General features: G+C 46.7%; 1 pseudogene; it reads left to right on the plus strand.

The window, feature by feature from the left end:
* Positions 1-30,207: 30,207 nt before the first annotated feature.
* Positions 30,208-37,099, plus strand: LOC144254671 (cilia- and flagella-associated protein 144-like; annotated as a pseudogene).
* The last annotated feature ends 34,990 nt before the right edge of the window (positions 37,100-72,089 follow it).

Genomic DNA, 72,089 nt, shown 5'->3' on the forward strand with positions numbered 1-72,089 from the left:
TTCAAGGAGGGAGCTGTGTGCTTGCAGGGAATCTGGGGTTTAGTGGGACAGCAGTGGGAACCTGTTCTCTGTTTGCTGGTGGAATTCCTCTGGGCCAAGAGCAGAAGCATATGGGATCAGGCAAATCCACCAGTTCAGAGAAAGGAAGGACTTTTTTTTTTCTTTGGAAAAACAGTACTACCACCTGGCTCTCAAGTTGACAGTCACTAATTAGGTTTCACCAAAGCTTTAGGAAGTATGTGAAATACCTTTAGAAGTAGATGTCTCCTGCCTGGTTTCCTCTAGAAATCATTGCCACAGACAAACCTCTCTGCCCAGAAAGTGAGGCCGAGCCACTGCACGAACCCAGCTGGCCTGGCTCTTGCGGCTCTGGGAGGGCCTCTGGATTGCCTCTGCAGGTGGCACTCCACTGCACAGGGCTGGCTCTTGCAGTAAGAACTCTAAGACCACCCTGGAGCCTGCTGCAAGAAGGAGGCTTTCTCTAGCCCCAGACAGGGCTCAGTGTCCTCTCTCAGATTCAGCTGAGATTCAGCTGGTAGATTTATAAAGGGTCTGGTTTGCAGAAGCTTTGGCACCAACTGTTGTTTAAAACTGCCAGCAAGCTGCTTATCAGTATTTACCTACAGTCCAGGAAGAGTCAGGTAAATGCTGCCATTTATTGTGTAAACTTGTTCTAATGTAACTAGGCCAAGCACAGTCTCTGTGATGGGCAGACTCTTCTCCCAATCATCTTGACTTTCTGGATTGTCATTGAATGGCAGGTGGATATCCATACACAGGTCACAGGGGCCTAGAAGAAAGCTTCCCTGCTCTGCAAGGTTATGAATGCCATGCTCCTTGAGATGGACCAGGCTGGTTTCTCCCAGGGTTCATTCAAGGAATGGGAGAGAGAGAAGCTCCTCCCGGAGACCAGCACAAGGCTCTGTGCTGGTGTTGATGGAGGCTGAATCAGGCTCAGGTTATGTTTTCACTAGAAACCTTCCTTACTCTTCCACCCCAGCCCCACAGGAGTTTCTGGGGTGACTGTGTGCACAGATGTGGGATGTAAGTGCTTCACCTTAGGCAGAGATGTGAGCAGATAAGGATATCCCAGGATGAGTGTGCAAGTCTGTGCCCACCTAGAGGTGCTGAGATTGTTGTCTCTGTTCAGCAAAGAGTTGGAGATCAGGACACAGGGATAGCAAGCAAGCATCAGGTTTATTGCAAAAGCAACAGAGATACAGAGAGAGACTTCTCCAAAGGAAGGAGCCCCAGAGCTGGGAATCCAGTGGGGGAGGTTGGGCTGTTCTTTTTATGTGTCTAGAATTTCCTCCTTTTCTTTTTTCCTCCCCTGTCCACGCTCTCCTCACTATTGTTGAGTGGTGTCCCCTGTGTCCATGCATCTATTCTGCTTTTCTATTAGATACCCTGCCTAGGAGTACTAGTACGGAAATGTCTGTCTGATGGGTCCCCGACTTGTGTCCACAAGCACTTTTGTCAACCAGAAAGTTGACTTCACCAGAAGACTTCTTGAGTCACGTCAATTTATTCTGGCACTGCCCCTGGCCTCCTCACTGGCCGTCTCTCCCTAGCTACCCACACCCTTCTACATCTCCCTCAGGAGTCAGATTCCAGTCAACCAGAGCACATTCTGTCTGGATGGAATGAGGTTCAGAACCCTAGGTCTGAGGCTGGGCTGATTGTGTTCCCTCCACCTCCCTCGAGCTCCTCCTGTGTTTCTGAAATAATTACAACATCTCTAGATGGAAACGTGTTTCTGGGGGCTCTGCACAGGCCACGCTTAGATGCCCTGCTTGCACCTGCCCTTCATCAGTATGTTGGAAAGGAAAAGGGATGTCAATGTCCTTTTTATCAAAACACGAATCCGTGGGAAGACACTCTAGACGAATCTCAACCCCGGCATTCTGGCAGTCCTCCCCAGTGTCCTTGGGACACTGCCATCTGTCCTTGCACACTGTAGGGTACTGGTTGAACAAAAATGTACCTCCAATCACCTGACAGCTTTCAGGCCAGAGGCTCACCTGTGACCTCCACACTGAACTGTGTTGCACTGTGGTGTGTGGAGCTTGCAAATGAACAACTGTAGTCCCCTCCATCTGAAGGCTGATGAGGTGGATCCTCAGGGCCACCTGCCCTTGACTGATCTGCTCCTTGAGGAATTCCGTCCTCCCGCGGTACTCTGGATGCTGCTTTTCCAGGATGTCCTGGGAATTCCTATAGTAATGCACCAGGTCTGAGTTCTTGGTGTGGAACCACCTGATCTCCATGTCCTGGGCATCCATGGAGGGGTTGAGGTGGCAGGAGAACACGGCCTCTGCTCCAACCTTGGCGATGACTGGTGAGCTTGGTCCCATCAAGTCGAATTGCCCTGGAAATCATGAAGATAAAGCGTCACAGCCCAGGGATGTCAGGCGAGGCTGCAAGTGTCTGATGAGAGCAGCAGACCAGCTCCCTGAGCACACAGAGCTGTGCCAAGCTATTGAGCAGACCTAACACCAGGATGCCAGAGCACCATTGGTATAAAAAGTCACAGCCACACAGAGCCACTGTGCAAGGGTCAGATGAGCTAAATCAAGATTCAGGTGTTTCCTGTTTGCCTAGAGTTTGAAATCAAATTCATATAAATTACATTATTAAAGTCTCATAGAGCTCTGTGTGTTATAGAGCATTGCCCTCAGTCTGTGATGAGAAATCTGAGTCAGAGAGTGACTTGGTAAATTGCCCCACAACCCATAATTAGTATGGCATAAAATGAGAATTGCAATACTATCCAGCAAATGTCCCCTCGCTTTAAACCATGTTACTCAATACATATAAACAAATAGTGAGATATAATATGAAAGCATTTAAAGTAAAGATTTTGTGCTAGGGGAAAATCAAAGATGAGATGCCACAGAGTTTTCCCAGCATAGTATATTAACATGAGGGAAAGACCTAGGATAAATATCCTGAAACTTGACCTCAGGTTATCTCTGACACAGCGTCGGGAGTGGAAAATTCAGCTGGAGCATCCCCAATCCAGTAGTCGGAAATCAAAGGACCAAGTCAGAATTTTTTGAGCATCAACATGTGGAACCGCCCACCTGAGCTCACAGGCAGGTCTCTGTCAAGACTAGGCTCACTGAGAATAATGCCACATCACCTGCAGGCTCTGTGTGTAAGTACACATATAACACAAGTGAATGCTATCGTTAGGGTCACAGCCCAAGATGTGCCATTTAAATATGCAAAAATCCCAGCATTCGAAAACTTCTGATATTCAAAAGACTTCTAGTACCAAGCTTTCAGATAAGGGAAGCTCAACCAGTACAAATCCAAGGGAAAACATGGAACTTTCCTGGTGTCAAAACAGAGATATTTCTTCCCCTCTCTCTCCTTAGACAGCTTCCTTGAGAATACTTGAGATTGTTGACAGCCTTTTTCTGTCTCTGTGAAATGTATGGAAATCTTCTAAAAAGGCACATGTGCCTCTTGCCAGTTTTAAATCAGGTGTGTTTGTCTGAAGGCCTGGGACTTTTCAGTTTGAACTGTGTACCTCACAGATGGAGACTCTTCTTGTGGCAGTGCAAATTGGGCCCAGGCACCTGGCCCCTAGTTTTACTACCTCTTTATTATAGCAGAGCGAGTTCCAATTTACCTTTGGAAAACAGCAAATAACTAAAACAAATGGCAACTTCAATTACAAGATTAATGTAAGGTGAAATATATGTGGCAAAGGTACTTTCACATCTTACTCAAGAGCAATGTATCAGTTACTCGTTTTGAGAGAGTGTATGTGAGAGATGGCATCTGGGGACCAGCACCCAGGGGAGATCTCATTCATCTCTGCAATGGCTGAGTGGGTCCTCTGGGGCCTGATGGATTCTATCAGCAGATAGCCTAGCATGTGCATCAGTTTTCTCTAATGCTCAGTTAAACAATGAGGTTCTTTATTCTTTTTTCATTTCTGGAGACACTTTTTTGGCTTGGCAGGACACTTCATTTCTCCCATTTCCTCAATAATCTTTATATTTTTCATTATATACATATGTTCATATGTGACCATCATATCCCTAACAATCCAGAACCCTTCAATTTCAGTTTTATGTATTTTAACTTTGTGTTGTCACATGGCAGGGAAACTAGAACTGTCAAGAAAAATGTGGTTTCCTCATCTGCACTAACTGCCATTCTTCACTTACTGTGTGGTTCAAGCCTGCTGTGCAGAAATAAGGCGTCCACTGTTTAGGGACATACAGAAATGACCAAAATTGGCATCAGAAGCATTAAGTAAGAGAGAAAGTCAGGAAGATCCCACTCAGTTTCTGCCTAGACTGCTTTTTCTACCTGATAAACTTGTAATTCAAATATTCAATGGTACTGCAGACACTGCTTTAGGAATTAAGGATTCACAGGAAACAAAGGAAAGTTGTTGTCAAGCTCACACATTCCAGCTCCTGTGCTGGCTGTGCCCATGTCACCTCACCCCAGAGCTGGAGAGAGCAGCACCAGGTGGAGGGGAGGGCAGCTCTAGCTTGGTCTGGACAGACCTCAGGCTCTGAGCTGCTCCAGTCCCATGTGCCTCCTCAGGGAGGATCCCAAGGCCACAGGCTGGGAAGGAGCACCAGGGCCTGAGACACTGAGGCTGAGAGCCTTCCTGGAGGTGGAGATGCCCCAGAGCAGCATGAGCTGAGCCCTGAATCCACAACCAGGGGTAGCATTGCCAGGTCCCTAGAAACGAGGAAACTCTTTGAGGGAAATTAGAGAAGCAGAAATATATGAAAAACTTTACATGTTAAAAATCTCTGTTTTCCGTTGGCACCAACACAAACAATGCAGCCTCTACTAGGTGGTGAGGAGAGGGCAGTTCTCAAGGATGGCTGTGCTCTGGAAGACCTCACAGAGGGAGTGTCTAGCCTTCTCTCCACAAAGACAGCAACTGCGGGAGCTCTGCATTGCTCTCCAGCTAGACTTGACCACCGCACAGCGTGTGTGCACTTCCAGTGCTGTACGTGATAAAGACACAGATTTATCTGTCGATTGAAATATATATATATAATTCCTATAGCACTTTTCACAAAAATGTTAAAAAATTATAAACGTTCATGCAGAAGCACAAAAGACCATGATGACTGAGTTGACAACCTCAGCCAGAAGAGTAAAGCTGGAGCCATCCCACTTTTCCCACTGCAAAACTGCATGGAAATGCAGGGTACAGCACAGGCAGGAGGGCGGACGGATGGGCCTCTGGAACAGAACAGGGAGCCCAGAGACACCCACAAGCATGTGGTCAGGTGTCTCCACCAGGGCATCAAGAATGAGTGTTGTGGAAAGCAGTCCAAGAGGTGGGATTAGGAAGACTGGCCATCTGCCTGGAGAAGGGGATCTCACCCTTAGTCACACTTAGAAGTCTGCCGAAAATAGGTGAAAGTGTCAAACATCAGACCAAGGATGGAGGTTCCAAGAAATTTCCAAGAAAAAAAGCCACTAGACAGTGGTGTGACCAGTGATTTCTTTCTTTCTTTTCTTTTTTTTTTTTTTTTAAACCAAAACAAAGCTCAGGCAACAGAAACCAAAATAACAAGTAGACTACGCCCAACTAAAAAGCAAAGCAGTCAATGAAGGCCATGACATGGCAGCCCAGGGGACAGGAGGAAACATTGCAAGCCTTGTGTTGGACAAGATTGATATTCAGATACAGAAATGACCTGGCAATCAAATACCACAAAACAAACTAATAAAAGTAGCCCAAAAGAAAACAGGAAAGGACATGCAAAGACACATAAGGATACATGCAAATGACCATGCAGCTTCTGTAAAGTGATCTATGCCAGGAACCCCCAAGGAAATGCAACAAAGCCACAGTGGACTGTCCACTCCACCCAACACATGGCTGTCAGCCAAAGAACAAAGGAGAAGTGCTGGCATAGGTGAGGAGCAGAGAGGCCTGGCCCCTCCTGCTGGGAATGGGCACCACTGCAGGCAACAGCTTGGAGCTGGGCTGTGCATTCTTCCCAGAAATGCCCCCTACTCCAGTCCTCTTACCTCAGGACACATATGTGAAAGAGGAGAACTCTGAGCAGGAAGAGGAACCTGCATTCTCAAGCACATTGCTGGGTCCCTCACCACAGTGCAGACAGAGATGTCTGCTACCCAATGAAGGGCTGTAGGAAACGCGGTTACACCTCAGAGCTGCGTGTTCAGCTCCCAGAACAAGGACACTGCGCCATTATGACCACAGGCACACTCCAGAGGACACTGGGCCAAGTGGAGTGGCTGACACAGGCAGACCCACACTGAATGAGAGTGTGGTGTGACGAGGAGCTGGGGAAGAGCAAATCAGGGGCTGAAGAATCGACGGGATCTCCGTCATGTGAGATCTACAATCTGAGGTCTAATGGCTAACAGTGCTGTACAGTACCCAGAGGCTTGCTAAGGGGAATGTCTTGTGCTAAGCATCCTCAACACACACACCCACACATGGTGATAATAATAACAAAAGCAAGATGGTAGGAGGAGACACTGGAGGAAGGTCGAGATTAGTTCCCTGATGGTAAGACAATGTCACAGGTGCATGCTAATTCCCAAACTCCTCTACATGTGTCCTTTAAAATACATGCAACTTTAAAAATGTTAGTCATGGGGCTGGGGATGTGGCTCAAGTGGTAGCGCACTCGCCTGCCATGCACGCGGCACTGGGTTTGATCCTCAGCACTACATAAAATAAAGATGTTGTGTCCACCAAAAACTAAAAAATAAATATTAAAAAAATTCTCTCTCTCTCTTAAAAAAATGTTTGTCATACCTCAATACTATCTTCCAAAAATATCTGAATAACTGAAAAAAATAAAGATAAGAAAGAGGGATCAAAATGGTCACCCAGTGTGATCATTTCAAGAAAACTGTAAGACTCTACATCAAGCCTTCCTATAGGCAGCTCCAAGCACATCATACTTTTCTACCATCATGTCATTCAAGAATTCTGTGATCTAAGACGTCTTCAACAGGCTTCTGTGTTAATTTTCTAGTCTTCAAACCCCTTAGTATTTGAAAAATAAGCCTGGGAATCCAAAGGAGTTGGAAAACAGTACTGATCCTCACAAATAGGTTTACATCAGTGCTATCAGTACCAGATGCGGCAGAGGAAATAGCTGAGCTCTCCTGCAAAACAGTTCACATCATTGCAGAATAGCCCAATATTCCTTCTCTGATGAAGAAAGTACCCTCTATAAAGTATATCAATTCCTAATATCCTGTGAGTGGCAACTGAGTAGAATGTCAATGGTGGGAGATGAAGGGATCAAAGGACATTCATCCCATGCTGAAAGATTTCCAGGGACCAGGACAGCTGAAGAGTTTTTCCCTGGCTGAGGGAAAAGCCACTGCCTCTGGGTAAGCAGATGTATCCTAGACAGGACCTCCTCCTGTGCACCCTGGGTGACAGCAGAAGCAGATGCACCCTTCATCTGGGTCTCCAGGGTTGTCACTCTGGGTGGCCCTTCCTCCCATCTCCTTTCTTGCACACAATTCCAGGCTTCAGTGGGTGGCTGGAGAAACAGGGTAGAACCAAATACCACTTTCCTAGAGCTCCCAGCCCCAGGCCGTGTCCCTTAAAGTCATGGGGAACCAGAGATGGGAACAGGGAAGGCTGTTGTGGGCCCTTCAGGGAGGGTAGCAGATTTCCAGAGTGGGATCTCTGCTGGGGTCTGAGACCCGGAGCCCAGGTAGGAGCACTGCATCCCCCAGGCAGTGTTCTGGGGCCACTTGCCTTCTCATTCTCTTCCAAGCTACTCTGCACAGAAAGTTAAGACAAGTTGCACAGGAGAAAGGAAGCCTGCAAGGCCTGGAGCAGCGGGGAGAGCAGACCTTTCATGAAGGAGCTGCACTGTGCTGAGAGTTAACTGAGCCCCTGAGAGCTCCCAGGCCTAGAGACCAAGGCAACGGGACCAGGAGGCCTGCTCAGCACACACTGGCAGAGGCATTGCCCAGAAGCTTTGGGGGCTCCTCACTCAGCATGCAGAGGCCTTTCTAGGGCCTGAGATGCCTGAGATGCCAGTATTTGTAATCTCTCCTATGAAGTGCCCACCACACTGCACCAAAATAGGGGGCTCGTGTTTCAGAATTCAGAGGCCATCTTAAATCTTCGCCAAACTGTATTCTGAATTTGATGACATAATAGAAGAATTGCTGAAGTTGGAGCTTCAAAACGCACCACTTCTGCATGCCTGTTAAGGGACCATAGCAAGATGTGACTCAGCCAAAAAAAGAGGAAAAACCAAGAGGAAGACAGCAGATGGATTCCACACAGGAAACCCCGAAGGAATCTCAGAGTGATGGATGGTGAGAGGGCGGGGGAGAGTTCCATGAATTCCCAGAACCAGTCATGGGAGGAACTGGAAAGCATATCTTGGAAAAATAAGTCGTTGATAGACATTGAAAGAACTGCTGGGAATATGCAAATAAGAAAACCAGGGCAGGTGCCAGCTCAGGGAACTGAAGAGTCCCCCAGACTGCCTGTGGCGTCAGCACCTCCCAGCAGCAGTGAAGGGCACGAGGTGGCCAGGATGACCCCCGAACTTAGGGCTGGTCTGACCCGGCATTGGGATGAACTTCCACTGAAGGTGGATGATGATGACGGAGGGAAGCAGAAGGAGAGGACGTGGGGTCCACAATGTGACAGGGAAGGGTCAGAAGCCAAAGCCCACAGTCAACAGAGAGGATTGAGGAGGGTCAGGGGGAGGAATTTTGACCTTGGCCTAAAGCTTCCAGTACTGCATGCTTTTAAAATATTGATCACCGAAAAGCAAACTTCAGAATGAAAGCCCTGCTGTGCAGTTAGGGTGAGCTGACACCTGCAGGCCTTTGGAGCCAGGAAATGAACTGGATTCCTTATCCCCATGGGAAGATCATGAGCAAATTCATGGGAACAGCAGGTTTCTCCAAGTGTCCTCCAGTGGATGCAGGTGGATCTTAATTATAGACAAGGTGCATTTGGTGAATTATCAATTTCTAAAGATCTCATTTATAAAGTGAGACAAATGTCACAGGGCACTGATAATTCATAAACAGTCATTTAAAATTTTAGGGCACCAAAAAGTAATTCTCCTGTTATTAGATCTTATTATTAGGTGGTACAAAAAGAAATACAAAATATATATGTATAATGTTTATCTCCTCCATAGATTTTTCTAACATTCTGAACATATATTCTGGTAATTTGTTTCTATTTATTTTGTCTGTGTCTCTGTGAGTATACACTCAAGTTTTAGGACAAGTCCTAAAGAGATTTCACTAGGAAAAGTATTTATACATATTACAAGGTCTTTGTGTGTAATTTTTTTATTTCTTTTTTGTACTGGGGGCCGAACCCAGGGGCACTGAGCTACATCCCAGTCCTTTTTATTTAGTTGAAGTTGCTGAGGCTGGCTCCAACCTCCAACCTCCAACCTCCTGCCTCTGTCTCCCAGTCCCTGGGATTACAGGCATGGCCACCACGCCTGGCATGCATCTTTCTCTTTAATGCTAGAATATTTCACAATTTCAAATAATTTTTTAAAAAATGATCTCCAGCCAAGGCTGGAATATTTTCTTTTACTTAGTGAAAATCTACTAATGTTGGAAATACTATCATGTGATAATACTTAAACTGAGCAGTTTTAAGATGAAAGAGAAATTCATAGATTTAGTAGTTTAAAAAAATAATAATAAACATATTCCTATTGCAATTTCCCATTTGCTATCTAGTGTTTTAGTAGAAAATATTTTCTGAGGTAGAGGGCTGAGCTACTATTTTAGAGTCTAAAATTGTCTGTTTTATTTTTTTGTATTGTTCAACAAGACATATCTCAATAAAATCATTGAGATGTACAGACATTTCACTCCCACACTGATATCTTTCATTTATGGGAACAGCTGGTGTCAAGCAATATGTTGTTTGGCCGGTGTGTGTGTGTCTTCTCTTGGATCAGTTTCCATATTGGAAACATTTAATCATAACAGCTCAAACCCAAGCACTTATCAAACAGGAGACCAGCTCTGTGGGCAACAGGGGAACAATGCAGGGCCCCTGCTGTTTTCCCTCCTTTCCAGCCAGGACCAAACACAACAGGGATAATATGAGAAATAAATTCCTAAGAAAGGAGGAAACTAAAGACTCTGACAAGGGCCTGCATTAAGTGGGGGCAGCGGGGCCCTGGGGTCCCAGAGCTTGTCCCCAGGTTTGTTGGCCTCGTGCCTTTGCATATACCTTGGTTCTCATCACCTTTCCCCACAACACTTGTAAAACACTAGAACATCAAGAGAGTCGCCAGCTCAGTGTGTTAGAGGATGCACTATGTGTTGCACACACTGGGGCTCCCTCCTTCCCAAACACACAGGGCCAAACACAGCAGGGAATAACAGGAGAGGTCAAAGCACAACAGAGGGTGATCACAGAGACTCTGACCAGGGCCTGCAGTATGGGAACTGAGCCCTCAACCCAGGTTTGTCAGCAGGCAGCCACTGTCCCCAGGAGCTCCTGCACTCAGGCCTCAGCTTTAGAGAAGGTGCAAAGAAACTTGAGCACATCACAGAAACCACCTAAGAAACCACAGCTTCTACAGCACCTCCATTAAAAATCAGCTTTAGGTGACTGGATCATTTGATCCTCACAAAGGAAAGAGAAAAGCACAGTTGTCAACAGACTGAATTCAGAAGCACCTGGGCTTCAGCTCCAGCAAAGGGGCATGAGTTGGGCTCAGGGACACCTGAGGAGGAGGGGCCCTGACCCAGGCACCAGGGAAAGGAAAGGGCAGCTGTGTTTTTTGTCACTCACCTGCGCCTGGCCAGGGAAGCAGGAGGCAGAGCAGGAGGGTCCTGAGGCTCCTGCTCCAGGGTTGCATCCTGGGGGGTCTCAGACCTCTGTCCTCCCAGGGGCTGTCCTGGGTCATGTCCTTCCTCTGAATCACTGCCATTCACGCTCTTTCTGAAACACTGTGAACAGGTTCCCTGGACAGAAAGCTGGTTGTGAGAGACCCACAGCAGGGCATGTGGAAGCAGGGGAGGGGCCACTTGCTGCACCTTTACAGCCTCAAAGTCCAATAGCCCAAAGAAGGAGTTCAATGCAGGGTCAGCCACCACAGGGTGACACCAGCCCCTAGCACACAAGGAGAGCTCCAACCCACACTCTCCTTATTTTAGATTCCAGACTTGGTTTTCTGAACAGAGTCAACACTGTTCATTCACTCTTAAGTGACCATCACATTATCACACTAGTTATCACTAGAAAAAGACAACATAAAACCACACCAGGCTTATTAGAGTGGAAAAGGAAAACCAACAGGTTCCATGAGTGATCTGAGAAGATGGCCTTCCTGTGCACTGTGGGGGGTGGGGGGACACAGAAATCTAGCCCTACTGGAGAAAATGGTGGCTTCCTGTCATCAGTCACCTGCTCTGTGACCCAGGCAGAGAAATGACTCCTGTCCACATGAAAATGTGTGTGCACACAATCCACTTTTATTCATAGGAGACAAAATTTAGAAACAAGTCCAATATTCTCCAAGTAGTGGGGAAAAGGCATGAGGTATCACTCTGGGGCAAACAGAAGGGAATATTCATTCACAGAGGAAGGTGCATCAGCAGGGTCTGTGCTGGGAGGAGCCAGGCTGCAGAGGCTGCATGCTGGAGGCACTCCCATGGTGCTCTAAGAAGGCAACAGCAGAGCCAGCCCTGGGGTCCAGGTTCCCAGAGTTCAGTTCCTGAGGAGGGGGCAGGGAAGGGCTGAGTCACCAGGGACAGCACTGGAGCTCCCTGGGGGAGAGAAGCAGTTTTACATCCTGATGGGGGTGGGTCTGCAAATCCATGTGCATGTCAAGGTTCAGAATTGGGCCTTGCTGATGCCTCTATATTTATAAAATATTGTTAATACAAAGGACAGAATAAAAAGCTTGAAGCAAAACAAGCAAACAACAACAACAAAAGGATATGTAGCAATCAGGAGAATCTGCCTTTCTTCTCTGATCACTTCACTTCCCATGAAGGTTCTGGCCCCAGCATATTTAGGGTTCTTGCAAGAACAAGATTCTTTATGATGAGACACAACATTGAGCCTGGGTAGATGAAAAGCAGAAGTCTTACTTACAGTTTGAAGAAGAGCAGGCTGCCAGGCAGGGCCACTGACATAGGCTAGGCTCTGGGAAGCATCTGAAGCAGGGTTGCTGGGCTGGTACTGGTCAGGGTGCACCCTGTAGATAGGCTGATTTAAATAATTCTCCAGGCCCTGGCCACAGAGCTGCCCCTCCTTGTGTTTTTTGATTCAGGGTGATAGGCAGGTACATGGAGGCCCTGAATGGGAGTCTGATAAGGAAAGGAGTTGGGGTGTGGACTTAATCGGCTGCTCAAGGAGGGGAGCCATGGGCCTCTAGCCAGAGCCTCCAACTGGTACAGACAGCAGATTCTTTTATTTTTATTTTGTTTTTTTAGTTGAATATGTTTATAATAAAGCAGGTGAAAGCCCCTTTTTCAACAGGGGAAGATAATAGGAGGGTTTTCATTTGTACCAGGGGTTAAACCCAGGGCACTTTACCACTGATCCACATCCCCAACCACATTTTAAATTTCATGTAGAGACAGGATCTCTATGAGTTGCTTCTGGCAATTCACAATCCTCTCTCTCCACCTACTGAGCACTGGGATTTCAAGGTGTGCATCACCAAGACCTTCAGTTTTAGTTTTTAAAATAATTTTTTAGAGAATAATTTAGTAGTATTGTTGTAGAATTTAAGTGGCATGCACATTTTGACCCAAATCGTGACCCTTCAAAAATCTATCTTGTGATGATCCACAATATGAACACTTTTTTACTAAAGCAATTTCTCTCTAGGCTTTTAGCCCAAAGAAGAAACTAGTCAAGTACCCAGCCATGTACAGAAGATTCCCATTATAATATTATTTGTCAATAAAAATAACTGGAAATTGGAAATAAGTCAAATATCCTTTAAATATTTATTTTAATAAATTCTTATTTAGTCATCAATGGGACACTTTTAGACATTAAAATTATGTTATATAACTATATTTTGATATAGTTAAGTATAACAGTGTAAAACAATCCACATTATGTCATTAAAGAAAGTTTATATGTATATATATATATATATATATATATATATATGATACTCTTTTCTTTATTTAAGTAAATAAGAAGCAAGTGATATGGGTATGATTTCATGGGTATGCACAATAGAAAAATAACTATAAATTTAAAAGACAATTGTTCATAGCAATTTTCTCAGGATAGTGGAATTTCAAAATTATTTTTGGTATTAATTTATTGCTGCATGGAAGAAACATTAATTTTACAATCATTGTTAAACTATTGAAAAATTTCCTTTTGGTAAAAATGCTTCTTACATAGATTATCCCAATTCTCTTACATATATATTTTAACTTCAACTATACCTTTCAATGAGAACTTTCTGCTAATTACAGGGTGTTTCACTTTGGTGAAAGAGGAAAAAAGTGTTGTTATTGTTTTACTTGTTGATTTTTATCATTCTTTTAACATGTTCTTGAACTCATTTATACTTTTAAACATTTTTGTTTATTTCTCTACTCAGAATTTTTGTGAATTTTTGACTTATCAGGCTTAATTTGCAAGCTATATTTTGTTTAAATTTACTACTTAGGCAATTTATAGGTGGATTCCTATCACCAATTTTAATGGCCCTTCATTTAATACCATGGATATCATCTCTGAGTAAGAGGTAAGCCACCAACTCAACAACAGATGACCAGACTAGCACTCTGACAGGTCATCTGTGCTAGGTGGGATCTTGATTTCTTAAAAACATTTCCAGTAGTAGCATTGTTATTGACTTAGGTCATCGTCTGGCTGGTTTATGGGTTCTGTCTTGGCACATCAGTCCAGTCTGATGGGATCATCATGAATGTTTCCCTCAAATGCCTGGCTTTCTGGTGAGACTCTCCACCAAGTTGGTCTTAGAAATGCTGGCGTCCCCTGCATGTAATTTCTCTTTCTCTGCCTCCAACAAGTGGGCATTCTGTTTCCTGGGCTTCCTGGCTTCCCCTTTAGGTTGTGACTAAGGGAGGTGCAGCAGGCACACATGCAGATGGAGCAGCTTCCTGCATGCCATTTATAGACCTCAGACTGTGCACCATAAGTGTGCATTTTTATGCTTTGTCAATTAAAATGAATTCTGGTGCTTTTTCAATTGTGAGAGACCTTGGAATAGGACTCTAGCAAACCCAGGCTATCACTAGGAACACACATAGGAATGCCCAAACCTATACTAAGGTGTAACCCTCGTGTCCCTTCCTAACATAGGACCGACCCCACCTGTCTAGAGTCTATCCTGGAGTTCAGGCCTGAGCAGGGCAGGTTTGAAGACGCAGGCCTGGGTAAGGAGAATGCTGAGAGCCATTGGCAAACTCAAGAAGCAGCTCAGCAACAGGCCCCAGGCTGTCCCAAGGGCACCAGCAGGGACTGGAACTGACCAGGGTACCAGAGAAGACCCCCGAGAGAGGCTACCCAGGAACAGAGGTCATGGCCATGCCACCCTGTCCACACCACCAACTGCTTCATTGGATTCAATACAGTTTAATGGTGGCTCACAACCAGGTGACAGATGGACAAAAGGGAAACTCTTGTCATTTACAGCTGCAAAGCAGAGAAGGCTGCCAGCAAGGTCTGCTGGGAAGGGGGTGGCTGCCAGGAAGGGAGCAGGGACAGGAGCAAAGGGCTATTGCTGCAGATGAGCTTAGTCGGATTTCCTGGGCTCCCAGGCAGAGGGCTATCGCTGGTTGTCTGCTGCCTGGCCCTGGGACAACCAGGGCCCATACAGTGGCCAGGAGTCCATCTTAGAAAAGGAGATCCTATCCAGACTGTCTTTTCTTCATTTTGTTTATAATCCTTAGAGTTTTAATTAACACACATTAATTGAATTAATTGTAAAAACATATTAATTGTATCCTTTAAAAACTTATAGTGAACATTTTGTTTTAATGAGTAAAGCAGCATGGAATGGAAAAATTCCTTTATGCTTTTCAGGTTTTTCATTTTAAATTCTAATTCATGATATCATTTTGAGACCTTTGAAACAGGACATTCATGTGGATATCCTGAGAACAATTATTTTTATGTAATTTTTTTTCGCATTTTTTTATACTCAAAATGTAATGAGTATATAAAATAAATGTGTTTGTGTTGATTGTGTAACTTCAGAAATATCTACCTATGTGTGTGTTTAGTCACGGACTGCCTTAAACGTCTGTCATTTTAGACTACATTTTCTGCCATCTGGATCTGGGATTATTCTGGACACCACAATCGCTGAGCTCACTCTGCAGACTGGATCTCATTCTGGGATGGGAAGCTGCTCATTGTAGGGAATGTCGGCTGCGATTCCATATTACCAGGTCGGTGCAGGCAGAGGTCTCTCTCCCCATAATCGTGAGGAGCAGAGCAATAAGCCAATTCCCACACCAGTTTCCCACACATTTCCCTGTGGCCTATTCCAGAACTCAAGCCTTCAAGACAGGGCAGCTGCAGAGATCATCTCAGGGCCATGCTGGCTCCCTCTGCTCTTAGCAGCATGCCTGCTTGCAGGGTGGACAGCAGGCAGCAGGGTGGCCAGGGAGCAGCCAGTCTGCACAGGGGACCAGACAGCTTCCCCAGCCAGCACATCAGAAGCCTTCCATTCTCCGCAAGGAAGATGGTTTAGTACGATTCAATTTTCTTTTATTCTGGCTGTTGACCAGACTCTCAGTCAGGAAAGAGTTGGCCTGAGAGAATATTCTGATTGAATTGGCCTAATTAGAAAAGGTGGTTAATGTTAATCTAAACATCTTGGCAATGTTTCTCCTCAGTGCAGGCTAGAGGGAAATAAAATGGTTATTTTAAGCACATTTTCTGGAACATAGGCACAGAGAGGATTTACATCAAAGGCTTGATTTTTATTTCAGAATTTGGGCTCAAGGATATACCATATTTCGAAACAATTAATTATACAACTTCAATGTAATAGATAAAATGGGGTCAACTACACTGAAATCAAGGAACAACTACTTGAAAATATTAAAGTTTTTTTTTCAGTATTTTTATGAGCCAAAAGTTTAAAAGAAAGGAAGAAAAATAACAGAGAGATAAATAAGATATTTCTAATTTGCCACTTCATTGCAATATTTAATACGGAGATTATGAGCTATAGTATCATTGATCAATACAATTTAGAGTTGAGTCTATGACTATGAGCTTATAATTACACACACACACACACACACACACATATGTATTTTGGGTACCTTAGAAAAATGTTTTTGGCATTCTTAATATTGAGAGCAGAAGCAATTATAAAATGAGAAATACATCACTTTAAAAAATGAGAAATACATCTCTTCACCCTCTGGTAGGTCCTGAAGATACTCTCTTCGGGTGGTTGGTTTTAAGAGTGCCCAGGGCCTGTGGAGTTCTTGGGGAGACAGGACACTTGTGCTTGGAAGAAAAGTGTGTTTATGCAATTATCAGGTAATCCAACTGCATTGCACTGGGCTTAACTGGCTTTGTTTCCTAACCAGGAAGAAGAGGAAGGACGCTTTGGTGTGAATGGCTAGAGTAAATGATAAAAGTCAACATTTCATTAATCCTTCATAATTCAAACATGCTTCTGCAAGAGAAAGTAGGCTGTATACACTTAGCTGCCTGACTGATTGTTGTGTTTTCATAAAATAGGCTGACTCAGAAGCAAAATACCATGTACACTTGTATACTTGTATATTTAAGTATAATTATCAGAGGTCTACATTATCAAGCCATGCAATCAGATCATATTTTACTTTGAACTCAGTCACAATTAACTCAATTAGTATTTATCACAAGATCTGTTTCAGATGAACCTAAATATTAAGTAGGTGGGTGAGAGTATGAACAGGTGTGTGTGAGGGGTCAGCATGGAACAATAGACCTCCCTCTGTGCAGAACTAGCACATAGAGGTATGTGTGGACATATCTATGTTATACATGTGTGCAAACACTCACATGCATATAGTATATATATAAAGGTATTGAACTCTTAGTTTTCATAACGTATAACAAGTAAGCAAAAACTTCATTTGAACATGTATTTTCTAAAAATAGATGTTAGAATTTAATCTCTTAAGCAAGCATGAACTTTTTAAACAAGTGTGAGATATTTTATTGGATCCTAAGTTATTGAACTCTTCCACCACTGATAGTCACAAGAGTTACTTTCAGCTGTTCCTTATTGTAGACTAATTTGCCTTAAGTTCACCATGTGCACCTGTTGGTATTCATGTGAAATTTTTTATACCAGGATTGTGCATTTATTCTTTTTATGCCTACATATTAGAGGTTTAATAAGCCTCTAAAATTTATAGCCAATATGACATGAGTTTTGTATTGTGATATAATCATTAACCCTCAACAGTCTTGATATTGGTTCAACTAAAAAGGATCTGATATTGTGCGGTAAGAAGTTAAAATTTATAGAGAAGTGATGATAATAATGAGGACTTACACATTATCAGTCCTAGTTGTTACACATTTCTTACATTAATAAACACAAACTTTTCTTCACTAACAGCAAATACATAAGAACATTTTGAAGCCATTCTGTAATAATTAAAATCTGTAAGATTTCCATGTGGACTAGTGTCCCTGCATTCTCACAGACTGATGGCCTCACATGAATGGTGTCCATCCAAGGAAATGAGAGCCCAGAAGCCTCTTTCTAGGCCTCAGGGTCACCTTTTATACATGCTATATTAACTTGTTTAATCAGTCCAGAATCTTGTGTTTTAACATACATCTTAAAAATATGGTAATCAAGGTACTGGGAATCCAGGTAACACCCTGGAGGTCAGAAGCCAGCCATTACAGTGCCTCTTTGCAAGGGCAGGGGAAAGCGATAAGGATGCAGTGCAGACTCTGTGGCTAGTGGCCAGGTTGGACATTCACAGCTGAATTCAAACAAAATTAAAGAGAAATAAGAGCTCCCACCTTGACGGAGCCAGCTTTGCTCTCGTGCTCGCTGCCCCGTGTGGATGCTGGCTGCCATGGTGAATGTGACAGAAGAAGCTGAAGAGACAGAGCACCTCACCTGGGCACAGCCTCCTGCAGCAAGAGGAAAGCACTAGACCCAGGAGCTTCACACACCAGACAGTCTCAAATGTCCCCCATCATTCAGCAATGTCGTGAGCCACGTTTACAAGCACCAGGACAGGAAATCACAGGTGGAAGTGACCTGGCTGGTGCAGCCTGGAGTCTGTGACTGGGCAGTATTTGGCAGCCTTCTGCACGGGGATTAGCTGAGGCTCAGTTGCTTAGCTATAAGGGTAGACTCTCATTAGTAGGATACACTTGGCTAGCACCTGAAGCCTGGTTTAGTTCACCACACAGAAGGTCCTTTGGACCATCTCATCATTCACATACAGGGGCTGTCACAGGTCCATTCACTCCAATTCAACATGTCCCTGCTTTTGGTCAAACCCTCCAATCTTGATGGATTGATCAAAACCCTGGACATGGAAAGTGATACCATCTTCTGCCACCATCACAATATGTGCTCTGTGCCATTGTATACTGCATACATGTAACTTGCTTTTGACTTTAACAGAGGCTTTTCAGGTATGGACTCCTCTGGAATTTCAGAGGAGATCTTGGAGTTGGTCTTTGTGCAACGCTGGAGCTGTTAAAACTACAGGACTCATGGATATGGACTAAATGCATTTTGCATTGTGAGATATAAATGAGCTTTTGGAGCCAGGCGCAGTGGCGCATGCCTGTAATCTCAGTAGCTCAGGAGGTGGAGGCAGGAAGATTCTGAGTTCAGCAATTCAGTGCTAAGCAATTCAGTGAGACCCTGTCTATAATAAAATACAAAATAGGGCTAAGGATGTGGCTCAGTCGTCGAGTGCCCCTGAGTTCAATCCCTGGTACTCCCCTCCTCAAAAAAAAAAAAAAAAAAGAGCTTTTGGGGGCCAGGGCAGAATGTTCTAGTTTAAATATGAAGTGTCCTCTAAGAGCTGCTGTGTGAATAAAGGAATATTTTACAAATGGAATGATTAGATTGAGAGTGTAACCTAATCAGTTCATGTTGTTTGGAATAAACTCACTGGGTGGTCATTGTAGACTTTGCATGATGAGAGGAGGCAGGGCACTGGGTCATGCCTGATAGGGTTCATTTCCCTGTACCTTTTGCACCTCTTTGCTTCCTGGCAGCCACTAGTGAAAATAGCAGTAATATCAGAGCAGGTCACAAAGAGAGCTTCTGCCCTAACTGCATGCAGCAAGAAAAACCTCGGCAGGCTGAAGGTACTGACAGATCCAGTCAGTGCCTGGTTCACCGTACAACTCACACTCAACAGACCACATGAGAAATGTGACTAAGATATTGATACATAAAAGAATCAAGTCTCCTGGTGCACTCCCAGAGTGGGTGTGGGTGGAGCAGACTTAGCTGTCAGCACACTGTGCTCCTGACTTGCTGTCAGGGTGCAGTAAGTATCCTGCTACACTTCTGTGAAAGTCCCCATCGCCACTCTCCTGGTGTCTGGGCTGTTCAGCTGCATCACTTTTGCTGGTCTCTGCAGAACACGTGGAAGAAGAAACCAATTTAGATGTGAGACGGAACAAAAAGTAAAATAAAACAGGAAGAAGCTGGATGTTGAAGAAGTATACTTGTGGTTCACACTGGGGCACCATGTAGGAATTCTGTGTGCCTGACTTAACTCACCATGTCTAAAGCCCCAAATCAGCTTTGGAGAAAGGGTTGGACATATTGTAACTATAAACATTAAAATGTTCCCTTCCTAACCATTCAGGCAGGTGGTTGCACATCAAATCCATATCAAAACCACCCATTTAGTGGATTTGTTTCATGCATTCCACTGACCATCTGTCTGTCCATCCATCATCAGCTACTCATCATCTGAGTGACCCCTTCTGAGCCGTCAATCAATTCCAAGGCACTTTTTCCACCAGTGCTAAGTGAACCACAATTCTCATCTAATATTGATTGGTTGTGATTCCTCCTGTTCAAGACAAAAAAATGGCAGTAAGTGGAAAGATGGGAAAGAGGGAGGGACAGAGGAAGGTTGGTCAGCATTTTGCTTTGCTTTGGTGCTGAGGATTGAATTTTGCCCAGGTTGGAAAAGTGCTCTGCCACGGGGCTGGATTCCCAGCAAGGCAGTGTTTTCAACTCCAGATTCTCTCTCACCTCTTCCATAGAGGTGTCCCACAACTACTTCCATAGATTTATAGTCTCTATTTTTCAAAACCACCCACGTGGTTCAGAGGTCTGGGATGTATTTTTGTTGTAATTTTAATTTAAACATACACTTATTTGTTTTGGCTTTTATTCTTTAATTATGAGAAGTGTCAACAAGTTCTATTCTTCTAGGTCATTTATATCAGCTCTTCTGAGTAAAAGTGGAAATCATTTTCCTTCCAAGGACTGAACCTTTGTTTGATTGGATATTAACATCATAGCGTTTTCACAGAATTAATATGAATGTGGCCTCTATAATCAACACATTAAAATTTTTGAACAAGACTGGCGTGGCATCTAAATTAAATTATATTTCCCAATAATACCTTAAATTGGTGGGGCACAGAGACAGAGTTATTTCTTAGCTGCTGATTACAATAAACTATTTAAGTAGTGTATTGCTAATATAAGGCTTAAGGCTTCCATTCCCTCACAAAGTTACTTTTTTTCTGGGATTTTTGTGCATTTCATATGCATTAAGAGAAATATGTTCATAATATGTGCTTCTTGTCCTCTATTCTGTTATTGTTAATTATGACTTCCTGTTAACTCTTCTTGATAAATTCCACTGAAGACTTGCCCTCTTTTTCTCAAAGAACCACCTTTTGACTTTATTATGGTTTTCTATTAATGTAATAATTTTCAGGTTTCACTAATTTGTCTTGCCATTCGTGTGTTCTTCCATTTATTGTTTTGTTTATGCAATACTATTTCTAACCTAATTTAACTTTGTTTTTATTTTTTGACTTTTTATTTTTTTAAGTAATGCAAATAAATAATTCTATATATTTCTGTGAAAGTACTGAGCTTTGTGTGCTCAGACCTATAGTTTGATCAATTTTGTCTTCATTTATTCCTAGCATTACTGGTATTTTTCGAGGACACTGACTGTAGATGAGTGTTCTGAATTTGCTAATGTGCCCACAAATGCCCCCATCTTAGTCTCTTTGTGTTCTCCTTCAGGCTCTTTGGGTCCGCTTTGGTGATGCGGCCCAGTGAGGTCAGGTGGTTAAAGCCATGCTACATGGCAAAGCCCTCTACCTGGGACCCACTTTTCTGGCCACGTGTGAGCACAGCCACACCAACAGACACATGTGGGACTGGAAACGCTGCCGCTGGTGGGGACAACACTGGTGATTTTAAATTTCCCTGCTGGGTGAGGTTAAGAGCCCTGGTCCTTGAGTCCTTCTGGGGGCCTGTCTGCCCACGACTGCGGCTCACACAGTGGTGGGTTGTCTTCCTCCTGTTTTCATGGACTTGTGGAGAGCTGCGTGGGTTAAGACCTGTGGGATAAGACAGCCACACATTTTCCAGTTTGCCCTCCTCTTACTTGGTTTTCTGAACATCTCACACAAGCTCTGTCTTCATAGGCTCCTGTTCCTCTGCGGGTTCCGGGACTCTTCTGTCGCAAGAGCTGTAAGCGCCCTCTGCAGGAATCTGGGCTTCACCGACTGGAAACGCCCCCTTCAGGGCGTCAGAGTTTAGTCTGCTCTGCTGGGCTCCCCTGGCTCACCTTGCTGTGTTCTAGAGTCCGGGGACTCACCTTGCTGTGTTCCATAGAGTCCCCGGGACTAACATGGGTGTCTCAGGGAGGCTACTCTACCCATTACACAGCTGAGCTCCCTAGCTAATCTGAGGAGAGGACACAGCCCTAAGCTAGAAGCTGCGGGTTGCGGACTCCTGGAGGACCCCGGGGAGAACCACTGAACCCCCTAGGGCTGGAGGTCGTGCTCATCCAGGCTGTTTGCAAGAACTCTTATGTGAGTGGCCAAATGCATTTATTAAGCAACATATATTAGAAATTCAGTTTTGCTTTTAAAGTTTTTGATAACGTATTCCATTGAGAGAAATATAAACAAGTTTTGGGTTTTTTTTTTTTTTTTTTTCATTGATAACCTGAGACACTGGCCACCTGATACCGTATGCGCATGTACCTAGCTAGGTCTACAGTCTTTCTGGGATGCTCTTCAGGAAGAAGCCCCCTGACACTCGCTCCCTGCAGAGGCAGAGCTTGCATCTAGAAGCACTGCGTTTTCAGCTCTACCCACCTGGGACCTCTCATCCATGAAACAGAACTTCCTTCCTCCCCACTTCTGCTCACTGATTTCAATGCTTTGAAAATCAGAGAAAACATATTAATGAGAAAGGATGGGTGAGATCTGAAAACCCCTATTATAATATTTTTAATTAGTATGATGAACATTGGTAGTGCATGTTTTAAATGAATGCAACACTTTATTTAACCCTTAAAGGCATACATTCTGAATGGTACTGTTAAGATACAATTCATATGCCATAAATACTCCCATACACTGGACAGAATCCCAGGTCTTTTAATATGTTAGAGCTGTACAAGAATGGCACCAATTTTAAAATGCCATCATCTCTTGGCATTTTACTTGAATATTCTAAATATCAAATATCATATTAGTTAACATAGCAATCTGTTGTATGTTTACATGCATATATTTTTTAAATTTACAAATGAATGATGATCTCTATGTGTATTTATATAGGTATCACATATAAATTTACTTAATAAAAAATAAATTTCTAATAAAATTATTTTAAAAACCAGGGAGGTGGGGGAGGATCTCAGAGGATAAAGGGAAGATGAGTGTAGTAGGAATTGAGGCAACTGAAAGAGGGAGGGGAAAAGGGAGGAAATGAGAAGCTAATTGACAAAATTATACCATATGCATGTACAAATATACCCCAGCAAATTCCACCTTTATGCATATATATCAAGCACCAATTTAAAATTAATAAATAAATAGAGGGAAGATCAGTAGAGAAGAGGGAGGGAAGTAGGGGAGGGGGAGGGAAGGGAGAGAGGAAACAAAAGCCCAGGAGGCACTGCTGACCCTTCTCAACTGTACACAAGGTGTTCTCCCTCCTCTCCACAGTGACTTTTCTCTCCAATATTCTTTGTAGTTGTGTTCACGATTCAAACACTTGCAAAAGCTTCTTTTATTTATTTTACATTTTCCCATAGGGGAAGCCCAAGGTAAACCACGTGGGCAGCAGGCTTGGTTTGCAGAGGAAGAGCCTTGTCTCCAGAGCACCCTCCCTGCAGACTTGTCCCAGCTGCCCAGTGCCCGCCTGGCCCAGGCCCACAAGTCAGAGCCCTTACTCTCTGCACAGGCTGCGGAGTCTGTGGGGCCTGGTGCAGTGGGCAGATGGGCCGGCTATCCTGCTCCTGTGACTTGGATTTCCTCCAGCTCACCAGGAGGGTCAGTTCTGGTACATCAGAGTGAGAAGAGGGAAAGGAACCCGTTTCCGGGTAGTATAAATAGGCCTGGAGCGACGCAGAGATTTACACTCAGCACTTACATTTCAGGAGTCAAGTGTGTTTTTTTAAGATTATTTTGTTTTACTTTGCTTTAAATTTCTCTAAAATGTAAATAAAAAAAGTAATTTCTCCCATTTCTGTTAAGCTTTTATGTTTCACATTAAACATTTTGCTGCTGCTTTTATCTTTACACACGAAATAACAGATGTACTGGGTCATGATCATATGATGACCCCATGCTTTGACCTCCTTGCATAAACAATTTATATGTATGTAATTTAATATTTTACTTTATATAATGATTTAAATACAGTTCAGTGTATCTATGTTTCATTTTGTCTTTCTCAAAATGAAGATCTCTGGTTAAGTATATATGCATTTAAAACACACCTTTCAGCAAGTCTAGAAATTAAACTGTTTTAAATAAGTTACACGTCAACCAAGTATCTCTTATTGCACCATCAGCTGAAGCAGAGCCCTCTGGTTTACCACCAAGTACACACACACACACACACACACACACACACACCTGCACATATTTTATACTTATAAGGCCACAAACTGTATTTTAGAATACATCCTCTATGCAGTGTGTAAAGCAATCACCAAATAAGAGCAATGCAGACGATGTTCCATTACGTGATAATGCACAGTGTCTGTGGACGCCTGGGTCCTCGTGGGTTCTGTCACTTATTTTGAAAGGAAAAGCTACAGATGATCTGCAGACACTCCCAGGGATAAGCCAGAGGGACCCTCACTGATTCATTTGACCAGGAGGATCACGATTCTCACAGAAAGCCCTACAGGAAACGGGCCTTAAAAGACAAATTTTTCTGAAAGCTCTTGACGGATTCAGGGCACATATTATTCACCTTGACTCAGAGATTTTTCAAAAGAAGATGGAGCCTCTTGGTGGAAAATCCATGGGATTGATGAGGACAGGAGGCCTGTGAAAATGATAATAATAATAAGTAGACAGAGACACAGACAGGGTGCACAGGCAGGGAAGGTGGCAGAGTGGCCTTTGTCCAAGCGGCCACACTTATTTATATCAAGAAGTTACATAGGTCATTAGTACCATAACCACATTACTGTTTAGAGTTTCAGTAAGGTTGCTTATTCTGCAGTTATACTTCACAGTTACAATATGCAACGTTAGGAGCTTTGTGCAGTTCTCAAGAAAGAACATTGTCTGAAGTCACTGTTAGGCGGGCAGCTCCAGGAGCACCAGAGCTTGGTGAAACATTGTGGTTCTCAAGCAAGTAAGTTCCTTTATTCCCAGGAGTTATGTGCCTAAGATTAAGGTGGAAGCTGATAAGACTCTAGCATAGAGGGCATTACCATAGCAACCAGGCATCCTATGCCTTTGCACAGAGACTTTCCCAGGCACCAAGCAAGTCATCAGGAACCCCAATCCCAAACACAGAACCCCTACAGCCCTGCCCTGTGGGTGCTGCCTAGATAGTGAGGAGGGACAGCAGTGCCATTGGGTAGGTGGAGTAGACATTTGGTGACAGAGGGAAGGAGGCCTGTGACATCTGGGAGGGTCCCAAGGTGGGCCCCAGGTGGCAGCTATTGAGGGTCCATGAGAGGACAATGGGACTTTACCCCCTGTAGTAGTTGCAACCCTCCTCCACAGAAAATCTTAACTAAGCTTTTCCAGAAATCTTCACCATAATTGATTTTAGGACCATCAGCAAAAGAGTCTCTACAAAGAGTTCAATGTAGGTAAATTTTCTATTTTCCTGTTGCTCCATTTTAATTGGCCATTGGCCTGGAAGAAATCAGCACTCCAGGTACTGAATGCCCCTTTACTAGTTTTTTCACACATATTTATCCAGCATAGTAGTTTGGAGAAGTATGTTTACTAAATGCAAAATGTGATAAATAAAAGACAGGTCCTTTAACAAGGCCTCTGGCCTTGAGCTGGGGCTTCACAGAGATAGATGTCTACATTTCTAAGACAAGAGAAGTTACCAACTAGGCTCCATGGTAACAGCTGGCAGGGGGAGGAAAGAAAGGGGAGAAGCAGCTCTCTCTTTCTCAGGTGTTGTTCTTGAAGGGTTAACTTGCCCAGAACAGAGAAATAAAAGCTGCTTTTATGTGAACTTCTGCAGACTGTGAACTTCTGAGCCCCTCCCCTTACAGGCTGGGTATAACGTTCTGAAACTCCCTGAACTTGGAGTTCAGGGGGATTGATTGATTACAGCAAAAGCTGTTCCCTCTGAACCTGGCTATAGCCAAATAAAACTGTTTTGTGCTATCTTTTGTGCCTTGCCTCATCTGACCCCTACAACACTGCCACTGCAGGTCTCAGGAGAGATGGGCAGTATGGAGACAGGCCTCTGATGAAGGAGCAGAGGGCAGAGTAGGTGGTCAGTGCTGGGTACCAGGGTCGTCTCAGCAGTGCTCAGGCAGATGGCACAGGTGCTCCAAGGACACTGCCAGAGGATTGGCAGACTGAATTCATCAGCCACCAAAACAGCAACTGGGTCCCCTCCAGCAACTGCTGGCAAAGCTGGACCAGAGAAGCGAGACTGTTCTTGGCAGAACTGTCCTGGGGCAGCCAGCTTGGGATGCCCTGCATTCTGATAGCTGGACAGCCAGGTAGACGGTGATCACCGTGGTGCTGGTCAGGGGACACCTGACAGTGTGAACTTGCTGTGGAGGGATGATCCCAAGTTTGAACCTACCCTCGTCCTTCAGAAGGGCTGGAGGCCAACTGCTTTGCATTTGGGGTCAGGGAAGCAGACAGCTGGTCAAGGGCCTGAACCCTCTCTTGGCTCGGCCCCAGGGCAGCTGCTCTGCCCTGCAGCGGCTTTGCTCAGGATGTTTGAGGGAGTAAGGGGGTTCCTGCTGCAGTGCCCCAGGTACGACCAGGGCTCAGGTCTTCAGGGATATCTGGTGCCAGGGGAGCAACTACATTCCTGATCCCAAGAAAGGGACTCAGGCACGTCACTCATTTCCTCTGGGAATGTCTGTGTCCTCCACTGAGGTGGTTGAGCATGTCCTCCACAGGTTCATGGGATGGAGGCTTGGTCTCCAGCATGGCAGTGCAGAGGTGCAGGGCCTTGTGAGACTGGGATCAGTTCCTCATGGCACAGAGCACCTCCCTGAGAGTGAGCAGATGATGGGCTTCCAGAACCAGTGGGCTGCCACAGGAGAGACTTGGCATACAGCGAGGCACCCCACAGCATGCACACCGGTGCAGGAGGCAGCTCCCTTTCTGATTCCCTGCCATGTGGTGAAGCTGTCAGGTGATGCTACAGAGCAAACAGAGGAGGCCACCTGATCTTGGACTTTGAGAGTTAAAAAAAAAGCACAAAAAGAGACCTAAATTAACATTTTTTTTTACACAGTGGCCAGACTCTGGTATTTTATTATAGCCGTTCTTCCTTGAACCCACTGCTCTTTCCCATCATGGCTGCCTGGAGGTTTTAGGAGTACCAAAGGCCTGCACAAATAGCTCCCAGGGTGCTCTGGACCTCAGAGATATTCCTCTCCCTGACTGCAGTGCCCTCAGGACAATCAGGAAATTGTATCCCGGAAGCAAAGGCTTTGAAGACTCACTCCATGTACCTGGGGAGCTGCTGCCTGCTGTTTGGAGCACCAGCATGGGGCCAGCCAGCTGTGGGAACAGGGGTTGGGGACTACTAAAGAAACACACCTTCCAAGTAACAAGCCTGGCCAGGCACCCCTGCCCCAGATCTGCTGCTGGAGGAGTGCCTCAGGGTGTGTGTGGGGGTCCCCTGGATAATCCTCAGTGGCAACTTCCACAATAAAAATCAGAACACATTCTCCTCCTGCACCGACAGGGGCCAGCACCCTCCCAGCAGTATGCGGTGGGCATTTTTGTCTGCTGTGCCACTCCACAAATGGACAAGCCATGGCAGAGATGAGTGGTGAAGGCAAGTGGCAGAGTAGAAGAGCCAGACGGGTGCCAGCGCCCAAGGTCCAGTGTGGATGCTATGAACCACAACCTGGAGAGGCCACTCAGGCCTAAGTCGATGTGCCAGGGGACTCCAGCACTGCCAGCTCTGACTGGACTATCCAGCCTAAAGATGGCCCAAACACCACCCATCATCTGACAGTCAGAGGTCACGGCACCAGATGCAGCTTGTGCACGTGGTCTGCAGACATTTCCAAGGCACAAGTGTAAAAGGTGTTTGGGGCCATGTGCTTCTGGCCAGATCACAAACTCTGAGGCTGGAGACACCACCTAGGAGGAATGTCCAGCTGCTGGAGGCCCTGCATACTTAGGTATCTCCAGCACACTACCAATCTTCAAATCCCTGCAGGAACTGGGGAGATGCTTCCTGTATTCTGCACATTAGGTGTGAGCCCTGTTCCTGCACACTACAGATGTGACCACTGAGATGACTGAGCACTGCAGTGTCCCCTGGACTGTCAGCTGGGGTCTGCACCTGGTGGCCCACACCCTCAAAGGTGATGCAGAGAGCCTCCATGTTCAAAGAGTGTCTCTCCTCGAGACTCACTCCCTCCATGTTGGCTGGCCAGGACACAGGGAGGGAACCGACTTAGTCGACAACTCCACACAGCACTGCAAACAGAACCAGAGTCCATGATTCCTCATTGTCAGCAAAGTCAAGGTGGCCGAGGAGGGGCCTATCCAAGAGGAGGTAATACTCTCCATGGCCTCCAAGAGCCATGGTGGGGAAGGAAGAGGTAGCAGGTGCTCACCCAGTGCTCCTGGGGCCTCTCCCCTTCTCACCAGGCTGGTCCTGAGGCTGAGCCAAGCAGACACCAAGACCACAGAGCCACAGACTCAGCTCCTTAGACAACCGAGCGCCAGCCCAATGGCCACCTCTCCAGTCAATTCCCAAGGATGCCATGCAGGGTGCGTCAGTGAAGGGGAGTTCTTTCTCTGTAGGACACTCTTGTGATAGTTGGTTTATAATATTCTGGGCTCTGAGCCACTTGGGGCACAAGGGCACCCCAGTATGTAAGAGTGGTCACCTGAGCTCCCAAACACACTGAGTGATGATGGGCAGTGTGAAGATGGTGGGAATGCACGGCCACAGGCTTCCCTTCCAAAGACCCTCTGAGCACACCCTTGGTAGGAAACTGTGTCATGTTTGGTGCTTGAAGTCAGAGGAAAAGGAAGGATTTATGGTTCAGAACCCGCCTGCCCTTACTCCTCCACAGCATCAACTCCATCCTGCCATGAAGCTTGGGCAGGAGGATTTGAGAAAAGGACTGAGGAAAGTCGTAGCGCCAGGGGTCAGGACATGATCTGGAGGCCTCGGCTACTCAGGAGCCCTGACCTCAGGATCTAAGGACTTCCAACCCCTGGTCCCTCACTCAGCAGTGCTGTGATTCTGCAAGTAAGCCGTCATCTGTGGGTGTCCACACCCCCAGGAGAAGAACAGGAGGCCAAACGTCCCCAGGCCACCTAACTGGTCTGCAGTCAGACTCAGGAGATGAGGCCCCACGATCTACACCAGCTGTGAAGGACCAGACTCGGGTGGGATGGAAAAGCAAACCCATTCTCCACTGCCCTGGAGCCTCCCACGTCTCGCTCTGGGTCCCCAACCCCCAAGGGTCTCCCTCAGTCCTTTCTCCCTGAGTGGACAGGCAGAGCGCCTCTGAAGGACCTGCCCTCCTCTCCAGGCATCTCTGTACGTGGTTATTTTGGGCCCTAAACCTACTCTGTGTCAGCAGTCGACAGTCAACATGGAAGACAGAGTAGGGAGAGGAGGGGAGGGACCACAGGACCTGCCAGGGCCTCATGGCTCTAGCAGGGATCTGAGCCCAGGCATCACCTGTTACTCACTGGGCCCTAGTGACTGTCACACGTCTCCTCTGCATAAAGGCACTGCCCACACTGTCCCTCTGAGTGTGTTAAGTCCATCCTGAACCCCAGGACCACCCTGAAGCCCAGCTCTGGAGCAGCTGGAGCAGCTGGGCAGCCTGTGAATAGTGGGATCAATCTTCCTCTCTTGCTCCCAGACCACCCACTCGCCTCCCCACTGTTCATCTGGCTCCCCTTTCCCGTCACTCCCCCATCTATACCCCCTCTCCTCCTCCCAGCTCTCCCTTCTAGGTCCCCATAATCCAGTCCCACCCACAATCCAGCCTCCCCAACCAGGCAGCAGGGTTGACACACTCACTCAGGGGAGATGGTTTCCTCACTGTGGGTGCAGGTCACAGTCCCTGGGACTGTCTTCCCAGCAGCCTGAGCAGGTGGACCCAGGGGTCACAGGAGGATGACAGCCCCACACTCAGCCTGGAATCCACCCTTCCTGGAGACCACCTAAATCTTTTTTAGGAAATGACTGGCCAAGGTGAGATCCAGCTATCAGTCTCTTACCTGGGCCTCCCCACTGGACCTGGAGCCCTTCCCTGATGATGTCCAAGGACAGCTCTAGTACCCAGGTTCTGACCTGAGAAGCTGGGGCAGGTGAGTCCAGTGCCTGCCTGGGGCCCTGGGAGGAGGAATCTGGGGGCAGTGGGTGGAGTCAGGGGACTAGGTTGCCCAAGGGAGGTCCAGGGCTGGAGACTGGAGCATTCCAACCAGGACTCTGTTGCCAGTAGACAGCTGGGACATTGTTGTCAGGAGATGGCAGAAGAACGGGCACCGCCCCAGCCAGAGGGCACTTAGAGAGCCCCAAGCACCAGCATGGCCAGGCCATGGCTGGACACCAGAGGGAGAGGGCGATCCAGGACCAGGTTCATCAGAACCAGTTCCTGCGGGAACAGTACCTACAAGAGCTGTGCACGCAGAAGCTGTACATGGAGTACCTCGTGAATCCCCTGTGCAAGGGTGAGGACTAGGGGAACAGAGGTGGGACACTTTGGGGTGGGTTGTGGGCGAACAGGCAGCAGGGAGAGGCCTGCCCTGATCTCTGGTGTCTAGGAAGGGTGGATTCCAGGGCCGCCTGGCCTCCTGAGACACATCAGATGCATTGAAATGCATCCACCTCACAATGAGATCAAATATACTGCATGTAAAAAGGAATGCTTTTTGGGGGAGGGGTACTACGGATTGAATTCAAGGGCACTCAGTAAAGCCCCAGCTCTTTTTATGTTCTGTTTGAGACTTGAGCCTCCATAAGTTGCTGAGACTGGCTTTGAACTTCAATCCTCCTGCCTTAGCCTCCCAAGCTCTGGGGATTAAAGGCATGTGCCATGGCACCCAACTGGAAATGGCTTTTAATATTTTTGTCTTTGATGGAATTACATTTTTCAGGGCTTTTATATTTTGTTTTTGTTATATTTTGGTTTCATTTTCATACACTAAAGGGTTTTTTAGGATTTTAACATCATCATAGCCCTTTCTTTGGAAAGGTCAGGAGAATAGACTCTGGGCAGTGCTCCCTGTCCTCCAGGTAAAAGCATCCTCCCCTCCACTCCTCTCACTCTGCACACTCCTGTGAGATCCATCTCATCCTGCAGCATCAGCAGCCCCTAAAGGACACTGGGCCTCAGATGAGCCCCAGATCTGCCATCTGACGACCTCCTGGCTAAATTCCCTTGGACTCACCATTAGGGACCTCAAACTGGCCCTCTGGAAAGCTAGGGGCTCTGAATCCCTTGCCCACCCTCTGCTTCTCCAGAAGACCCTGTGGCAGCACAAGGCAGCTGGGCCCTTCCTTCCCCAGGTGAGAAGCCTGAGTCAGCCCCGGCCTCCATCCACCAGTCCACACTCCTGGCAGTCACAGAAGCAGAATGGCTGCTGCTTCACATTTCCCCTGACCCTTGTCTGTTCCTACCTCAGGGAAAGACTCCATGATACACTGGGGGTGTACCCACCTCTCACTTAATTCCACCCTCTGGACAGCGACTGGACCTGCCCCTCTCCAGCCTCACCTCCTCCCAATTCCTTCCACAAATACAGTAGGGCCTGCCCCCCCACCACCACCATTGCTAGGCTCCCTCTCAAACTCCTCTTTACCTCTGAACTGCTCATTCCACAGCCCCCTATGGTACCTGCCCACCTGCTCCTCCTCCCTGAGCTCCCCCCAACTCTCTACCTCCATAGCCAGCACCCCTGCAGCCTGGCCATCTGCAGGAGACATAGTGACTTGATTTTGCTTAGAACTCTTCTGGCTGTCTTCTGTCCCCATCACTGATTTCAGCAGAAAAATTCACTTCTGTTTAAGTTGGTTCATTCCAACAAGCTAAATAATCCCTCAGGCCACATTCATTCTGGGAAAAGTGATTTCCTCCAGTTCTTTCCCTTGGGCACAGGATTAATGTGGCCACTGTGGTGAAGTGAGAAAATACTGTAGACTGCATTTCTGTTTACTTGTACTGTAAAGAAAAATATTATATTTTTCTAATATGCAGATAATATTACATACGGATGACATAAACATTTCATATCTTAGGGGTGCATGCTCAGAAGTCTTTTTACTCCTGGGCATGGTGGCATACACCTGTATCCTGGCAGCAGGGAGGCTGGGGCAGGGAGATTGCAAGTTTAAGGATGACCTCAACAGAGACAGCTCTCAAAATAAAAGAGGGCTGGATTAGGGTTAGGGTTAGGGTTAGGGTTAGCTCACTGCAATAAATAAATGAGTGAATGAATAAACAAACATAAATCTTAGTAGACTGTGGCTTGTGGCCACTGCCCTGGACAGTGCCAGGCCAGATCCTAAGTCCTGGAGAGCTGTGGGACCTTGTTCCCAGCACCCAGCCAGAACCCCCTAAGCCCAGGCACTACGTGGGTGCAGAATGGGAGCCTGGTCTAGGGTGAGTGGCGGGAGGCAGGGGTTGTGCTCTGACCTGCACTGTGTCCCTGCTCTTCTCCAATTCACACAATCACCAAGAAGCCCATGTCGTGGCATGATAACTTGGAGGAACCTGAAGATGGTAAGTCCTTGGGTTGGAGATTTCATGAGGTGGGGCAGAGAGAGGCAGGGGGCTCAGAGAACTCGCAGGCAGAGTCGCTGCAGGGAACCTCAGGGTCCTCTGCTGTGGTCTCAAGACTACTCTACTGACCAGGCTCAGAGAGACTGATGTGCAAACACATGCCAACTCATTACTGTCATCCACAAGAGTCCCCATGGCCTGAAGATAGGAGTCGTTCATTCACAGATGTTCAGACGTTACTCACACGGGTGGGTTCTGAAGGCCTAGGAACTGGATTCATGTCCTGGTGCTGCCACTCCTTAACTGCAGGCTTCGGCCAGGTTGTTGACCTCTCAGCCTACTTCTTAGAGTTGTTGGAAGGACCAAGCAAAACACCACAGGTGCTTAGAGCTGAACCCGGCTCATCATGATCAGTAAACACAGTCCTGTTCATGTTTCCACTTTCACCTGGTGGCAGGCAGTGGGGTGGGCCTGGGGGTCTCAACACAATCAGGCAAAAGGCAAGAGGGCAGCCTGTAAGTGCCTCCACCAGTGTGTGGGGTGGGATCATGGGCGACAGCATGGAGAACAGGTGCCTCCGTCAGGCAGGGGATGTGGGACTGTTGGAGCAGGTGGGCACAGGTGGTCCAGGGTGTCAGGTGGGAGGCTGTGGAAGGACCCTGCATAATGGAGAGGCACAGGAGAGCAGCATCCTCATGTTCTGAGAACAGAGGAGTTGACCTCTGTCCCTGCCTGCCCTGGACTCCCCGGGGACCTATGTCAGTCACAGCCCTGCCCCAGGGTCTAGAACAGTGCCTGGCACAGTTTGCACTCATTTGCTGACATTTGCTGACACATGGCTGAGAACCAGACGCCCCTGTCTCAGGCCCTGGCTCTGCACACAGAATTCTGTGGCTCTGGAGTGGTGTGGCCAGGAAAAGGACACGGTCAGCTTCTAACCGGAGACTTCTCTCCAGTCAGGTTTCTGAATCTCGTTCACCATGCTGCTCAGAGACCCAGGAAGAAGTACCCAGAGACACAGATGGAAAGTCAGAAAATCGGCTGGGAGGCAGAGTCCTTGGTAAGTGAGGTCCCTGCTCCGGGCAGCAGTAGGAACACAGGGTGGAGTGGGCAGTAGCTGAGAGCAGAGTGGTCAGCCAGCTGGTAGGGGCTTGAATTCTGTCCTTCTTGGTATCCTGAGACCTGGGGTGAGTTTCTAAGCCACTGTGTGGTGCTGATCCTGTTCATAAATGGGGACATCACAGAACCTGCCTCACAGGGTTGCTGAGAGGAGCAGTACCTGGGACAGTGCCTAGCACACAGCAACTGCTCAGTAAACGTGGCTGGGCTCCTGTGATGCAGATGGGGAAGAGCAGAAAGGAATCCCTGAGCCCTGGCCAGGACAGTCAGGTGCTGCTCCAGGCAGGAAGACATCCCCAGGGGGCCCACCACTCACAGAGCTCACCCCAAAAGGAGGAGGTGTGGCTCAGAGCTGGAGAAGCAAAGCCACACGGAGGCAAGGGACAGCCATAGAGATCTAACTATCAGTGAAAGAGGGGACTTCAGAGGAAACTGCTCAAGACCTTGATTGAACATGAATAAAGAATCAGGGATCAGTGATTTCTAAAGACCACACGGAAGGCTTGATCCAAGGGGGGCTGTGGCTAGGGCAGAGGCTCCAGTAGGGTGGGCAGCTGGACAAGCTAAGAATGGAGGTGGGGGGGGGGAATCACTGGGGGGAACGTCTGGGTGAGGGGTCCTGGCTAAGCTGACCTGGCTGGATTCTTGCTGAAGGCAGGGCAGGGACCAGACCTGCTCTGGGGGACAGACGGCAAGGAGCCCACAAACACCCAGGATAGTCAACACCCAGGGTGGTGGCTCTCGCTACACTGCTCAGCTGGAGTTTTGCTAAAACTGGATGATGCAGAGGTGACCACAGAAGGCCCTAAGTCAGGCCTGGTTTAAGAGGAGGACGACCTGAGTGGAGTTTGGTCCAGGAGAGTCCTTGACCAGTGAGAAGGAGGTGGGAGGGAAGGGAGCCTGGTGAAGACAAGTCAGCCCAGGGGACAGTGGGCATCTTAGCAAAGCTCCAGAGAGCTGAGGGCTTCACGCACCATGGGAAGGTTGCTCCCTGCACCACAGGGCGTCTCCTGCAGTCAGCACACACCACAGGAAGGACGAGTGTGGGGCCCAGCCAGGCCTGCCCTGCGTATGCCCTTCTAGGCCTCCAGGATAGAATGCTGTGTCTGAGTCCCAAGGGGCCTGCCGGCACTCATTCTGTCCATCACACACGTGGGGACAGTGCCCTCAGGTGGCAACAGGGAGCAAGGAAGGAAGTAAGCCCCCCCAGATTAGATCCAGGTGTTGTGGGAACATCAAAGGTAAAGAAGCTGGGCTTTCAGAGCACTGTGCTTGGGGCAGAGGATGTGATTGATGTGCTCCATGGGCCCCAATGTGGGGACCCTGTCCCTGGCAGGACCTCGCCCTGTTCAGAGCACCCCAACCTCAGCCCAGGGACCCCTGGTAAGTAAGGCTCAGTGGGCACCTCTTTGCCTTGTGTCTCTGGGTAACACTTGCTGAAAATATATCCTCATGTGGGATGCGTGTCCAAACACTCACACACACCAACACACACTCATACACATACACACACTCATACACATTCTCACACACACAAACATACACACAAACATATACACACATTCACACACTCACACATGCACACACATGCTCACACATGCACACACACACTCACACATGCACACACACACACTCACACACATACACACTCATGCACACACATACACACACTTCACAAACACATACAACACATTCACACACACATACACACACATACACACTCACACACACATACACACACACTCACACATGCACACACACATACACACTCATGCACACACATACACACACCTCACACACACATACAACACATTCACACACATACACACTCACACACACATACACACACTTACACACTTACACACATACACTTACACACACATACACACTCACATTCACACACACTCAGACATCCTCACACATTCACACACACACTCATACATACACACATACACTCACACACACACATTCACATAACACACTCTCACACACTCCCACATACCCACTCACACACAACACACACACTCATACACTCACACACATTCACACATACACACACATTCTCACACACAATCACACACACACATACACACATAACGCACACTCTCACTCATACACACTCTCACACATGCTCACACTCCCACATACACATTACAACACTCATACACACAGCCACACTCTCACACACACACAATCACACACACACATACACACATAACGCACACTCTCACTCATACACACTCTCACACATGCTCACACTCCCACATACACATTACAACAACACTCATGCACACAGTCACACTCTCACATATGCTTACACACATACACACACTCACACACTCACACACATACACAAACTCACACATAAACACATACATACTCACACACATTCACACATAACACTCTCACACACTCCCCCACACACTCACACACTCATTTACACATACACACACTCACACACACTCATGCCCACACATACACACTCACATACACTCACACACGCACTCTCACACTCACATACACACACATCCTCACACATTCATGCATACAATTCATATTCACACACACATTCACACACATACACACACACTCCCCCCACACACACTCATACACATACATACACACACATACACTCACACATACACACACTCACACTCACACACTTGCAGACTGGGATGGGATGAGCAAGTCCCTGAATGACTCTCAGGGCAGCTTCTCTAAGGTGCATGTGCTGAGGTCCTCCCTCTCCCTGGCTCCCTGTGACCCCCCCCACACTCCCTTTCCATTCAAGCACCTGCTGAACACTTAGTGTTTGCGGATGCTGTCAGGGGACAGGCACAGCACCGCCCCCAGCTGTCCCTGGCACCCCAGCACAGAGGCCCACTGGCTCTGGGCAGCCTGGCTGTTGTGCCCGCCTGCCTCAGAAGGAAGAGGAAATGGTGTAGAAAGGGAAGTGAACCGCAGCGCAGTTGGGCCACGATGGGGCAAGCAGCTGCCCTGCTCCGTTAGTCCTGCAGGACTGGACAGTTCACAGGAAGGAAGCCAGGAATAGGCCTTCCCTGTGTCCACGCAGCCAGGGGCACCAGCCCCAGATGTGCTGCAGTCCCGCTTCCTGGGGCCCAGGGGTGGGGTGGGGTCACTTCTCAGCTTCCATTTTCCCTGAAGGAAGCTGGGATGAGACCAGGTACCAGGAAAAGAGAGAAAACACAATGAACCGGGGCGTTTGATGCAAGGTCCCCGGAACCTAGGACTTCCCGGGTGACCCACAGGCTTCCCTCCATGTAGGCAGCGGGCAGGGCGGAGCCCCAGCTCTGCGGAGGTGACGCCCCTTGCTCTCGGGTCGCTCTAAGTGCTGGTGTCACAGTTTCACTAGCAGCATTGAGCAGGAGAACCCTGGGGCCACCCGCGGTCAAGGAGGCCCGATTGGGTCCAGGTCTTCCCCCTCCTGACCAGCTTATGCTGCCCCTGCCTCCATCTAGGTCAGCCCGGAGCGCCAGGACCACAGGTTGAACCACTTCAGGTCTACAAGGACATCACTCTGTACAAGGTCAAACTGTGGCTCCTGGGGGAGAAGGACCACCGCAAGTAGCTCTCCGCGGAAGAGCTGGCTTTCGTGCTGAGCGCCCAGTGTGCTGTCTAGGGAAATAAAGGTGGTTTTGCTAGAAAGGAAACCTGCTGCAAATCTTATGACAACTGAATTGAGATGGAATTGCTTATTAATCAATATATGGGGAATAACTTCTAAATTCTCCACAAGTACCGCATAAGCTTGATTTGGGGGCCTTTGAACTGAACAGGTTTTCCCTTCCATATTCCAATTTTTCCAAGAAAATGGAAAACCTGAGAAACACTACACAGTGATGTTAGTATTTGGATTTGGAATGCCACCTAAAGGCTCCTGTGTTGAAGACCTTGTCCACGTGTAGCTCTGTTCAGAGGTGGGTGCTGGGAAGTGATTGGGTTATGTGGGTGATTGTCTAATCAATGGATTGCTCCACTGATGGGGCCATATTTGAATGGACTGTTAGGGGTATAAACTGTAGGAGGTGGGGCCTGCTGGAGGAGGTAGATCACTTTGTGTGGAGGGAATGAGCTAGAAGTGTCAGTCTTGTCCCTGGCCCTCCTTTCTCTCTCTCTCTTGTCTCCCTGCTCCCCATGCCATGATGAGATCAGCATCACTCTGCCCCTCTGCCCACCATGCCCAGAAACAATGGAGTCCACCAACATGGACTGAAATCTCTGGAACCATGAGCAGAATAAACCTTTCCTCCCTTTAAGTTGGTCATATGAGGATTTTTGCCACTGGAATGAAAAGCTGAGCAACACAAACATGACCTGACCCTCCCAGTGTTCACTGCAATCCCAGGTGGACACCAACAAGAGAAAATGGCCTGCATTCTGGGATCACCCACTTGCCTAGGAAAAATCTAGATGAAGAGAAAGTTGGACTTCCCTGCTGGCATCAGCATAGAGAGCCACCCAGAGACCGAGCCTGGAGTGAGTACTGGGTGTGTGGTAAGGAGCAATTTTCCAATTAAAGACTTTTGACCCTCACTGCACACAAATACTGGTATCATTAAATCATAACTCTGTGTGGAACCCTCTTTCACTGGAAATCATCTATCCCTTAGATTCAAGGGGCCTCCAGACTTGTTATCCCACCCATGTTGAGCAATGGTTCAGTGTGGGAAGTCATTCTCGCACGTGATTGGGCACCTCCCTGATTGGGTGTGAGGCATTCTGGCCAAACTGTGTTGGAGCTATCTCCACCCTCTCCAGGTGCGAGAGCCTGTCCGTGTGGGGGTGTGACTGACCACTGATCCTGAGGCCAATCACTGACCCTGACCTTGGAATGCTGCCCTCCTCCACCTTCATCGAATGGAATTTTCCCCTGAATTTCTTGTTCCCCAATAAAAGGCCACCCCCTGGCGTGCTCTCTCTCTCTCTCTCTCCTGCTAGCCCTGAGTAAGCCTTGCTGCCCCACCAGGTGGTTTGAGGTGAGAGCCAGAGTGGTGAGAGCCATCTCGGACCTGGGTCATAGAAAAAGGTAATTGAGTCTGTTTTATTTTGATCTCACTAGTTAACTTCTATGCCACGAACCTCTTTAATGAAACCAGCGTGCTGGTTGCCTGGTGTGGAGTTCAGTGTTCTTGGCATTGAAGACAACACAGAACTTTCTAGAAATGTTCCTGTGATAATGAAAGCTATGTTCAGACTCCAGACCTCAAACAAGGAAGGTGCATTTCAACATCATTCCAACCAAAGAACCAGAGGGTGCTGAGGGAAGCCAGCTTCAGGAAAGTCCTGTCCCTGTGACAAGGTCACCCCACTTTCCGGGAGCAGCCTCAGCACATTCACATTGTGCCCCAAAGAGCAGAAGAGAGGTGCCCAGCAGGCAGTGTGGGTCCTCAGAGGCTGAAATGGTCGTGAGAAATCGAAAAGACTGTGGCCACTTAGCTGGAGCTCAGCACATTCAGGAGGACACAGGCTCCTGTCATTGAATAGTCACATGTGATGTGAGTTAGGGAACAAACTGTGAGACCACAGACAAACCACAGAAGTAAAGCCCCGATCCCAGCAGTCCTACCAGACCTTGACCAAAAATATGGGAGGGTCAGGCTGCCCTTGGGAGCTCGATGCCCTTGTGTGCTGCTCCTGCATACCCTCCTTGTGCCTGGCTCTGGTCCCACCTGCTCTGACCCCACTGCCTGCCCAAGGCATTCCCCTCCCTAGTCTCCAGTATCCTCCTCTTTGCAGAATGAACACTGCAGTGGAAAAACCCTGACATAACCAACTTTAAAAGGAGGAAAGGTTCCTTCTGCTCATGGTTATAGAGATCTCAGTCCATGTTGGTGGACTCCATTGTTTCTGTGCAGGGTGGGCAGGAGGGGCAGAGCGATGCTGCTTCTTTCCAGGTGAGGTCAGAGCCTTTCATTGTGCTCTCCTTGAACTGTGTGCTCAGTGCTCTGTCACCTGTGGGAGTCCAAGGCGGGCTTAGAGAGGGGACCTCAGCTGGGAGCCACCCCAGTTCTTGACATTTGCCACAGAACTGCAGGTGAGTCAGTCAGCAGGGCTAAGGTAGAAGTTATTTCAGGACAGAAAAGGATGCACACCCACAGGAAGTGTGTCTGACCCAACGCTCAGGGGAGACCAGTGGGTTCCCAGGCAAGAGCACTCCCTCCCACGTGTGAGTGTTCCCAGGTGAGGGCACTCCCCTCCCACGTGTGAGTGTTCCCAGGTGAGGGCACTCCCCTCCCACGTGTGAGGGTTCCTGGGTGCAGGTACTCCCCTCCCATGTGGGAGAGCTCCTGGGTGTGGGCACTTCCTTCCTGTGTGTGAAGGTTCCTGAGTGTGGGCACTCCCCTCTGTGTGTGAGGGTTCCCGGGTGTGGGCACTCCTCACCTCCTGTGTGAAGGCTGGTGTTCTGAGGAGGCTGGGGTGTGATCCTAAGCAGGGAGCCACAGTAGATTTGGGTGATGTGGAAGATGTTTCCAAATGTCCCTGGAGATCAAGTTATGGTGAACCGCTGGTGCCTGGAGGTCAGATGTCCCTCATTGTCAGGGTGTGGCCATTAATCACTTGAGGGCATGGTGTGCAAGCTCTGCAGGTGCTGGCAGCTTAATGACCATGATTCGTCTCCTTAGCACCATGGTGTGCTCTGTGGTCTCTGCCTGGCACAGAGGGCATGATGTGACTGCCGTGTTCTCAGGGGCTCCCTTCACCAAGGCTCATGGGCCCTTTCGGTTGCCCGTCTCAGCTACAGCAGGCTGCCCTGGGGTGGTGGTCGCCCCTCGGTTCCTATTTTCAGAGACTGTTATATGTGGAATCATCACAATCCTTGTGACAAGACATTCCAGTGTTTTTTCACTAGGTCATTGTTCTTTCTTCCTTGGGTGAACTTTATGGGTACAGAAGTTCTCTCTTCGTATCATGGTCTGTGTCTGTCCTCAGAAGCTCTTCCAAGTCCTGGAAGTGGCTGGGGCCTGTCTCTCTAGTAGTTCACTCTGCCAAGGAGCCGCCAGGTTCAGCTGAAATAAGGGCTCTGTCTCCAGGTCTTGCTCAATTTGTTGCATTTGTGTTTCAGGTGATGCTGAGGAATCCAGGGCTGTCAAGAAGGCTCACTTAGGGCTTTGCAGCATCGGGTCCCACACTGGTCCCAGAAGGGACATGGCTCTGAGAAAGAGCTGAGGGGCACAAGGGAGAAGCCCTCAGGGAGGACCACAGGGAGCGCCGGGCCCTGGCAGGGGATGCCCTCCAGGGCTGGTTTGCTGGAACTCTGGTCCCAGTCCCCGAGACACTTATTAAGCAGAGTACTCTTATTGAGTGACAATTGGTTTGGAATGTCCTGTGTTCTGATTCAGTTGGAGAGCCAGGTGGATGCTGGTCGGCAGAATGCTTTCCTCAACATCAGGAAGGTCCACCACAAGGTAGCTGGCACTATGAACTTGCTGAAGTGCGGCCTCACAGCTGAATCTCATCTTGTCCTCCAGAGGGGCTTCTTTGATGTAAAGTGCATCTCATTTGGGGTCAGGGACTGAACCATAATAGAGACAGAGCTGGTCAAGGACCTGAGCCCTTGTGTTCAGTCACCTCTTCTAAGGCATCAGCTGTTCTCCATGCAGAAATGCCTGGTCTTTATGTTTGAGGAAGAGCTTGGGGGGAGCTCGAGGTTTAGTGGTCCAGGGTGTGACTAGGGTCTCAAGATTTGGTGGTCTCTGTCCTCAGGGAAGCAGCTGTATTCCTGTCCCAGGTCTGCTATCTCTGGCATGTCCCTTCTTGTAAATGCAAATGTCCTCAGCTGTGGAATCTCTCTACTCAGCTCATGTCACAGGGTCTACTTGAAGATCACAAGCCATGATGCAAAAACTCCCCAGAAGCTGCAGATCACCACACCCAACAGTGGAGGAGAGGAGCCCTTCTCCTTCTCTGCCTTTAACCACCAACTCCCTCCCTGGAGGCAGCCACTAGCCAGTGTGTGGCTTTTCCTCCCAGATATTTAAAATTGAAAGGCCATGTATGTTTATGCTGAGCAGCCATTTTATGCTAAAGCTTTACCTGCATCCGGTTACATTCAGCCTCATGATACCAATAGGGAGGCACATTTCAGTGCTCAAATGACAGTGCAGAGGACCCAGGACACAGGATTGCATGACTTACCCAGGTCCACAGCTCCAGGCTGGTCTGAGCCCAGGCCCTCTGCTCTTCTTCTAGCTCTGCACTGGCTCATCTACAGGAACACGGTTCCCACTCACCCCATCTGCAGGTGTGCTGAAGGCCCCTCTCCAGGACCTCCCTGAAGTCCCTCTCTGACTCAGGAGGTTCTATGGGGCACCAGTGAACACTAGCATCCACATTTAAACTCTCAATCTCAGCAGCAATTCCACCCTGGACCAGAAAGAATAGGAGCCATGAGCATCCAGGAAAACACAGCTCACAGGCAGCGCCATCTGTGGACTCAACATTTCAGGCTGACCCGAGTGTCCTTCAGTGCACAGCTGAGGACCTGAGCCCCATTCCTGTCCTCTCCTCCCTCTCCAGGCTTCTTCTGCCCAGGACAGTGGCCCAGCAGCAGCTCGGTCCAGGCTGGTGAAGCAAACTCCTCCATCCACTCTGGTCCTGTGTCCACATGCAGCCAGCTCCCTGAGGAATTTATGAGCAGCCCCACCAATGTGCTTGCTGACAGGTACTCTGTGTCCTCCTGGCCTCCTGGGGCCCTGCTGCAGGAAGAGGCCCCTCTAATGCCAAGGTAAGTAAACCTTCTTAAAAAATAGATGTGGTAATTTGTTGGTTTATTTTAAAATAAATTCACACATTGACATTCCACCATGTGGGTCACAGATAACAGGCTCATGTCCTGTATGAGCTACATCATGGGTCAATACCTCTCCACTGCCTCAAAGTGCACAGCCCACTTTAAATGTGTTCACTCCAGGCCACACTCATCAGTGGACTGATGAGCCCTTCAGATCACCTAAAAAGCAGCACCAGCCCCTGAACATCAGAGTAGAGCATTGGGGGCCCCATGTGTCAAGAGGAACCTCACTTCACACTGCTGGTCCTCTGCCTGGGTAGCTAATGATCCCTAGTGGAGTATGAGTGGTGATGGGAAGACCAGCAAAGCCCAGGGGAGCTGGAGGACCCTGCTGCCCACAGAACCTGGGTGGGGAACTATGCTGCAGGCAGGTCCTCACCTCCAAGTCCCATACACTCTGCCACAACCATCTTCCTGGGGAGACTTTAACCTCTGCTGTGGGCTCAGCATCCATTAGGATGTTCACCCCTGTGGCTGGGCCCCACATGTGGGGTGCTGACCAGGACTGAGTCTGCAGGATCCCATGTTCCTGCTCTTCCATATAATGTGGCATCCAGTGGTGGGGTCCCCTGGGGCTTCACACCTGTCCCTTCCCTCTTTCCCTGAATGTGGTTTTGCAGGAGGGATCAGAATGCCCTGCCCTGGTCTTGAACACCTGGAGAGCTGGGCAGGGCTCCTTCCTTCTGCAGCTAGACGCAGGGCAGCACCTGCCACCCAGCCCTGGTGGGGACCTGAGAGAGGAGGAGCCTGAGGAGGCCTTGGGAGGCTCACTCCAGGCTTCCCCACCTGAGCTGTGACTCTTCACTTCATGTCACCCCAAATAAAAAATGTCACCACATGTGGACAGTCTTCTTCCCATGTTTGGCACCCACCGTGGTGTCTGTGTGGTGCCAGAAACACTGTGGCCAGCAGAGGAGAGAGGCCTCCTTCAGGGGCGGAGGGTCAGGGTAGGACATGGCCTCCTGCATGGGAGGAGGAAAGGCAGGCTCTGTGTAGGAGGGAGGGTGACCTCAGCCTGTGACAGGACACTACCCAGTATCCCTGTCCAGCCTCCCTGGGGAAGTGCATCCTGGGCTCTTCTGAAGGACTGAAAAAAGAACTGTGGGTGTTTCAGGTAAATGTAAATATAAGTGGACTCAGGTTTGGTTTTCCCTTTACATTGCCAATTCCTGGGGAATACATTATAGTAATAAGCACCCGATGGCCTGCAGGGGTCAGCACAAGCTGAGACCACTGGACTGGGAAATGCCTCCTGTTGGCCCAGATCTGCAGCTCCCTTCTCATGGAAACACTGCCCTGGAAGTCCTTTTCCTCCAGATCCTAGCTTCCCAGGGGCACTGAGGTGTGTGTGAGGGGCTGCTGTGTGGGATTGACATGTAAATGGGGGCACCTGCAGGCAGTCCCTGGCCTTGGGCTGCAGAGGGAGGATTTCTAGGGGCAGCAGGAAGACAGCAGGACACCTGGCCTGGGAGGGGAGGGGCATTCCCTGAGCTAAGAGGAGGAGATAAGCACAGCATGGGCTGCCCCAGCCCAGGCTGTTGGTGCCTGGACACTGGGTCCCTCCCTAGGCACAGGGAGCAGGGGCAGCCCTGTGCCTGCTGTGAGCACTTGTGCAAGTCTCCCTTGAAGCCTGGAGGCTGGAGCTTGCTTCCTGCTCCTCCCCTCAGGGCCAGGCAGAGGCTGGGGATGCAGGTCAGGTCAGCAGTTTAGGAGGAACTGGCCTCATCTCCCAGAGTGTGGGGATCTGGTCACAGAAGTCACCTCCTTCAGGGTAACTTGGGTTTCTCTTATCAACATTATTTTGGGCCTGCATTTCCCCTCCAGTGAACAGGTAGTTTGCTAAGGAATGTGACATATCCTGTCTACTTATGCCAGGCAGGGCTGCGGCTAAATTGCTTCTTGGAAAAGAAAGCATGTGGGGGTCAACATAGTGGGCCCATTTGATAGAATCATTATCTTAACCTCGTGGTCCCACGATTCACATCTGTCTGTCCCCTAACAGAGGGACCCTGGTCATGCTGGTCAGTGCAGGGGTAGGCACTGTGTCCTCTTTATTCCTCCTCAACCAGAGCTCAGCCCTGAGCCGCCCATCTTGGGCTCAAGGCATCTCTGAAGATACACCCCATAAACATCTGGTCCAGCTCAGGTGAGGAAAGGACCCTCCTCAGCTAATCCAGGGTCCTGCTCAGGGTGTGTTCCAGGGTAAGGCATGATGAGGAGGCTCCTGGACAGAGCAATGTGACCCCTTCCCTGCTCCTGCTGCCCTGCTCCTGTCCAGCACAGGGGTGGCTGTGCCCAGCCCCTCACCACTGTTTGAAATCCCTCTAGGACCCTAATATTGGTCTTTGTGTCCCTGGGCCTCAGAGAGAGGCAGACAATTCTGCACTTGCAGGCTATTGATAAATACCTGTAAGGAACCAGGGGAGGAGAGGCCCCTTCTTCCTTAAGTGTCATCTCCAGAGGAGCCCTCCCCTGAGTGGTGGACATGAGCCAGATGCCCTTCTGAATTTCCATTAATTACCAAGAAACAAAGTGACCATCCCAGTCCTTCCCCACACTAAACTCAGTCCAGGGTCCCAACAGTGCTGTTCCCATGCAGAGGAAACTCCCACCCTCTCAGAACTGTCTGGTGGCCAGAGGTCTGTGCCTGGCCTGGGTCCCTTCCTTGGAGTCCTTAACACAGCGTGTCCATTGAAGCTGCAGCTGCAGCTCACAGGACTGGCTCTGAGGGCTGCAATGATCCGAGGCATGTGGGAGTGTCACCTTGAGGTGTGAGGTTTTGCAGGTGTGAGCCTTGACTGCTGAATCTCTGACCACACAGAGCCCAGGTGAGTTCTGAGAAGCCAGGGGAGGGGCAGGGTGAGGTGTGGACAGTGTGTCCTCCCTGCAGCTAACGACTTCCCACTGTGTCTCTAAAGGCTCCTCTGTCAATAGAAGATATGATTCCAGTAGTGACCATGAAGAAACTCCAGGTAGATCCCAACAGTGAGACAGGACCCAAGGGAAGGGCATTCCTGGGAGTCACTGAAGTATAACTGCTCAGCTGGAGACAGAGCAAGGGGCTGTGAAATCAGAAAGAAAAAAAGAAATGTGACTTTTCACCTTCAGCAGCTAATGGTGCAATAAAAGAGCTGTGATGTCTATGGGCTCTGAGTGCTTGATTCCCAGCCATCTTGCTCTGCTGTCAAAGTGTCTTTCCCACCAGATCAGCTGTCTCCTGAATCTGCCTCGGACAAGCCTCAGCCCTGAGGTTGCCTGGTTAACTCGTGTTGAGAATGGAGCACAAAATCTTTGGGTGGGGTCTGGTGCTGACCCCCAGTGCAGGTGTCTTATAGACCTAGATCTCTCATGGCTTCCCAGACCCTGGATGTGGAGGGGATGCTGTTCCAGAGAGCTCAGGTGCAGGGTGGTAAGGAGCCCTCTTCTCTGCTGGACTTCAGGTCTTGCTCAGCAACCTCAGGATTGTCTTCTGGCTGTTTATTCCTGGTGCACTGATGCCCTCGTGGTCAGGTTACCTGAAGAATCCCCTAAGTGTGGTGAGGTTGTAGCAAACTCAGCCATGTGCACCGTAAGCCCTGGAGCTGGTGTGGCCTCCAGGTCCTGGAGAGTGTGCCAGAGCTGGAGCTTCTTAGCTGTGTTCACCTCAGACACATATTTCATAAGTTAGCCACTTTTTTTTAATGCTTATCTGTTTTGTTTTCTTTGTTTTAGAATTTTCTCAAAGTTCAATGGAAGAGATACATAATTTCCCATTTATAATCTTTTTTAAAGTTTCTCATATTTTGCTGCTATGTTAATATTTTCAGATAAAATCATAGTGGTTTTATATCATTATTTTATCAAATATTTTGTGTGGTAATTGAGCGCTGGCTGACAGGAATTCAGACACTCGTGTGTGTGTGTGTGTGTGTGGTTACCCTGTGCTTTTATTTGCACGCTGGTGACATATTGCACTAACTTCAACATCACATTTTTAGCATTTTTAGCATAAGCCTAAGTTTAAAAAAGAAACGCAACTCTGAGCTCAGTATAGGGTTTTGACCTCTTACCCGGGTGGTGGTGATCAGGCTCCTGAACCCCCAACCGCCACCCCTGGCTACCCGCAGCCTCTGGTAAGAATGTGGAGGCCCTAGAAGTCAAGGGCTGGCCCCCTGCGCTGGTGCTGGCAGCCTGTCTCCAGCCAGGGAGGCTGAGAATCTGGCAGGGCTCAGGATCCCAGAGCCAGTGACCTGTAAGGCCTGGAGGTACGGGTAAGTGGTGACGCTGGACCCAGCTGGCCGCGGCCCTGGGCTACAGGGGAGGTGATGGTCCCCCAGAAGTCACCGGGCAGACATGTGGCCCCTGGAAACAGGCGAGGGGCGGAGCTTCAGCGTTGCCCTCTCCACCCAGCCCAGCCGCTCCCCACACACTCACCTGGGCAGGGAGCAGGAGAGGAGCCCGTGCCTGCTGCATTCAGCCGGGCTGCTCTACGGGACCGCGCAGGGCAGCCTCAGCTCGCCGGTCACTCCAACACCGGGGGCGCGGCTCTCATGCAGGTGAGCTGCCACCTGATGCGGCGACCACGGGTTAAGGGGACCCAGAGTCCTAGCTGCGCTTCCCGGCAGATCTTCTCTCTGGGAGCCCGACCCACGACGCCCTCCAGTGTCCTACAGTGATATCGTCGTTCCAAGTTTCACTCCAGCTACTTTCTCTATTCGCACCTGGGAGACAAGGTCAAAACCAGGCCAGTGTAAGACTCAAAAAACCAGGCAGGTTATGTTGGCTGGCCATCCCAGCGAACTGGGAAGCTGAGGCAGGAGGATTGCAAGTTGTGGCAAGACTCAACAACTTAAGTTAGACCCTGTCTCAAAATAAAAAAGTAAAAATAGTTTGGGGATGTAGCTCAGTGGTAGTGTGTGCCCCCTCATTCTGCAGTGTCACAAAGGAAAATAAAAAGGATCTAAGAAAAATGAGAAGCAATTCAATTAAATTAGCCCAGAGTTAGTAAATTAAAGAAGAAAAATGCTTTATACATTATCAAGTCAAAAATTCATTACATCACCCAAGAAAATTTGTAAATAACCATTAAACACATTGATATATTTAATATCATGGCTCTGAAAATGCAAAATTAAATCATTATATTATCCCATTCCACAAAAATAAACACAACTGAGTGCATGGGGTGACCTGCAACTACTGGCAGCATATAAAGTAGGTGGACTCTGACTTACTGCTGGCAGAAGGCAGCCACTTTGTAAGCAGATATGCCATCCTGTTAGCATACAAAGTTAACATAAAATTTCTGAGTGTTGTATTGTTAGTGAATTGCCCAAAAGAATTACACAGAAATTCATAAATGAAAATACATAACAGGATTGTTCATCAAACAGCCTAAACATCTGATAGTAAGCCAACAGATAGAATTTCAAAATCATTCTGCTTACGTCAGAAGACCCATAGGACAGAGTGCAGGTGACATGTCTCCTGGAGATGAAATTCTGTAAAAGAGAAATCTAGTGACACAAATAAGACAAGGAGTCCTGGGGGCCAAGGTCGATGGAATATTGACTGAAAACTGTCATAAATTACAGTTGATAAAAAATTTTAATCCTCATTTTGAATTCATGAAAGATATGAATATATCAATATGAATATGTATATTAGATAATTATAAATACAATACATATGAAATATTTATTTATTTCACTACTCACCAAACTGCTTAATTGGATACATATTATTTTGTGTAATTTCCACCTTTATTTTAAAACAATGATCACAGTATTCTAAGATGAAATTACAAACACTTTTACGAACTACTTTTCATAAAATTCTGCCCCTTTAAAGAGAATATTATTGGTTGAAAAAAGAGTTAAAATATGTTAAAAAAAATAGTTGAATACTCATGCCTCTGTCCTTAGTTGCAGATGAAGTGATATTTACCTAAGACATCGCTGCTTTTGGAGTCATGGGTTTCACATCATGGATCTGGTCCTGCGGTAGGAAAGCCCTAGGTAACTGAGGTGGCAGAGGCCACACAAGACTCGCCTGGTGCAGGGAGGGTCTCAGTCCCCTTTGAGGGAGAAAAGAAGAAAGAAATCAGTGGCCTCCGTGTGCAAACACCAGTAGTACAAATGTGTCAACTTCACAAAACATGATTAGTAGTGTTGTCACATTAAAAGACTGAATGAGGGTGAGGTGTCCAGAAATCTAGGAATGGGGAAAAGCGTAGGAGCGGTGTGCCAAGCCGGTCTGAGCCCTGGTGGGCGCCCTCACCTATGTGCTACCTGGAGAAGGGAAGGGGCAGCCAGGGCGCGAGCCTGTGTCGCTGTGCAGCTCAGCGCGGAGGTGGGTGGAGACATGACCCTCCAGAGGGAGGCAGACGTCAGGGGACCCCTGAGGATGTCATCAGTGAGTCTGCAGGCTGTGTCCACTGGACACGTGGGCTGACTCAGGGGAGGCAGTGAGCCCCCAGTCGGGTCACTAGGAACACAGGGTTCCCAGTTTACGGACTAGGAGGATGAAGTCGCTTCGCGAGTGGCGGTGACATTCTGGTACCTCTTGCTGACAGCCGCGCCACTCTGGCTGATTCTCCCCAGGCGCTGTGGGATGCGCCCGGCTGGTTCCCTCACGGTTCCTGCCCGCGGTGGCTCAGCTTTGCCGTGTGTTTCCTTCCCCTCAAGCCTGGATTTGCCCTGCTGCAGGGCAATTCGCCTACTGGTGCCTCCCAGAAATTTATCAGTGGAAAGGAGCTCAGAGCAAGGTCTGCAGGCCAGGGTTTCCTTGTCTCCCTACCAGTCACAGCTGCCTGTGAGGAAGGTGGCTGTGCACCGCGGGGAGGGGTAGCACAGTAGTCATTGGCCTCACCTCTGGCGGCAGCCCAGCCAGGAGCAAGACCTGTGCATCAGCGGGGCCTCCTGGGATCCAGAGAAGCAGCTGGGGGCGCTGGAGACCTGGTGCTTGAGGCTGAGGGTGGTTCCAGGGCTACCTAGGAGGGCACTCAGCTGCTGCTGGAACAGGGATATGCCAGTCACCAACACTGAGGCCACTGCTCAGGGTGCAGGGCAGTCTGGAGATGCCTCAGGGGATGCAGAGAGGGCAACTGCTGAACCTCATGGGTGCAGAGAAGGAACCTTCAGGCCTTGACCAGCGCGGCAAAACTAGCTGGTTCTGGCAAGGGGCCAGGGGAGATTGGAAGAAAAAAGATTCAAGGACGCAGATCTTGAGGATTAACCTGGAGTCGGGTGGAGCGCTGCTCTCTGATGAAGAAGCAGGTCTGCAGAATTACACCAACAATCTTTATTATATATGTCTCATTAATAAGATTAAAGACTATGCCAACATTATTTTATTAATTCTTTTTTATATTTTTTGAATTAGCTATACATGATAGTAGAATGCATTTATTCACTTTGATATATCATACATAGATGGGATATAATTTCTCATTTTTCTGAGTACATGTTGCATAATCGTATGTCTCATGTTGCATAATCATATGTGTCAAATATATACATAAGTAATAATGTCTGTTTCATTCTACTATCTTTCCTATCCCCACATCCCCTCCTTCCCTCCCATCACTTCCCTCTACCTAATCTAAGGCAACGCTATTCCTCCCTTAGTGCCCCCTCTCGCCTTATTGTGAATTAGCATCCGCATATTAGAGGAAAAATTTGGCCTTCAGTTTTGTGAGATTGGCTTATTTCGCTTAGCATGATATTCTCCAACTCCTACAATTTGCCAGTAAATTCCATAATTTTACTCTTCTTTAATTTACGGACCAGGACAATGGGTAATATTCCATTGAGTATATATACCCATTTTCTTTATCCATTCATCTACTGAGGAACACTGAAGTTGGTTCCATAGTCTAGCAATTGTGAATTGAGCTACTATAACATTGATGTGGCTGCATCATTATAGCATGCTAATTTTAAGTCCTTTGGGTATAAACCAAGAAGTGAGATAGCTGGGTCAAATGGTGGTTCCATTCCCAGTTTTCTGAGGAATCTCCATACTGCTTTCCATAGTGGTTGCACCAATTTGCAGTCCCACCAGCAATGTATGAGTGTAACTTTTTCACCACATCCTCACCATCATTTATTGTTGCCTATATTCTTGATAAATACTATTCTGACTGTAATGAGATGAAATCTTAGAGTAGTTTTGATTTGCATTTCTCTAATTGCTAGAGATGTTGAACACATTTTCATATATTTGTTGATCAATTATATTTCTTCTGTGAACTTTCTGTTCATTTTGTTAACTCATTAATTAATTGGGTTATTTGTTTTTTTGGTGTTAAGTTTTTTGAGTTCTTTAAATATCCTAGAGATTAATGCTTTATTGGAGGTGCATGTGGTAAAGATTTTCTCCCAATCAGTAGGCTCTCTCCTCACTTTATTAATTATTTTCTTTGCTGAGAAGAAGCTTTTTAATTTGAATCCATTCCATTTATTAATTTTTTATTTTACTTTTTCTTCTTTCGGAGTCTTGTTAAGGAAGTCAGATCCTAGGCTGATGTGGTGAAGATTTGGGCCTATTTTTTCTTCTATTAGTCACGGGGTCTCTGTTCTAGTGCCTAAGTCTTTAATCCACTTTGATTTTTGTGCAGGGTGAGAGACAGAGGTTTAATTTCATTTTGCTACATATGGATTTCCAATTTTGCCACACCATTTATTGAATAGACTGTCTTTTCTCTAGTAAATGTTTTTGGTACCTTTGTCAACTAAGACATATTTTATGTGAGTTTGTTTCTGAGTCTTCTATTCTGTACCATTAGTTTACAAATCTATTTTGGTGCCAAAACAATGCCATTTTTATTACTATAGCTCTGTAGTATAGTTTAAGGTTTGGTGTTGTGATGCCTTGTTCTTCACTTTTCTTGCTAAGGATTGCTTTAGCTATTCTGGGTCTCTTATTTTTCCAAATAAATTTTATGATTGCTTTTTCTATTTCTATGATGAATGTCATTGGGATTTTAATAGGAATTGCATTAAACCTGTATAACATTTTTTATATTTTTGATAATATTAATTCTGCCTATCCAGGAGCATGGGAGATCTTTTCATATTTTAAGGTATTCTTCAATTTCTTTCATTAGTGTTCTGTAGTTTTCACTGTAGAGGTCTTTCACCTCTTTCATTAGAATGATTCCCAGGATTTTTATATTTCTTGAGGCTATTGCAAATGGAGTAGTGTTCTTAATTTCTCTTTCGGTGGATTCATTGCTGATGTATAGAAATGCATTTGATTTGTGGGTGTTAATTTTACATCCTGCTACTTTGCTGGATTTGTTTATTAATTCTAGAAGTTTTCTGGTAGAATTCTTTTGATATTCTAGATATAGAATCATGTCATCAGAAAATAGTGATAGTTTGAGTTCTTCTTTACATACTTGTATCCCTTTAATTTCTTTCTTTTGTCTAATTGCTCTGGCCAGAATTTGAAGGATGATATTGAATAGAAGTGGTAAAAGAGGACATCCTTGTCTTGTCCCAGTTTTTAGCAGAAATGCTTTCAAATTTTCTTCATTTAGAATGATGCTGGGCTTATTATGTCCTTGGGCTTAGCATATATAGCCTTTACAATGTTGACATATGTTCCAACTATCCCTAGTTTTTCTAGTGTTTTGAACATGAAGGTGTGCTATATTTCATCAAATGATTTTTCTGCATCTATTGAGATGATTATGATTCTTGTTTTTAAGTCTATTAACATGATCTCTTATGTTTATTGATTTTCATATGTTGAACCCTGCATCCCTAGGATGAATCCCACTCAATCTTGGTGCACTATCTTTTAAATATGTTTTTGTATACAATTTTCCAGAATTTTATTGGGAATTTTTGCATCCATGTTCATCAGGGATATTGGTCTGAAGTTTTCTTTCCTTGATGTGTCTTTGACTGGTTTTGGTATCAGAGTAATATTAGCCCCATAGAATGAATTTGGAAGGGTTCCCTCCTTTTCTATTTTATGGAATACTTTGAGGAGTATTGGTGTTAATTCTTTTTTTAAAGTTCTTATAGAATTAGGCTGAGGATCCATCTGGTCCTGGGCTTTTCTTGGTTGGTAGGCTTTTGATGGCATTTTTATTTCATTACTTGAAATTGACCTATTTAAATTATGTATGACATCCTCATTTAGTTTGGTAGGTCATATGTCTCTGGAAATTTGCTGATGTCTTCGATATTTTTTTGTCTTATTAGAGTATAAATTTTCAAAATAGTTTCTAATTATCTTCTATATTTCAGAAGTGTTCTCTGTGATATTCCTTCTTCATCTTGTATTTTAGTAATTTGAGTTTTCTTTTTCTCGTCATTAGTATGGCCAGGGAAGCATTATTTTTTGTATCCATAAAACTTACAGAGTTAGCAACAGTATGTAGCTGTTTCCTCAGTTAAATTCTACAGTTGCAATGTACAATGTTAGGAGCATTGTGCAGCTCTCAAGAAAGTCCGTTGTTTAAAGTTACTAATTCATAGCAGATTCAGAAGCAGCGGAACTGGAGAAATATTGTGGTTATTTTAGCAAGGAATTTCCTTCATTCCCAAGAGCTGTGTGCCTGAGAATAAGGTCAAAGCTAATAAGACTCTCAAAACAGAGTCTCCCCATGGAAAGCATCGTCATAGCAACCAGGCATCCTACATCTTTGGTTAGAAACTTTCAAGTCACCAAGCATGCCACAGCCATGAAGTCATCAGAGACCCCAATCTCAGACACTGGTCTCTCAGTCACTGTCACCACTCTCCACATCTACAGACACAGGAGACATGGCTTCCAGGCACTGACCAGCAGAGAGCTGCTGGTGAGATCTGAAACAATTTCTGGAGCATGTTGGGGAGTTAGCTATGGTGGAAGAGACCAGTCCCACCCATGCAGTGAGAGAGCAGCAGGACAGGGCAGTCCAGGCCCCCTGGACACCGTCTTCCAGGGTCCACAGTGTGCCTGGGCTTCCCTGGGACTGTCTTATTGCCACCCCACTGGCCTTACAGAGGAGCCCACCTCTCTCTCCACCATGCAGTTGGTCAGGGTCAGTGCACCCTTCAGCCCAGCCACCACTGATGCTACCTGTGCAGAGAGACCAGGAGCAGGAAGGTTCTGGGACCACAGGGAGCAACACAGCTCTGGGGCTGCATTAGAGGAGCTGGCAGAGCTGGGGAGGGGTCTCTGCTGGAAATGTGGAGCCTTTGACTTTGTAGATTCCCAGCATGACCACACTCAGTGTCCCTCTGCATTCGCTCAACACTTCTTGCATTGTCCTCAGTGAGGGTTTCATTAGTTTCCACAGGATGCAACTTTCCACTTTTGTCAGTTTTTCTTCAAATATTTAATATTTTATGTGATTGCCAATTTCAATGATATTCTTCACAGAGCTAGTAAAAAACAATACTAAAATTCAAATGCAAGCTCGCTCTCTCTCTCACACACACACATACAACTCCAAATAGCCAAAGCAATCTTGAACAAAAATAAGAAAGTGGGAGGCATCACAATATCTGATTTCTACGTGTCCCAGAGCCATGGTAACCAGAACAGCATGGTACCATCATAAAAACAGACACAGACTAGTGGTACAGAACTGAGTTCCAGAAATAAGCCCACATGGACATCCAAGTGGCTCCTAACAAAGGTGCCAAGGACACTGGAGAGAACACAGCCTTATTTTTGACTTGCTTGTGGCTTATTTCTAGAAAACAGTTTTTTTCTTCATGTTGACCTTTTTTTTCCCCCAAAACCAGTTGAAGCATTTAGAGAACTTTTGGGGTCATTTCTTGAGGCTAACTGTGGAGGAGGTGGAATCACCTCTTTTTGATTTATTCCAAAGTGTCCATTGGTTTGAGCTAAAGGGCTGTGACATCATCAGATCTACTCTGCCAAGGAAACCAGGATCTAATGAAGATGTGACATAGAAATCACCTCCTTAGAGCCCACTGAGGGCTGCCTGTAGCAGACCAGGAGAGTGGAGTGCAGGGCGGCTGGTCCCACTCCCCATGGCTCTGGAGCACCATGACATCCTAGGAGCACAGCTTGGAGGGCTACAGGAACATCCTCCATCTAGAGCCCAGAGGTCGACACAACACCTGAGCTCACCTGCACATCTTTGGATCCAGAGAAGTGCCTTGTCTGCATCTGTGTAGTTGAAGAGGTACCTGGGAGGGCTCCATGGCTTCTGTTGGAACCTGCATGTCCTTCAATCACCAGGACTGAGGCCACTGCTCGGGTGCAGGTGAGTCTGGCCCATGCTCCAGGGGATGCAGAGGGGGAGGAGGGCTGAGCCAGCACAGGCTGGGGAGGGACCTGCAGACCTCAGAGTGATGGGTAGCACAGGCTGGGGAGAGACCTGCAGACCTCAGGGGTGATGGGCCAGCACAGGCTGGGGAGGGACCTGCAGACTTCAGAGTGATGGGTAGCACAGGCTAGGGAGGGACCTGCAGACAGACACTTAGGGGTGATGGGCTAGCACAGGCTGGGGAGGGACCTGCAGACCTCAGGGGTGATGGGCCAGCACAGGCTGGGGAGGGACCTACAGACCTTAGGGGTGATGGGACAGCAGAGACTGGGGAGGGACATGCAGACAGGCACACAAGGGTGATGGGCCAGAGGCCAGGGGTAAACTGCTTGGTGGTCTGAGACAGAGGGGCTGACACAGGTTAAGGCTGTCCCTGTTTCTGAGGCCTGTCCCGACCTGCCAGTGCAAGAGGAGCACAGGAGGAGGGAGTCCAGGCCAATCAGCCCCCTGGAGCCCCAGAGAAGGGCTGCTTGGCTGAAGTCTCTCTCATCTTCCCCAGTGAACTGAAAGAAGAGGGGCTGGGCATACCAACTCATTTCCACTCTTGGTGATCTCTGCTCCATGCTGAGACTGAGTGTCTACACACAGGGTGCTGATGGGTTATTTCAGAGGTTGGCCATGGGAAGGCCAAGGAGGAGCAGCTGCTGGAACCTTACACAACTGTGAGCAGCAGGTGATCCAGTCCAGAGGAGCACAGCAGGTGAAAGCCCATCAGCAGATGCAGGCACCCACACCCCACTGGCAGCTTCTTTCTGTTTAGGAGTTCTTCCTTTAGTGTGTCTTTCCTCACAGTTTTCCTATGAAGAATCATACCACTATTTAAAGAATGAGGTTACACTTAATATTCTGCTTGGAACTCTCAGCTGAATCTCCAAGTTTGCTTCTTGGCAGTGCTTTATTTCAGACCTTGTTCATCTAATTCAAACTTCAGCTTTCAAAAAGAGTGACACCTACACGCATCCAGTCACTGACCACAGACTCTGCATGGTGCACTGGGGACTCCTAGACCCAAATCCTCCACCCAAAAACCTTGAATAAGACCATCTTTGTGGGCCTCTGACCTTGCTCAGAAGGGCCTTGTGCTAGGTTTATTGCTATTGCTGCCATCTTAATTTTCTTTTTTCTTTCCAATACTGATGGTTAAAGTGACATGTGCTAGGCCAACCTCTGTTATTGAACTATGTCCTCAGCCCAACTATCTTAAAACTCTTAATATTTTAGTCCCTGAACATTTTTTTTTTAAGTGAATTCTGATGAGGGACTTGAGGGAGCTCATTGGCCTGATCACTCAGAGGCAGATGCAATCCAGCAGCTTCCCCTAGAGTGCTGCTGTGCACCTGCCCATGGCACTCAGTTTTGTCCTGCAAGCTGTGGTTGGGCTGTGCAACTTCTCCCAGCCCCAGCCAGTTGACTTCCTGTGCAGCAGCTGCAGCAATGTTCAAAGTATCAGAAATGTGTGACAGAGGGCAGATGACATTGCGCCACCTCCTACATGAAATAGTGAAGTCGTGTTCCACTTTAGATTTTTGACTGGGAAGAGAAGTATTGGGAATGTAGTAACCAAAAATTAATGAGTAGGTAGAAGAGTGGGGGCAGCACTTAGGTGACATTTAATTTTACTTATGGTATTGAGTAATAATGAGTTAACATTCTTCCATAGGGAATTTGAATTTAAAAAATGTCAGGATCTTCTTTTCACATTTGAAATTACTTTTATATTTCCTGAAAAGGTGCAGGTCCTGTGATTTCATAGTGAGTAACTAACTCAGGCCTGAATACAAAATGCCCCAAGGACCCCTTGAACATTAGTGTTGGGGAGGGGAAGACTCCCCTCCTCTGTCCCTGCCAGCTGGCTTTCAGGGAACCTAATTAACACCTTTCATTCTTATCTGTGGATTGTAAAGGACTTTAAGTGGGATCTGATTTCTTTCCTTTGGAGCTTAAACACCCAGGGAAGGCTCTGGGCCCAGAGCTAGAGGCTCCTTGGAGGCCACAGGCTCCCTTCCTGCACTCTGCTTTTGTAAACACACTCCCCCTGGCAGATATTCTCTGTCCATAAAGCTTTGCTTGAACTCAGAGCTGTGTCTCTCCTGGATATTTGTGCCAGCTACCCTAACACCAACCAAAAGGGTTCTGAAGGAAGGAGGCAAATACTGAAATGCTGGGGTCTGGACTTTTAGCCTTTCCCACTGCAGATGACTCCTGGAAGGAGAAAAGCAAATAGTGAGGCTCCAGGGGGTTCCAGAGATTAGCAGAGAACACCTAGTTGTGGGCTTTCCCCAGTGACAACAAGTTTTAAACTTTTTACAACTACCTTCCTGAGTTAAAAGTTTAACCTGCGTAACTAGGTCCCTGACTGTCCAAAGTGCACAACCTCATCTCCAATGAATTAATATTCACCCTCATTGTAAACTGCAAAACCCAAACTCCTTCTGTAACCTGGGGACAATTTGCTCTACCCAGAAAATAAACCCGCCCAGGTCTGATGGATTGACTTTGCTGCAGAATAAAGAGGTTTGCTTCCTGCCGCAGGCTGGCTGGGCAAAATAACCAGGGGGCTTCACTTAGCCAATCCATAAAAAACAAATGCCAAATGTATTCCTTGATATAAGGAGGGCAACTAAGAACAGAGAAGGGAGGAAGAGCATGAGAAGAAGATCACCATTAAACTGGGCAAGAGGCGGGAGGGAAAGGGAGAGAGAAGGGAAATTGCATGGTAAAGGAAGGAGACCCTCATTGTTATACAAAATTACATATAAGAGGAAGTGAGGGGAAAGAGGGGGAAAAAACAAGAGAGAGAAATGAATTACAGTAGATGGGGTAGAGAGAGAAGATGGGAGGGGAGGGGGGATAGTAGAGGATAGGAAGGACAGCAGAATACAACATACACTAGTATGGCAGTATGTAAAAAAGTGGATGTGTAACCGATGTGATTCTGCAATCTGTATATGGGGTAAAAATGGGAGTTCATAATCTGCTTGAATCAAATGTATGAAATATGATATATCAAGAGCTTTGTAATGTTTTAAACAACTAATAATAATAATAAAAAATAATAAAATAACCAGGGGGCAAGTGACAAGGAACTTGTGAAAGTTGATATGGAGTAGCTTTATTGCAGGACAATAGAGGTATATAGGTATATATTTAACTAATTACACACAGCTTATCTTAATTAACATAAACTAGATACAGCAGTCAACCAATAAGGAATCCTCATCATCTTAATGATTACACACAGGTTAACTTAATTGACATAATCTAGACACAGCAGTCAGTCATTAAGGAATCTCTATCATCTTAATGGTTCACTGGCATTACTTAGCAAACCACTCTTCTTGGCAAAGTGCCAGGCGCCATCTTGACTTGTCTGTGGCTCTCAACAGTTTCCCTTCTCCAGCCTCCATCATTTGTGGGCTATGTGCTTACAGTAATACCTCATTGCATCAATTGCATAGAAAAGCAATGTTTTTTTTTTTTTTCATTTATTTATTTATTTATTTTTTCTTTTTTTTTTTTATTGGTCGTTCATAACATTACATAGTTCTTAATACATCATATTACACGGTTTGATTCAAGTGGATTATGAACTCCCCCTTTTACCCCGTATACAAATTGCTGTATCACATCAGTTACCCTTCCATTGATTGACATATTGCCTTTCTAGTGTCTGATGTATTCTGCTGTCTGTCCTATTCTCTACTATTCCCCCTCCCCTCCCCTTCCCTCCCCTCCCCCCCTCCCCTTTTCTCTCTCTACCCCTTTTACTGTAAATCATTACTTCCATTTGTATTATCTTGTCTTACCCCTCTTTTCCTCTTATATGACATTTTGTATAACCCTGAGGATCGCCTTCCATTTCCATGCACTTTCCCTTCTCACTCCCTTTCCCTCCCACCTCTCATCCCTGTTTAATGTAAATATTCTTCTCAAGCTCTTCGTCCCTACCCTGTCCTTGTTTACTCCCCTTATATCAAAGGAGTCATTTGGTATTTGTTTTTTAAAGATTGACTAGCTTCACTTAGCATAATCTGCTCTAATGCCATCCATTTCCCTCCAAATTCTATGATTTTGTCATTTTTTAATGCAGAATAATACTCCATTGTATATAAATGCCACATTTTTTTTTATCCATTCATCTATTGAAGGGCATCTAGGCTGGTTCCACAGTCTTGCTATCGTGAATTGAGCTGCTATGAACATGGATGTAGCAGTGTCCCTGTAGCATGCTCTTGTTAGGGCTTTAGGGAATAGACCGAGAAGGGGAATAGCTGGGTCAAATGGTGGTTCCATTCCCAGCTTTCCGAGAAATCTCCATACTGCTTTCCAAATTGGCTGCACCAATTTGCAGTCCCACCAGCAATGAACAAGAGTGCCCTTTTCCCCGAATCCTCTCCAGCACTTATTGTTGTTTGACTTCCTAATGGCTGCCAGACTTACTGGAGTGAGATGGTATCTTAGGGTAGTTTTGATTTGCATTTCTCTGACTGCTAGCGATGGTGAGCATTTTTTCATGTACTTGTTGATTGATTGTATGTCCTCCTCTGAGAAGTGTCTGTTCAGGTCCTTGGCCCATTTATTGATTGGGTTATTTGTTATCTTATTGTCTAATTTTTTGAGTTCTTTGTATATTCTGGTTATTAGGGCTCTATCTGAAGTGTGTGGAGTAAAGATTTGTTCCCAGGATGTAGGCTCCCTGTTTATCCCTCTTATTGTTTCTTTTGCTGAGAAAAAACTTTTTAGTTTGAGTAAGTCCCATTTGTTGATTCTATTTGTTAACTCTAGCGCTATGGGTGTCCTATTGAGGAATTTGGAGCCCGATCCCACAGCGTGTAGATCATAACCAACTTTTTCTTCTATCAGATGCCGTGTCTCTGATTTAATATCAAGCTCCTTGATCCATTTTGAGTTAACTTTTGTGCACGGCGAGAGATAGGGATTCAGATTCATTTTGGTGCAAATGGATTTCCAGTTTTCCCAGCACCATTTGTTGAAGATGCTATCCTTCCTCCATTGCATGCTTTTAGCCCCTTTATCAAAAATAAGATAGTTGTAGTTTTGTGGATTGGTTACTGTGTCCTCTATTCTGTACCATTGGTCCACCCGCCTGTTTTGGTACCAGTACCATGCTGTTTTTGTTACTATTGCTCTGTAGTATATTTTGAAGTCTGGTATCGCTATACCGCCTGATTCACACTTCCTGCTTAGTATTGTTTTTGCTATTCTGGGTCTTTTATTATTCCATATGAATTTCATGATTCTTTTATCTATTTCTACAAGATATGCTGTTGGGATTTTGATTGGCATTGCATTGAACTTATAGAGAACTTTTGGTAATATCGCCATTTTGATGATGTTAGTTCTGCCTATCCATGAGCAGGGTATATTTTTCCATCTTCTAAGGTCTTCTTCTATGTCTTTCTTTAGGGTTCTGTAATTTTCATTGTATAAATCTTTCACCTCTTTTGTTAGGTTGATTCCCAAGTATTTTATTTTTTGGGGGGATATTGTGAATGGAGTAGTTGTCCTCATTTCCGTTTCAGAGGATTTGTCGCTGATATACAGGAATGCCTTTGATTTATGCGTGTTGATCTTATATCCTGCCACTTTGCTGAATTCATTTATTAGCTCTAATAGCTTCTTTGTAGACCCTTTTGGGTCTGCTAGGTATAGAATCATATCATCTGCAAATAGTGATAATTTAAGTTCTTCTTTTCCTATTTTTATGCCTTTAATTTCTTTTGTCTGTCTAATTGCTCTAGCCAGTGTTTCGAGGACTATGTTGAACAGAAGTGGTGAGAGAGGGCATCCCTGTCTTGTACCAGATCTTAGAGGGAATGCCTTCAATTTTTCTCCATTCAGAATGATGCTGGCCTGTGGCTTATCATAGATTGCTTTTACAATGTTGAGGTATGATCCTGTTATCCCTAATTTTTCTAGCGTTTTGAACATAAAGGGATGCTGTACTTTGTCGAATGCTTTTTCTGCATCTATTGAGATGATCATATGGTTCTTATTTTTAAGTCTATTGATGTGGTGAATAACATTTATTGATTTCCGTATATTAAACCAGCCTTGCATCCCAGGGATGAATCCTACTTGATCATGATGTATAATTTTTTTGATATGTATTTGAATCCGATTCGCCAGAATTTTATTGAGGATTTTTGCATCAAGGTTCATTAGAGATATTGGTCTGTAGTTTTCCTTCTTTGATGTGTCTTTGTCTGGTTTCGGAATCAGGGTGATGTTGGCCTCGTAGAATGAATTTGGAAGTTCTCCCTCTTTTTCTATTTCCTGAAATAGCTTGAAAAGTATTGGTGTTAGTTCCTCTTTAAAGGTTTTGTAAAACTCTGCTGTATACCCATCCGGTCCTGGGCTTTTCTTAGTTGGTAGTCTTTTGATGGTTTCTTCTATTTCCTCTATTGTTATTGGTCTGTTTAGGTTGTCTATATCCTCCTGGCTCAATCTGGGCAGATCATAGGACTCAAGGAATTTATCTATGCCTTCAGTATCTTCTATTTTATTGGAGTATAAGGATTCAAAGTAATTTCTGATTATCTTCTGTATTTCTGAAGTGTCTGTTGTGATATTGCCTTTTTCATCCCGTATGCTAGTAATTTGGGTTCTCTCTCTTCTTCTCTTCATTAGCATGGCTAAGGGTCTGTCAATTTTATTTATTTTTTCAAAGAACCAGCTTTTAGTTTTGTCAATTTTTTCAATTGTTTCTTTTGTTTCAATTTCATTAATTTCAGCTCTGATTTTAATTATTTCTTGCCTTCTACTTCTTTTGCTGTTGTTTTGCTCTTCTTTTTCTAGGATTTTGAGATGAAGTATGAGATCATTTATTTGTTGGTTTTTTCTTTTTTTGAGGAATGAACTCCAAGCAATGAATTTTCCTCTTAGAACTGCTTTCAATGTGTCCCATAGATTCCGATATGTTGTGTCTGTGTTTTCATTTAACTCTAGGAATTTTTTAATTTCCTCCTTGATGTCTTCTAAAACCCATTGATCACTCAGCAACCTATTGTTCATTCTCCAGGTGATGCTTGATTTTTCCTTTCTTCTTTTATCATTGATTTTCAGTTTCATTCCATTATGATCAGATAAGATGCATGGTATTATCTCTACCCCTTTGTATTGTCTAATAGTTGCCCTGTGACATAGTATATGGTCTATTTTTGAGAAGGTTCCATGTGCTGCTGAGAAAAAAGTGTAGCTACTTGATGTTGGGTGGTATAGTCTATATATGTCAATTAAGTCTAGGTTGTTAATTGTGTTATTGAGTTCTATAGTTTCCTTATTTAACTTTTGTTTGGAAGATCTGTCCAGTGGTGAGAGAGGTGTGTTGAAGTCTCCCATGATTATTGTATGTTGGTCTATTAGACTCTTGAACTTGAGAAGAGTTTGCTTGATGAACACCGCTGCACCATTATTTGGGGCATATATATTTATGATTGTTATGTCTTGTTCGTGTATGGTTCCCTTGAGCAGTATGAAGTGTCCTTCTATATCCCTTTTGATTAGCTTTGGCTTGAAATCTATTTTATTAGATATGAGTATGGACACTCCTGCTTGTTTCCGCGGTCCATATGAGTGATATGATTTTTCCCAACCTTTCACCTTCAGTCTATGTATATCTTTTCCTATCAAATGCGTCTCCTGTAGACAGCATATTGTTGGGTCTTGTTTTTTGATCCATTCTACTAGCCTGTGTCTCTTAATTGGTGAGTTTAAGCCATTAACATTTAGGGTTATTATTGAGATATGGTTTGTTCTTCTATCCATATTTGTTTATTGATGTTACTAAACCTGATTTGTTATCCTCTTTGACTACTTTCCCCCCTTTACTGTCCTACCTCCCATTGTTGGTTTTCAAAGTTATTTTCCATTTCCTCTTCCTGTAATGTTTTGCCAAGGATTTTTTGAAGAGATGGTTTTCTAGCTGCGAATTCTTTTAACTTTTGTTTATCGTGGAAGGTTTTAATTTCATCTTCTAATCTGAAGCTTAATTTCGCCGGATACACGATTCTTGGTTGGAACCCATTTTCTTTCAGTGTTTGAAATATGTTATTCCAGGATCTTCTAGCTTTCAGAGTCTGTGTTGAGAGATCAGCTGTTATCCTGATTGGTTTACCCCTAAATGTAATCTGCTTTCTTTCTCTTGCAGCTTTTAAAATTCTCTCCTTATTCTGTATGTTGGACATTTTCATTATAATGTGTCTAGGTGTGGATCTCTTAAGATTTTGCACATTCGGCGTCCTGTAGGCTTCTAGGATTTGGGATTCTGTCTCATTCTTCAAGTCTGGGAAGTTTTCTCGTATTATTTCACTGAAAAGACTTTTTATTCCTTTGGTTTGGAGCTCTGTGCCTTCCTGTATCCCAATGACTCTTAAATTTGGTCTTTTGATATTATCCCATAATTCTTGGATGTTCTGCTCATGGTTTCTTAGCAGACTTGCTGAGCTGTCTATGTTCTTTTCCAGTTGAAATACTTTGTCTTCATTGTCTGATGTTCTCTCTTCTAAGTGATCTACTCTGCTGGTAGTATTCTCAATTGAGTTTTTAAGTTGGTTTATAGCTTCCTGCATTTCTAGAATTTCTATTTGTTTGTTTTTTATTACCTCTATCTCCCTGTGAAATTGATCTTTTACTTCCTGGATTTGTTTGTCAATGTGATCTTTCATTGTCTGATTTTGCTGTCTCATGTCTTCCTTGAGACTCCAGATCATCTGAAGCATATAAATCCTGATGTCTTTATCTGACATTCCATCTGTTGCAGCTATTACCTCTTCTAAAGTTGAGTTGACCTGCATTGCTTGTGGTCCTTTCTTTCCTTGTCTTTTCATACTGCTGACGTTTCTTTCTGCTTGGTGCCACTGTTGTGTTTTTGAAATTTACCCCCTATTTATTTATGTTGCTCTTGTATAGTTGGGAAGTCTCCCTTGCAGGGCGGGTATTGGCTGTGCTCCTCCTCTAATTATGGTGGTCTGTCTACCCCGCTGATCGGTCGCAGGTCTGCCCCCGCTGCGGGCACGGGTGGTGGCTTTGCTCTGCCCCCACTCCAATTGTGGTAACTTAACTACCACGCCCTGGGATGGTTGGTCCTGATCTGGATGTGGGTGGCGGCTCAGCTGGGCCCCCCGCTCCAATTGGTGTGACGAGTCTACCACGCTGGCAGACCTCTAGGCCAGTGGGTCGCAGTTCTGCACAGCCCCCACTCCCAATGGGGGTACCTAACTACCTCTCCAACGGGTCGCTGAGCCCCCTCCGGACCCGGGCGGCGACCCTGCTCCACCCCCACTCCAACCAGTGTGACGCGACTGCCTCGGTGTTACGTGTCCACCCCGCTGGCAAGCTACCTGGCCTGTCTTGCCAGTTGGCGGCAGGTCTGCCTGCCCTGCTTGCTCGGATGGCAGCTCCGCACAGCCCCTACTCCAAATGAGGTTACTTGGCTGCTGCGCTGCGGAATCGCTGGTCCTATTCTATGCGTGGGCGGCTGCTCTCTTCAGCCCCAGCTGCGTTTGGGGTGTCATGGCACCACGCCGGCGGGTCACTTGGACTGCTCTGGGCGCAGGAGGAAGATCCACTCTGTCCCTACAACACCCCGCTGGACCCTGATTGAGAAGCAGTCACCGCAGGTTCCCTAGCCTTGGGCCAAAGCAGCTTAGGTAGCCGGAACCCCGCCTCTCCGATCTGATACACTCTCCGCTGGGAGCTGGCTCCAGGGAGCGACCCCACGGGTTTCCTAGCCCCAGGCCAAAACTGTTCCGGGAGTCAGAACCCAGTCGCCCCAAGCTCAGCGCACGCTCCACTTGGAGCTGGCCTCCGCCGGCAGTCTCCGCAGTTTCCTCAGACCTGGGCCAGGTTAGCCCCGGGGACCAGAATCCAGCTGCTCAGTGCCCGGCGCACACCTTGCCAGGCACGAGCCTCTAGGAGTATTCTCCACAAGAACCCCCGCCCCGAGCCTGAGCAGAAAATCTGTCTGCTAGAAGCAGGCAAATACCAGCCTGATATCACCTGTTCGTAGTTGAATGGGCTGAGATCAGTAGAACACGGGGATGATTACATCATCTCTCCGAAATGGCGGCTGCTGTTCTCCACTGTGGTCCGACCGGTGTCTGGAGCCAAACTGGGCCGCTTCTCTCCTCTGTTTCAAAGCCGGAACTCAGCGCTAAGGGCTCCGATGTACCACAGGCGGGAGCCCCCCCGGATCCGTATCGCTGTTCCCCGCTCCGGCACCCTGCCGCTCCCCGGCGCGCGCCACAGACTCCAGCCGCGGGGCGATCGCCTGTCAGGCTATGCGACCCTCCATGCGGGGAAATGGAGCTCTCAGAGCCGAACTTCGCACGATGGAAATCTGTCCACTAGATTCTGGAGCACCTCAATTTCACTTGAACTTCCCAAAGATATCCTTCAGCCGTTTTGCATCGTCTTTCTCCCACTTAGTGACGCGGCGCCCTGGGGTGATGCAGTCCCTTCGCCGCCATGTTAGATCTCCGAAAAGCAATGTTATTTTACATATATTGCCTTAAATAAATAACAACCAATTTCATCTGTGACTTTCTCTCACTTTTTGAATCATCTTATTTTTTGCAGAGAATGGATAAAAACACTCTACCACTGAGCTATGCCTGAGTTATTTTACCTGTTTCTTTAACGTTTTTGTGTGGCTTTCAGAAAATTTAAGAATACATGACACAAATTTCTTTTCGATTAAACAGGGCCTTGCTTTCCATAGCTCAGGTCATCTACTCAAAGGAACACAGGTGAGGAAGGTTATGCAATTTGAAACATTAATAAAATTCTCAAGTTGCTCCCAATCGTGGACAGCACGGTTTCTAGATATCGCTGACCTTCCTAAGTCCTCCTCTTTAGATGTTGCCTTCTACACCAGGCTAAATACAAACGTTTCCTGCCAACCCAGGTCAGGTCCCAACACAGCAAGAAAGCCCAGCCTAAAAGCCTCGACCCGTCACTCTGGCCTGTTTCAGACACTGATTGGCTAGGGTAGCTGTCACTCAAGACTGGGTCGGTGCCTGGAGGCGGAAATCAGGGACGCTGGGGAGGAACTGTCCAATCAGGTGCGTAGGCGGAGGGGAAGGGCGGGCTCTCACAATCTCGCATCTTTTCTTTCTCCCTTGCTGAGCTCGTCCTCCACTGCTCCGGAGTCTTCTTACGGGATCCCCAGGTGACCCTGCATAACCAGAGTCCCCACCAGCTCGGGTACCTGGAGATCCTCAGGAGGTCGGCGAGTCATGTCTAGCGTGCGGCCAGGACTGGCGGGACCCTGTCATCACCTGCCTTGGGGACCTCAGTGCATTTGAGCTGCGGCGCTTGGGGCGAGTCCCCACCGGCGGGTGGCCCTGGGCCCTGCCCCCTGGTCCCGCCGCGGGGGTGGTAGATGCCGGGTCTCCGAGGTCAGCTGCACAGTGTATTACCGAGTCCCCTCTGGCGGGTGGCCCTTAACTTTGGCCCTTGGTCCCTCCCGCTGGGTGCGTTGGGAGGCAGGTTCCCCAGGTCAGCTGCAGAGCATGGCCGAGTCCTCTCTGGCTGGTCGCCCTGGGCCCCTGTCCCATGGGTGAGCTGGGCAGCAGGTCCCTGCCCTCTTTTCTCCTCCCTGTTGGCGACCTCCCTGGTTCAGATCTGAGCAGCTTATGTGGCCTGATGCTCCCAGAGTGTGTGGTGAGCAGGGGAGGGTCAGGGTTCTGTACCCAGGTGTGTTCTGATTGTAACATTTGGCCTTAGGGGTCCCTGACTGTCCCTCTTTCTCCCCAGGATTAACCTGTGAGTCCTACAGACACTCCTAAATGTGCAGGAACCGGTATCAAATCCATTTTCCATTCTGGGACCTGGCTCCTCCTAAGGCTGGCAGCAGACACCTGAAATTCCTATTCCCTCCCGCATTCCCAAATGCCAAATGCACCCTCCAGATCACACTTTGCCAACCATTTGTTCCACTCTACATTCAAATAGACAGTGTTTTGATTGTGGTAGTTTCACTTATTAATGAATGTCATTTAAAAAAAATTATTTTTTAACATGCACAAACATTTCCCAAGAGTGGAATGCAGAGAGGAATGACCTGGAAGTTGAGTTTAAAAAGTACTTATTCCTCTCTTCATCTTGCCCTGCACCTGTGCAGTGCCTTTGGGCAGAGGAGTTCTTTGGACATTGAACAGGATCCTGTGTCCTCAGTCATTGTTCTATCTTTTCCTGGGGCTGCTGCAAGTTGCCCTAAGCTTCCTTGTGCCCTGCAGGGTGCAGGCAATTTCAAGCTCTGCATCAGCTCCTCCTAGAGGACAGCCTGAGGTGTTTAGTGAGAGGAGCAGCTGGAGACACCCAGGTCAGGCAATGAGATGCTGGTGTTGAGGGAACATGACACTCCTGGTTCCTGCCCCCTGGATGCCCTCAGAGCTTTGAAGGAAGAACAATTTTCTCAAAGAGCAGGGGAAACTGACCCCAGCAAGGTGGAGCAAAGCCCTACAAAGCTCTTCAGCAGCAGGAGGGGGTGGGAGGTTGTGCCTGGTGACAGAAGCCTGACCTGAAGCTGGAGTCTGACAGGTCAGTGTCCAGTGGTGCTACAGCTCCCCTGGTTTGTTGCCTTGGAAAGACTGGCTCAGGTATTTTAGTGTCAGTTTTTCATGAACTGTAAAACGTAGTTTATTAGTAGAGCTGATTAGGAAATATCCCTAAAGGGTAAGATAGAGATACAATTCAGGGGGAAAAAATGAAGGCTAGAAACGGAAAAGAAAGAAATACTTGGCCTTATATTCCCTTAGTTAAAAATACTTATGAATGTTTTTGTTCACAAGAGTGAATTTACCGACTTTCTCAGATGCCTTCTTTTTTTTGGGGGGGGGGCAGGTGTTGCTAATTTAAAATAGAATTCCAGGACTTTGCTTTGGGAATGCTACCTAGGAATAGAAAAAGGGAAAACCTATGTTTCAGTGTGGCTGCAGATATGAATGCCCCAGAAGAAAGTGTGGTAGAGATGTTGGTTTCTTTATTACAAAGATTCAACCTCACTAAGTTGAAGAGGGCCTTGTTAAGTTGCTGAGGGTGGTTTTGAACTTATGTTCCTTCTGTATCATCCTCCGGAGTCACTGGGATTAGAGGCCTGCACAGTACCCTTTTTCTCCTTTCAGATGTGTTCTTTATGGGAAAGTGGGGGTGGGAGAGTGGTTTAAAATAGAATTCCAGGGCTTGGCTTTGGTAATGCTACCTAGGAAAAGAAACAGGGAAGATTTCTTCCAATATGGTTGCAAAAAGTGAGTACATTAACCCAATTCATTGTGGTCGATGAATTGTTTCATTACAAAAATTCACCAAAACATCTGCTTCTGTAGTTTGCAGGGCTTTGGCAGTGGATGGGTCTGTTCTGTACCCTATGAACTGCAGGTGAATGTTTAACACTGATTCTGTTGACAGAACTAGGCAATTCCTAATAGTGGTCACATATGACGAATGATTACCAAATATTATCTGGGATATAGCAATTAAATAACATGTTTATTGTCTGAAAAGGAGTACCTAGGTTTTCCTGTTGAAATATTAAATATAAATGTCTTAAAATTTTTTTCTCCTATAAACACAAACATCTAGTTTGAGTGATTTACTGGGTTCTGTAAACACTGAGTCTCTTTAGATTGAAAACTTAGCTGAGGAACAGAGATCTGTGATCCCAATGAGTGTAACCCAAGGCCAAGGTTGCATCTACTGTGAGAATGGTCTCCAAGCTTGGGGAAGAGTTTAGTTACCAAGTGGTGGTTCCTCCTGGTGTACTGTGGGTGACAGGGTGCTTCCCTGAGCTGGTTTGTGTTTGTAACCCAAGAGGAGGTCACTGAAGGTCCAGTCAGAGCTCTCTGGGCAGCCTCCTCTACGGAGGCCCAGGCTACTCAGACCAAACCTGGAAGGAGCCCTTTAGACTGAGAAGCTACAGAGCTCTGGAAAGCTGGGGTCCTTAGGCAGATGTGGTGGGGGGACTGGATGTGGGGGACTGGACTGGAGGCTAAGGGGATTCCCTTTCTGAAGGTGCATATTGTCCCAGAGTGTGCATTGAAACAAGGGCAGATTTGGGTGAGAAGCAACTTATTCTAAGGAGCACTGCAGGAGGGGGGAGAACCACAGGTGAGCTCTGCAAGCACCCACAGCTCCTGCAGAAAGGGCTGCTTTCCTAGGGAGGGGCAAACAGGTTAGGAAGAAGCTGGAGGGGAGGGCTGTGAGGAGGGGGGCAGGTCAGATCCCAGGTCAGTGAGTGTTTCCCAGAAGTCAGCCTGTTCTCAGGAGGGGTCAGGAAGGAGGCTGTATGTTGTTTCCAGCTGCCAGTGGGTTAGAGTTCAGGGTCCTGGAGGAAGGAGGGAAACTCGAGTCAAGTTGGATTAACAAGTATTTTGTTCTGATCACTGAAGAGAAAACTTCCTCTAATTGGTTATGAGGGAAGAAAGAGGGGAGGGATTTTCAGGATCAGTGTGTTTCTTCTGCCATGGGCTAAAAAGGGAGCATCTTCTGAGTTATAATGGGAAGGGGTGTCTGTGCAGGAACTGCTCTAGCAGAATGCAGAGGAGGGGGATTTCTTCAATTATAGATCTTTCACAGGAGTCCCTTTGGCACTTTCTTTTTCTTACATATCTTTTCATTTTGGCCAATCCTGAGTTGAGTCTTTTAAACTGAACATAAGCAATGTGCTTTGTTAAAATCGAATCATTGAAGTTGAGGAGGGGGTGACGGGAGTCCCCAGTTTGTAGTTCTTTGCTCTCAGCAGTGTGACTGGCCCTCCTGCCCTGTAGCTGGCATCTACAATGGGGCAGTGTTGTGCAGCTGACCCTGAACTAGGGTTTGTGCTGACTGGTGGTGTCAGAATTGAACTTTTGAGTGACCAGTGGTTTTGGAGAATGGATTGGTGTTCAGCAGCCTCACACTTTAGGTGTCAGAAGTGGTTTCAGGAAAAAAGGCCTCATAGGCCAGGACCTTCATGTGCCTGCTGGTGGGTGCTTGGGTGACAGTGAGAACTGAGGTCCTGCAGGAGGGAACATTCCACTCCAGGGAAAGGAGAGCACAGTGACCTTCCAGGACCAAATGTCCCAGCGGCTCAGGTTTCCTTTATTCCCTAGAAGAAGCCACCTGGGTTGCATCTACTGTGACAATGGTCTCCAAGCTTGAGGAAGAGTTTAGTCACCAAGTGGTGGTTCCTGGTGTACTGTGGGTGACAGGGTGCTTCCCTGAGCTGGTTTGTGTTGTTTTCTTTATCAAGTCTTGGTGCCATAAAATTCCAGTTTGTCTCAAGAATGTTTGAGTGCCCCCCAAAGTCCTGGGGCACTCAACCTCTGAGCCACATCTGTGGCACTTTTTTTTAATTTTTTTTTTTTTTAATTTATAGACATGGTCTCACTGAGTTGCTTATGTCTCCCTGTTTCTGAGCCTAGCTTTAAACTCATGATCCTTCAACCTCAGCATCAGGAGCCTGTGGGAAAACAGGCATGTACCGTGTCACCCCACCAAGAATTTCATTTCTTCATTAGTGGAAGATTTTTATATTATCCATTAACATTTATTTGGATGCAGTAATTGGATGTAACAAGCACAGAGAGTTCTTGAAATAATTTTTCAATGCTCAGTTTAGTAAGAATCTATATACCCATATATTCCTGTCCAAATAGGAATGGGTTGGCCCTGGGCAGGCTGCCCTCTCTCCTTGCTCTCTCCAACCTCTGCCTGGAGGTGAGTGCAGTGCCAATTCTGTCATTCTTCTAGTTTAACCAGCTGTGAGGAAACAGAATTTTTCTTAGTTCTGTCTTATTGAGTTTTCAGTACCTTAATGTTACCATTAGTGCTTTATCACTGGAGTTCTGTAATGTGCAATGTGTGGTTTCTCTGCCTCAGTTGGTTAGATTCTTGTGCTGTCTGAGTCTTTGGGTCTCCCAGTTTCTTTCCCTGTTCCTGCTTCAGGAACCTCACTCGTTTCCAGTTTCATTTTTAGGTTTTTGACAATTTCATTCTATTTATATTTTTAAATTTGGTCCCTTTGTGTGCACCCTTTATAATTTTGTACACTTAGGGAAATTCTCAGGTTATTGATTTTGGGTAATCTGCACTGCAGTGTGAAGAGCAGCTCTCTCACTGTTCATCCTTGTGTGTTTACCCTCTTACCTGTCTATCCTTTTTTACTTCCATGTGGCTGTATATTGCTTTTCACTGAATACCATTAGCATGAACATTTTTCTGTGTATTTCCATGTTCTTTGAAATGGTTTTCAGTCATTTTCTCATGGAATTTATTTTTAGGTTATATTTTTTTGTCTTTTAATTTTCCCTTCAAATGAATTCATGTCTCTTTGTAAACACTGCAGACATCTGCCCTGAGGTAAGGTAGCCTTCTTGCCCCCTGTTGCAGTTTGGTGGAAGAGCCCCCTTTTTATAGATGTGTCATTCTTTTTTTCCTTTGAATTTATCTTATTAAGTATATGTATAGAACAGGAAGCATGGTGGATTTTGAGAGATAAATTCTTAGGTGTCCCCTCCTGGACACAGGGGATGAGCCTTTCTGGGGCCGCATTTCAGCACTCAAAGTTAGGGGAATGTGATTACCCCTTTGCAAGTGGGTATTTATTCTGAACTCTGAGTGAGGCAGGCTCTAACCTGAGCTGGTTCAAATGTTTGCTTGTTCTTTCACTGAGTTCTTTTTATTACTGTCATGTAATTCGTTTTTTATGCACTTAATACTTGTACTTCCTGATTGTATTATTATTATTATTATTATTATTATTGTCTGAAAATCAGTTGACAGAGTAAAAGTGTGAGGAGGCCTTGCCCATGAAGTCCTGGCCTTTTCCCAAGTGATTTATGCCTGCCTCCTTCCCTCCCAGTCAGGCCTGACCAGGCACACACCTTCTCTGAGGTCATGGTAGGCTGCCTTGGAACCAAGGCTGTAATTCCTCACATATGCCTGGGACTCTGTGCCCAGAAGAGCTTCCTAGCCAATAGGGCCTGCTGTGGAAAGCCAGGCTCAGCTCTGCATGAGTGGAAATGTCCCCCTGGTGGGGCAGGTCCCCTTGCAGGGAGGAAGTCCTGCCTGAAAAGGGCTTTTGCCAATACCTTGTCTTCCTGGCCTATGTATCCAGGAGTGTGATGCATCTCCTGTCAGTCAGGGCCCCAGAGTGTGCATATTTGGGTTGGGGTGAGAGAAGGGTCTTGTGGAGCCTTGGCTAGTTAACAGACAGCTGGTGGGAGGGGGTGGCCTTCCACAGTCTCAGAGGCCTGTATCTCTCACCCTGTGGAACTCAGAATCCATCTCCAGGACTGTGTCTTCTCTGCTGTGTGAGGCCCAAGTGGCTCTGGCTCACATTTGTCTCCCTGTGACCTGCAGGTGCTATGAGGTCCACAAGAAGGATGTCAGGTCTCCCCAGAAGGCGGAAAATGGTGAGTGTGTGGGGCAGGTCTGGTCAGGTGGGAAGTAGGCTTGTTACAAGTGGTAAACCAGCTGTGGCTG

The sequence above is a fragment of the Urocitellus parryii genome, chromosome 1 (assembly GCF_045843805.1).
Source record: "Urocitellus parryii isolate mUroPar1 chromosome 1, mUroPar1.hap1, whole genome shotgun sequence".
In the NCBI taxonomy this organism is placed as follows: Eukaryota; Metazoa; Chordata; class Mammalia; order Rodentia; family Sciuridae; genus Urocitellus; species Urocitellus parryii.